The following is a 72,089-nucleotide window of genomic DNA, read 5'->3' as shown; positions in this document are numbered from 1 at the left end:
CTCTCATTATGATGCAATGTTACACAGCCTTTGTTACCCGGCTAGTTTACACTTCGTCTGTCTCCGACCTCATGACACCGAATCCTTCTTGACGGCGTTGCTTGCTTGCTGCTTTCCCATGCTGTATCCGCTCATTACGGCACTTCCTCGCTTCCTCACTAAACCCCTTACTCTACCGCTCCCATGCTGTATCCGCCTCCTAGGTTGCCCGGCTTAGGGCTTTCCGACGAGCCATACCAGTTTATACAATACTTTGGAGGGCTCTCCCTATCATCGCGGCTGGCAAGACTGCCTTTGAGCACGAAAAAATGTTTTCTGTCGATGTCGAAGCATTATCAAAAGAATACAGCAAGTGGAGCTTCTCTGTCATCGCCGTCACTTCGAAAGCGCAGCATGGCTCAATGTCAACCATCGGGAGCCCGTAACTTGGCTCACAGGAGGCAAATCACAACGTTTCTGGGTAGGGCCGTTGCCTCCAGATATCATACACTTTATATAAACGACATTGGGGCGACCGATAGATTTCGAAGTCCTTGTGGAGAAGGGCTTTTCACGTCGATTCCTGAGTTGGAGAGGCTACAAAACGAGTTTAACAATTAACGATCGATGTCACTGACTTGCTACCCATTGTAGATTAAAGAACGCTTTTCCTGGATCTCTTTCTTTGGCTTCTAGCAATATCTTCAATTCTCACCAAACTGATTTCTTCTGGCGGTTTTCTTAAGGACGTGCTTCTCATGCTGCGGTATTAGGTTCTTGATACGTAATCATCGATGCAAGCGAGGACCATATTTGTCTTAGATGTCCGCAAGGCATACGACTCCGTGCCTTATACAGACAATATGTAGAGCGCTTGATCACCTACTTACGCCCATTAAGAACATGCTCTACCACTGAACATAGCAAATTAAAATAGATGACCGCATTAGCAATCCTATGCGCGGTTATTTTGGCCAGCAATAAATAATATTGTTATAGCCAAACTTCCAAGGCTCCTTGCTGCCATTACGTCCTGGCATTAAACCGCTCATGAAGATGTCTCCATACGGCCAAGTACAGACTCTCTAGACGAATAAGAACAGTCTTTCTGACTAGCCCCAGGTGTCATCAACATTTCTTTATCCCTGTAGGCGTGTCCGAATTATACTGAAGAGTACTGAGCAAGTCGTAATCCGCAATGAACAACATAGAAAGGGAGAGCAGTCTGAGAACTGTAGAAACTATACATGTTCTCTCAACTTATTTGGCACCAATATAAATTACGAATTCTGGGTAGCATCATATCTAGATGAGAAAGGCTGAGTATAGGTCAGTAAAGTAGGGCCATAATGTGCGGTACGCCTTAGCCCTATTAGCAGAGTAACCCGTCTTCAGGGGTGAAAAAAGGAGAAGGAGACCCGGCAGCTTATTACAGCCCTTTTCAACTGCCGCAGTATGAACGCATGTAATTTCCACATCCCCACAAAAGGAGCTTAACTGCGCAGCCATCGCATTTCATAGGTAGGGTGTAACATGCGCCTCTCAAAGATCTATACGTATGCAACAGCATAGAGCTACTTCGGATATTCTCGATTCGGATATTCTCGCTAAAAGGAACCGTCTAAGCTGTGCCGCAGCTGGTCGCTACATTCAAAACGAGGCACATATTGCACCAGAAAAGTCCATGCTTTATGAATGTTCATCCACCTACTCCACCATCATTACCACCACAGTCTGCCGGACTGTAGCCGCTGCACGGATAAGGCCTCTTTTATACTCCTTCAATGACCCAGATTTATGTTTGCTGCATACTGCTAACCCTTGGAAGGTTCCTAACATCATCAGCCATATAACTTTCTTCCGCCCCCTTATATGCTTTCTTTCCCTTGGTATCAATTTTGTTATCCTTTTCAGCCATCTATTACCCTATCCCAACTTTACATGCCAGGCCCATTCCCCTTTTTGCGTGATTTCCACTAGGATGTCATTATGTCGAGATTTTCTTCTGGGACACTATGCACGCTTCCTCGCTCTTAAAGGCACGCTTGCATTTTTCATTCCATAGTTCTCTGCTACAATTCAGCCACCTTAGGCTCCGACTATTGCTCTTACAGATGGCAAACTATCGCTAGAAAATATGGCTCCTGACTGTGGCAGCTCGGAGCGACGCAAATGTTTCACTAAGACCCATAGCCACAACAAAGGGAACGACTTGCTACCATGGAAATATTATTTATTGATGTGACAGAGAGAATACTTCCCACAACCAGTAGCTATAATATAAGCGAGAATGGAGTTCTCAAGTGCTGTGTATGTACGGTGGCGCAAGTCAATTTCATCAATCGCGTGGGAAATTGACCACACTGTCCATCATCGCCAACTACGATACTGGTGGAGTGGAGCTCGCAGCCCTCACGAAAGCTGCACAGTGGTTCCTACCAACGTTTGCCAAATTCGCCTCCATGGCACAGACTCCATCCTTTCATGAATTCGTCGCGTGTGTATTAAAATACAGGCACGTGAACGCGAGTCCGTGAACCTGCCTTAAGATTCAACAGGGGGAAGTTTTGGGCCAGTAGATTCGACAGAGGTTTTTTGGGAAAAAGAACCGCGACACAAAGAGGCCGAAGACGAGAAGTGGACAGGACGAGCAGGATCACTCTCGTCTTCATACTGTTTTTGTCACAGTTCCTTTTCTCCCAGAGGTACCTTAAGATTATGGGTGACTTATTAGCGATATTATATTACCTGGAAGTAAAGCTTTAGAGTTAGTATGAGGCATAACAGCGACGTTTTTCTGGATGGCTGAACGCGCAGGCATAGACGGCAGCACAACCGCGAGGCGCGGGAAGCAACACCAGACTATCAACCGCGCGAAACTCACCTTCCACCATAAAGGATACGCAAACCTACCTGTTGAAACCCTAAGACTGCACAGAAATCGTGAGGAAGCGACGTCGCAGTGGCCTTCAGCTTCTTCGAAATGAAATAAATAGAACAGGCCGAACAGCATGCGTGCCGTTAGTCCGCCGCCTGGAAACCAACAAGTTTTTCTACAACGACGCCTAAGAAGGGATGTGCCGTTGTTACACAAGGCCAGCGACCGCCACCCAGATCATGTGGGAATGTCCTGAGTATTTTGAGCATCAAATAAGGGTGCTCGCAGATCTTCTATTCGCCAGGTAAATTACATTTGCTACATCCTTCAGTGACACTCGACGGCATTGCCTTTGCTATGCTCTGCACAAAGGCCGGATATTTTGCGGGTGTCGGCATAAGCATATAAACTTATTGCAGTCGACGCCGAATGAAGCTGCACCCACAACAGCCACCATGACGGCGAGGCGGCCGGATGCCTGTAGAGATAACTGGATCAAAGTGCGCCATCAGGGTTTTTCAATCAGCCTGCAGTGTCATTAGTCTTATTGATAAAAATGATGATGACGACACTGTAACAGTTGAGATTAGAAAAATTATCATTTAACTACAAATTAACTTCCCGAGCAAAATCATTGCACGGTGTTTGGTACTTGTCTCTCATTGTCAAAGAACGCCGTTATAAGCAATGTTCTGCATGTTACTGGTGGCTGCATTAAGCCTACAAAGGCTACATGATCACCACCTTTATTTCCAGCCAAGACAAAGGACCCTCGTGATTTCGTGCCTAAAGGCTCGAAACACAAGAAGAAAAAAGGCGGTGCAGGTTCTGTCGGACTCGTCCTTCCTTGGCTTTCCAAATCTCTGGTCCAACCTCTACTACAGCTTCGTCCACAGCGTCAAAGACGTGGAATGTATGCCGTCTTGCCCGCGAAAGCAGCAGGCCGGAGGCAGAGATCTGCTCCTCGAACAGCTCCTGTTGAGCTGTTGCCACGCCTTTGGCTAGGCTTGCATGTCCACCGTCCACCGGCCAATATTCATGACATGGTGATGGAGCAGCGCAATGGTTGATTTAGAAGGATTGAAGAAGGGGACACACACGGGTGCTGACCGTTAACTGAACTTTTCTTTTTTAGAAGTACACGGAAGGCCGGTACATAGATAACAATGTCGCTCGATCAAGGATATTCAGAGGATAGTCAAGTGAGTGTTACATGAGTAAAACAGGACTGAATGATGGTGGTAGAAGGCGACAATGAAATCGGGTGAGAGGATGTGAAGGGCCGTAGCGTGAATAACCTGTAAACACTAATTGACAGTGAAGTTAATGGTGACGAAAAGGGGCTAAGATCTTTACAAACGGAAAGCTGCAAGGTATGTAGACCGCCTTCATTCGAGAGACATTAAAATCTAATAGGAGGGGAAATTAAAGGTGTCCAAAATAGTTCAGTAGCGTGGTTTTTTGGGCTTGTTGGTACACGATTCCAATACACTATAGCGCAGCAAAAGACGAGGACACAAGAGCGAGAGACGAACACCACGAGCGCTAACTTCCAACAAATTGTATTCTCCTGAAGCATCATATATAAACGCCAGAAAAACATGAATCACATGTGCAAACAGTATCAATTCCTTAGAGAGACAAGCTCTTTATCTGAGAGGAGAATGGAAGGTGTGCTTACACACGCGCATCCTGAACTATTTATCTTTTCGGCTTCAATGATTTCGCGCGTTACTCTTTCTCTGCTTTTTCCTATTACCACACTTTTATCAAAGAAAGGCTTACAGGTTTTTGAGTTGCATTCGAGAATGTGGTCAACTAGCGATCCGCCTTGCCGGCCGTTTCTGACGTTGCGAGCGTGTTCCAATAGGCGCTCGTTCAGACATCTCCCCGTCTGGCCGATATAGTGTTTCCCGCATGACAAGGGAATTTTATGTACAACACCTTCATCGCACGAGACGTACGGCTTCTGGTGCTTAATTGCGCATCCGCCCGCTTTTTTGGTGTTGGTTTGTTTCAGCTTGCACAACGTAGAAAGTTTCTTCGGCGCCGAGAACACTACGGTCGCATTTGCTCGTTGACCAATTCTTTTCAAATTGTGAGAAATCTTGTGCAGATATGGTAAAACAACAAGGTTTTTCCGTTCCCGAGGAACCGGATTTGGGTGGCATTGACTTTCTGGTTTCATTTTTTAAAGAAGTTTTTCGGCAACAGAAACTTGAACATGAGCGGGAAATCCAGCATTAGTCAGCCTCCTGGACTGCTCTTGAAAACTATCGCTCATCATGTGTGGACAAGATTTCAGGAGAGCATTTTTAAAACATAAATTGATAATACCTCTTTTCACAAGTTTAGAATGAGCGGAGTGATATGGCAGCATCGGCTTGTCGCTACGCGGCTGATAGGCCCAGCATATGTGATGAGCGTGAAAGGTGAAGTTAATATCTAAAAATCTAATGGAGTTATTAATGGGCAATTCGCATGTTAGAACAAGCGGTTTAAAATGCTCTTTCATGATAGTTACAATGCTTTGAGCCTTTGGCTCAAGAGAGCCATGGTCACACTTAACAAGAACAAAAAAATCATCAACAAATCTAAAGACCTTGATTACGTCCAAGCTGTCAAGGTGGGTGGAAACAGCCTTGTCAAGTTTGGATAAAAACAGATTACTCAGAATCGGCGCTATGCATGACCCGATGCATATCCCTTCTTTCTGAAGGTAGGGTTTTCCTTCCCAGTTAATAAATGTTGACTGCAAGTAAATAGCTAAAATTTCTAAAAAACTGCTCGCCGACACACCCGCCGAGTTCTGGAAAGCAACACACCCGAACTCATCTATGTACTCCTCTACACACCACAGCACCTTGTCGTTCGGCAGCGAGTAATGAAGATCCTTAACATCCACAGAAAATTCAACAATGCGGTCATCAGAGCGCGACCGAACGAAGTCTAAAATTTCGTCAGATTTCTTAACCATAAAAGGATCGTCAAGCGGCAAAAGGTTAAGTTTGCTTTGTAAGTACATTGAAACAGTTTTTTGCCATGTGCCAGTTTCAGAAATGATCACTCTGAATAGTTTTTCCGGTTTATGGGTTTTTGCACTGAAAAACACGTCTAAAAATCCTTTTCGTGCATCGCCTATTTCTTTAGCCAGCTTGGTAATGTTTAACTTGTTGCATAGCTTCTTCGCTTTAGCTTTAACTTTTGACATCATTATTTCGTTGCGGCAGTTAAATACAGAAGACACGGCTTCGCCCGCCTTGGACTTGTAAAGTTCACAGGATAGAATCGCAAAACCACCTTCTTTGTCAGCCGGCAGCACGACCAGGTCCTGTTCCTTGATTTAGGACTCTACGCGCTTGAGGGGTAGCTTGGAAGATCCTGGCTTTGAGCATTGCAAAACGTCGAATTGTATTCAGGTGAATACAATTTGTTGGAAGTTAGCGCTCGTGGTGTTCGTCTCTCGCTCTTGTGTCCTCGTCTTTTGCTGCGCTATAGTGTATTGGAGTCCAAAATGGGTTAAACTCTTCAAAAAAGGAAAGCTACAAAGGGAAGAGGGCGTTCAAAGGAAAACACTAAAATCGGTGAGATAATTTAAAGCGGAATAATAAAGCCAAATATCAGGATTTGAACGACAAAACACACCAAGTAGGTGTTCTGTAAAAATTAAGACATGTGACAGGTGAAGGCGCGTACCCGGCTATGCTTAAGAATTGAGATTCCTAACGTAGCATTACTCAGAAGTACTCAGAGTTTAGTGTAGAGTACGTACAAGTTGCATGCTCATGACTCATATTCACTATAATTCTGTCCCATTCTTACGCATAACTAGTCTTAGGCATGTCTGCTGAAATATATATATATATATATATATATATATATATGAAGAAAAGAAGCCAACAGTCTGCGAGGCCAAGGAAAGCATTGGGGATTGTATTTTATGTCTTTTTTAAATTTTTGACTTGGATAATCAGAGAAATTAGTAATGTAATATGCTTAGGGGAAAGATAATTAAACACAAAGTAGAAGAAAAAACAACGTGCCGATGGTGGGGACCGAACCCGGGACCGAACCCACGACCTCCGAATATCGCGTCATATATATATATATATATATATATATATATATATATATATATATATATATATATATTGATACAAACTATAGTCGACGACGAAGCGGAGACAATCAGTGGATAGTTGACGTAGACGATCAAGTGGTTGCTAGTTGGCGTAGACGACGAAGTTGGTTGCCTGGAACCGCGCTCAGACCGCTGCTCGGACCGCTCTCGGACTTCGGCAGTCTTCTAAGCTCAGGGCGCTGCCTGAACGTTTGGCTCAATATCCGTTACAGTCTGGTGGAGTGCGCTGGGTACGCTTTCCCACGTTTACACGCTTCACGACGGATCTGACTCCGGTCCACCAGGGACTCAGTCGCCGCCTTTCGAACAGTCGCCGGAGGTTGGGCCCCTTTCCACCCCTACGAGGATCACGCAGCCGCAACTCTCGAGCCACCTCGACATGGCCACTGATCCCAGGCTCTCAGATCCGATCCTTTGCCACCCGCCGCGAACACCACCATCTTTTCACGGCGACGTCTTCGAAGACGCTGAGGATTGGCTGGCGACCTTCGAGCGAGTGGCTCGGTACAACGGCTGGAGTGACGAGCAAAAGCTCAGTAATGTTTACTTCGCCCTAGAAGAGTCTGCGCGTACGTGGTTCGAAAACCACGAGGGCGCCTTTACCACCTGGCAAGCATTTTGCCGTGAACTTCTGACCACATTCCCAAACGCCGACCGCCGCGAGAAAGCTGAAGCTGCACTTCAGTCCAGAAACCAGCGGCCAAATGAAAGTGTACGCATGTTCTGTGAAGACATGACCGTCTTTTACAGCGCGCAGACCCCAATATGAAAAAGGAGACGAAGCTTCGCCACCTCATGCGTGGAGTTAGGCAGGAGCTGTTTGCGGGCCTCGTTCGCAGTCCACCCCGTACCGTTGCTGAATTCCTCGCGGAAGCAACGACCATGGAAACGACGCTCCACCAACGGGCCCGGCAGTACAACCGAGATGTCAGCAGCCTGGCCCCAGATGTTTTTTCGTCGTGCCATGGAGGCGGTGTGGACGCCTTACGTGACCTCATTCGGTCGGTTGTTCGAGAGGAACTCCAACGTTTCCGTCTGCCTCAGAGTGCGCCAGTGACATCACTGACCGAAGTCGTCAGAGATGAAGTACGCCAGGCTGCTCGTGAATTCCCGGTCACCAACGTACTGCAGCGCGTCGATGAAATGCCCACGCACACATCCGTTGTTCGCCAGGCCGCTGCCTACGATCCTGTCGCTACCATGCCTCCACGGGTCAACGACAAACGAACGTACGCGTTCGTTGCACGTCAAGCAGCTGCCTGTGGTCCTATTGACCCGACACCGGTGGTTAGCCACATCAGACCGTATGACGCATCGGCTCAAGCTGTGGTGCCTGTCACACGCCCTCGCAAGTCGGACGTGTGGCGTACGCGGGACCGCAGGCCAATCTGCTACCACTGTGGGGAGGCCGGCCACCTTTACCGTGCATGCCCGTATCGCCGAGTGGGACTTCGCGGCTTCGCACCCGATGCGCCCTGTCCACGGGACGGCGAACAGCCGCTCGAAATAGAAGCTCACATGTCGGCCAGTCAGAGGCATGGGAAATACAGGCGCTATGACTCAGGATCGTCATCTCCGCTGCGGTACCGTTCTCCAAGCCCTCGCAGAGACGCCAGCAATACTGAGCGGCGTTCTCCAAGTCCACACCGGGAAAACTAATTCCAGCGGTCTCCGGAGGCAGGGCCGCTGTTGTCGGAAACATTGAAGATCCTCCGCCGCCGATACGCCGATACGCTGATTTCTCATAGGGGCAGGGTAGCGACAGCATCCGACGCGCTACTTCTGATTTGTGCGTGACACTTGACGGAACTGACACGATCGCTCTACTTGACACCGATGCAGACTATTCAGTGATGAGCCACGCCCTCGCCCAGGAAGTGAGCAAAGTTGTGACGCCATGGTTGGGCCCCAGCATTCGCACGGCTGGAGGTCACCTCATTAGCCCGGCCGGAAGGTGCACAGCCCGAATTGGCATCCGCGGTTTCGTCTACGTCGGGGAATTCGTTGTCTTGCGCGAATGTTCGAGAGATTTGATTCTGGGGCTCGACTTTCTGCAGGCAAACGGTGCTGTGATCGACCTGCACGAGGCACGAGTCACATTCTCGACTAAACGGGCAGTGGCACGCCTCGACACCCGCGATCCCTGTAGCCATGCTCTGCGTATTGTGGAGGATGATGTCACGGTGCCACCACGGTGTAGTGTCGTAATGCGCGTGCAGAATGACCTATTTCATGACTTTGAGGGCATGGCGGAGGGTCATATTCCGCTGCTGCTGGAGAAGGGTCTCATTGTTGCCCGAGGTCTCGTTCACCTACGGGATGGCTGCACTACCGTTCTGCTTACCAACTTTTCGAACGAATTTCAGCACCTCGTCAAAGGCACGGTGATCTCCTTCCTCCAAGACGTCGCAGAGTGTCCACATTTGTGCACCGTGGAAGAAGCCCTTCAAGATGACACTGGACCTCGCCATGTTCTGCCACCCGTCAAAATAAACACCGAGTTATCACCGGCTCAGAAGGATCTGCTTTCGGCTGTCTTGGCAGATTTTGCAGACTGCTTCGCAACGTCTTCCAAAGTGGGCCGAACTCCGGTCGCCAAGCACCGTATAATAACAGACGAGACCACGCGCCCCGTATGCCAACGCCCATACCGCGTTTCTCCAACGGAACGAGCAGCGATTCAGAGACAGGTCACCGAAATGCTTTCCGACGATGTCATTCAGCCGTCTACAAGCCCGTGGGCTTCGCCGGTTGTTCTCGTCAGAAAGAAGGAGAATACTCTGCGGTTCTGTGTCGATTACAGAAAACTTAATCTCGTCACTAAAAAGGGCGTTTACCCACTTCCCCGCATAGACGACGCACTCGATCGACTGCGAGATGCACGATACTTCTCGTCGCTAGACCTAAAAAGTGGGTACTGGCAAATAGGAGTGGATGAGAGAGACCGGGAGAAGACGGCTTTCGTGACACCCGATGGCTTGTATGAGTTTAAGGTGCTACCGATCGGCCTTTGTTCGGCACCGGCCACGTTCCAACGCATGATGGACACCGTTCTGTCCGGTTTGAAGTGGCAGTCGTGTTTGGTTTACCTGGACGATGTCATATTTTCGACCACCTTCGACCAACACCTAGAAAGGTTACGCCTTGTGTTAAAAGCTCTCCGAGACGCCAATCTGACAATCAAACCGGAGAAATGTCACTTCGGCTTTGAGGAACTTCGCTTCCTTGGTCACGTGGTCAGCGCAAAAGGTGTTCGCCCGGACCCTGAAAAGACAGCTGCCGTTTCTGGTTTTCCGCACCCTACTGACAAGAAAGCGGTTCGACGGTTCTTAGGTTTGTGCTCTTATTACAGACGCTTTGTACGAGATTTTTCGCACATCGCAGAACCGCTAACCACACTGACTCGAGATGACACGCCGTTCCTGTGGGGAAGTGAACAAGAGGCCGCTTTCCTTGAGCTTCGCAGCCGCCTACAGAATCCTCCAAAACTAGGCTATTTTGACGAAAACGCCGCAACTGACGTTCACACTGATGCCAGCAACGTTGGGGTTGGTGCAGTACTAATTCAGTGGCAAGACGGTGCAGAACGGGCCATCGCTTACGCGAGCCGAACACTTACCCGCTCCGAAACCAACTATTCAACAACTGAGAAAGAATGTCCGGCGGTAATATGGGCCCTCACCAAGTTCCGACCATACCTCTACGGCCGACCTTTCCGCGTTATAAGCGACCACCATTCATTATGCTGGTTCGCAAGCCTCAGAGACCACTCAGGACGATTGGCTAGATGGAGCCTTAGATTACAAGAGTATGACGTAACAGTCGTATACAAATCAGGACGGAAGCATCAGGATGCTGACTGTCTGTCGCGCTCGCCCATCGCCATATGTCCAGAAGAAACGGCCGATGATTTTCCCTTTCTGGGGGCTATTAGTACAACCCAAATGGCGCAGCTGCAGAGAATGGACCCAGAGTTAGCGTCACTCGTCGACTATCTGCAGGGCGTCGACGCCCGTATTCCCCGTGTTTTTCATCGTGGGCTTCAAACGTTCACTCTGCGTGGTAACGTGCTCTACAAGCGAAATTTCGCTAACAGTGAAGAGACGTTTCTCCTTGTTGTGCCCTCTGAGTTGCGCCGAGATATATTGAGTGCTTGTCATGATGAACCCACCGCTGGCCACCTGGGGGTGAGCCGTACACTTGCACGAATTCGTCAAAAGTATTATTGGCCCAGGTTACTCCCATCGGTGCGGGCTTATGTACGCTCATGTCGTGACTGCCAACGTACCAAGTCTCCGCCATTGAAACCCGCTGGATTTCTTCAGCCTATTGCTCCGCCGAAGACCCCTTTCCATCAAGTGGGCATGGATCTTCTCGGTCCTTTTCCGAAGTCCTCGTCTGGCAACCGTTGGGTAGTCGTCGCGACAGACTACCTAACACGGTACGCAGAGACCGCGTCTCTTGTTAAAGGTACTGCAGCCGAAGTTGCTCAATTTTTCGTTCATAACATTGTCCTACGTCATGGCGCCCCCGCCGTGGTAATCACTGACCGTGGAACAGCTTTTACGGCTCGCCTAATCCGGTTGGTCATGACTCTGACTTACACTAGCCATCGACGTGCGACGGCGTATCACCCTCAGACCAACGGGCTGGTGGAGCGCCTCAATCGCACCCTCACCGACATGATTTCTATGCACGTGGACGCAGAACATCGCACCTGGGATGCGAGTTTGCCCTATATAACTTTCGCGTACAGTACCGCCACTCAAGAAACGACGCGACTGACCCCGTTCTAACTTGTCTTCGGTCGCCAAGTGAGCACGTCGTTGGATGCCATGATGCCAGTTAGTCCTTCTTGCGGCTCTGACGCCGAACTTGACGCCGACATCTTTGCTCAGCGTGCTGAGGAAGCGCGGCAACTAGCACGCCTCAGAATCCACCGACAACAGGCGAATGACGCTGCTCGGTATAACCTCAGCCGAAGAATCGTCACTTACGAACCGGGCGACCTCGTCTGGGTTTGGACACCTGTTCGTCATCGCGGCCTATCTGAAAAATTACTGCGCCGATACTTCGGCCCTTACGAGATTGTTCGCCGTATCAGTGAAGTCACCTACGCCGTTGTTCCCGCAGCTTCAGCTCCATCCCGAAGGCCACAGCGTCCTGAAGTCGTGCAAGTGGTTCGGCTGAAGCCCTATCATGACCGTACATGACTGAACGTTTCGTCAACGCCGCTGAGTGCTTGTGACACTTTAGTGCACCCTTTCGCTGACTTCTTGCTAGTAGCACCACGTCGCATCGAGTCGATGCTACAGAGGAGGGGGGCAGTGATACAAACTATAGTCGACGACGAAGCGGAGACAATCAGTGGCTAGTTGACGTAGACGATGAAGTGGTTGCTAGTTGGCGTAGACGACGAAGTTGGTTGCCTGGAACCGCGCTCAGACCGCTGCTCGGGCTGCTCTCGGACTTCGGCAGTCTTCTAAGCTCAGGGCGCTGCCTGAACGTTTGGCTCAATACCCGTTACAATATATATATATATTAATTTCATTCCCCTTGATGGTTTTCTGTCATTGATTCTTTGGGGGGTCACCTAGCTAAGCTCCAGGAAATCATTATACTGTGTTACGCAATCAGGGTATTTCGTCTCTAATAACACGGGAGGGGAAGGGGGGTTTGTGTGGCGGTAGCTCTAATGCTGACCCGTTATAATCTTCATACGTTCGCTCCGCTTTTCTGAATTATATCCTCTTTACATCGCGTGAAAGAGCTTTTTTGACGAAGGCATGTCCAGGTCCCGGCTAGGAGCTCCGGAACACGATAGTTCTATTTTTCAGGGATGTGCTCCACGAGAAAAATGAACAATTCAGCGTTAGTAGCTAGCAGCCATTGCAACATCGGAAACATTGATGGGAAGAGGGCCGAATTGAATATGTAGCCCCGCTTGCCTAACCACATTTAGGGCTGACGAACTATTCACGAGCTACGACATTTGGCGAATTCGTAAAGTATTGAGATCGCTAAAAGTAATACAGTCTGTCTCATGTAAAACTGATTAAGAATAAAATCCCACGCATGCACTGAAGCCGGTTGTATCCAAAGACGTATTGTGTCCCTAGCATGCACGTATTTGAAAAATCTGCATAACAACATTTTTTGAAATTAATTACACAAAATGTTTATAAAATGTAGTGTGTTTTGTAGATGGGATCAATAAATAACCGATTCACTTCTTTTTCTATCGACATATGTCGCCAGCGGGGTCCTTTTTTTCCCCGCATAAACAAAGCCCGAGAAATGTGAAAAAAAAAATAGTCAAGCAATACTGCTTTATCGGTACAGTGTAATGGATCTGGTAAATTCTTTTTGAATGAACAAAGCGTGCTCTCTCATCGTCTCGAGGTGAGCGGCCGTCGCTGCTGCCAGCATAATACTGAATTCCAGCATAATCTTGAAAGTCGTCAGCATATTGAGCCTGAAAGTGGAAAGTGCGCGCCATGACGTGCGATGAGTTATAGATTGGCAACTGACTGCCATGTCTGATGCAGGGTTTCTTGAGCTGTGGCAAAGGCGACACGAAGAAGGAAGGGAAAGCAGCTTGTATGGCGCAGTTCAAGACAACCTCCGATTTGCTTGTTTACATCACTGTTCAGTCCGACGAACTGAGCGGATGCCGCTTACTTTGGCACAGTCAACGCGCACATCTCGGTCCTTCTGAACCTTGTTGGGAGCTCTGCGTTACAGCACTGCACGAGAGGCCACAAATTGTATTTCGCGTATTTTGCAGGCTTTCTTTGCATACTGAGGAAAAAGAGTAGTATGCTGTTGAAAAGAAATAGCTAGGTTATTCTGATCTCCGTGTACAAATTAACCCCTAGGCACTGAACTAATAACGCAAACATTTGGAGAATCATTATTCGTTAATAAACTATTTAAGCAGAGTTTCGCATGGTGGAAGACAACATGTGACTACGTTTACCGCGTTGTGGCGTCTCATATTAAAATCGTGTCTTCAAGTTAAGTCAAGCAGCACTATACAGCACCAAGGTGTAGCGGGCAACACTGAGGAAGCGAACTGCGTTCAAGTTATTGTTTTATTTCTAGGTAGCAATTAGGTGTAAATATTGCTTCTGCTTGGTATTTTTCTCGATGATGAGACAGCTATCTCATCACTCGAAGAGAAAATAGACATTGCGAGCAATTAAATGAATCCGCATAACGCGGCATGAAAAAATGACGACCACCAAGGAAGGGAATCACACACGGCACGTACAACCGCTGCGCTCACGACTGGTTGCATTTCACCAACGCATGGGAAATATAAAGGTTTCGCCGCGGATGCACGCACAGGAAAAAAAAGAAAGAAAAAATTGACCATGTCGTGTGTGTTTAATTCCCGTAGTGGTCGTATTTGTTTCGTGCTTCAGTTATGTGGAAGAATAACCCACTTGCCCAACAGCCAGTTTTGCTACAAATTAAATGAACGGCGACTTCTCAAAGCCAAATTGTCAAGAGGGACTGCTACTTGAGGTTGTTAACTGAAGGTAGAGCGAATTCAACAAAAAAATCCAGTCTAAGCCTCATCTGGCTTGTCTCCAAAATTAGAGTGAGAAAATTGCTTGACATGACATGATGTTGCCAGGTATTATATAGAATGAGTAAAATGTTTCTTGAAGTAAACCATTACTTATTCAGTCTTTACAGATGAGCGGCAAAGTTATCAGGAACCATCGTTTCGAAGTATTTCCGTCTAGGGAAAAATTAAAGTCCGTAGGAGTTGCATAAATTTCAGGAAATAACCTTAAGGCGAAACGTAGAAATGCCAATCAAAAGAGAGAAACAGAGGATTCAAAAGTGATGCACAGAAAACCGAACAAAGTAAAAAAATATGATTTTCACATACTGGTACGAAGCCACCGCATGAAAATGTGAAAAATATTAAGTCGAGCGAAGAAGATGAATCATGAGTTTCTTGCGAAACCCTCCACAGATTCAGGAATATATAACGAAGGGCAGGAGCAGTTATCGAGGTGCCACTTCTTGGAATGAAATTGAGAACATGTGGCATCTGCCTATAAGGGTACGGCGGGACTGTGGGGCTTGATCTCCTTTGTATACTCCCTCGCGGGTCCTCGTCCACACGCATGCAGTTTGCCGCTTTTATATGACTAAGCTGAAAATGTTTTCCGGTATTGTCCAGCTCTTAGTAATCAGCGTACTATCGTAAGCTATCAGGTGATATGAGGGATCACCCGACGTGGATATAAAGGCACGATTAAACAAGTAGTACTAGCGTGCCTGCATGACCTAAGGGCAGTATGTCTAATTCGAGATACAAGGGTCCTGAAAGGGTGAATTCCGAACTCACCCGGAAATGTCAGAGCTGAAGCTCGGGTTTAAAAGGCCTACCAAATCGGCCAACCCATTATGTCCTGTGACGTCAGAGAGCCTAATAATCATTCACGGCACAGCTCTGTCATCGGCCATCACTTTCTAGAAACAAAGACTATTTCGGCATCGGAGTTTCTGGGAACTGGGGTCTTTTACGATGTCGTGCCAAAAATAACCGCTCATCACGAACTCTCGGCTTAAGTCACAGCTACGAATTGATGGATTTGGGCGAGGAGATATAGTGAGTGGGAGTTGTATATTAGATAATGTCCTAATGCGAGGATGCCAGAAAAAATAATTTTGGTGGCAAAAATGACGTCACATGACACTGCGCTATTTAAGACATTTGAGGAAATGAGTTTCTTTACTGTACTGAGGAGATAGTTTTATTTTAATACTCCAACAAGGTTATGGCGTGATTAATTTTCCAACAGGTTTACAGTTTATACACGCGAATTGTATTGTGAAGGGGCCGACGATCACTGTTTGAGTTTCGTGTGTACGTAAGTGTGATATACGAGTTTTCTGACTTTAGAGGTTGTATGTGCAGCTAAAAGATACCTTCGCCTACAATACCTTATTTGTACATATTGTATTGAATTTTCCTTCCAGTTGCCTGAGCAACACGGGCCCCGATATCTCGCTGGACACTATTCTGCAGCGACCGAAGCTCGGCTGGCATGTTCCAGCAACACTGCCTAAAGAGCGGACTACCTCGACGCGATGGTTGGGTTTTCACTAGACTATGTCGTGTCAGCACTGTGGTCGCTGACCGTAGGTAGCCACACCGTCTGGCCGCAGCAGAACATCATCTATCATACCTTGACTCATCTGTGCCTCGGTGGATGTTGCAGGCGGTCCGTCTGGTGCGCCAATGTAAAGTGCGCCAGTATCAGCGTCGCTGTGCCGAGATCATTGGCGGCACTGGTGAGTTCAACAAAGGTATTATACACTAGGTTCTTCGCACGTACGCTGCGCTGTAGCAGATCATATATGCCCACTACGGCGTCCTCAAAGCCCAGTACGTCAACTTTCAGGCGTGGATGTGCGTAATGTGGGTAATCGCCACCTTCAAGACAGTCGCAGCTTTTCCCACAGGACGAAACTTTTGTCCGCCATCTGCACTTTGCAGATTGTTTTTGGAGAGATACACAGCGAGCAAGGAAGCGAGGACCTTAGCGCCGCTCTACATTTTCGCATACGTTGGATGGTATTTCACACCGCTTGCGTCCCATTACCCAAACACACATTTATGGCCGACCTTGAAATCACAGGCGAAACCGACGGGTTCAAAACATCTCGCTGTTTCGATGCCTTCTCAAGTCTCATGCATTTAGCGGTGTGGAAGATGATTTATTCTATGTTATATGAAAAGGAAGTAGCAGCTGTATTCGAGGTACTCGGGAAGTTCAGAACGCCATTTACTACGCATCCCGTCGCGCCGATGTCATCACGGTAGAGAATACGCTCCTAGTAATGAATTGTGTGTCTTTAAACGCCTTCAACACGCTCATGACGTGGAAGATGTTCGAACAGGCCTACGAACATATCCCGAGACTGGGAGGTTCTTTTATCATAACCAACCCGCTGCGGCCTCGGCAAGAGCGACCACATTCAAAGACTCTCTGAAAAAGCCGACCGGTGATGTTCGCACCTTCCGATCATCACAATGATTAATATCTACAGGATGCTGGTAAAGCGGGAAATTGGGATTCCCGTGCATTTGGCACTGCCCCCACTTTCTCACAGTAGCTTCCCGATGCCTACTCAAAAGACGTTGTCAGGAAACTTTATAGGTTTGAAGTTTGAGCTTATGTTCTACTGCATCTATTGCAGAACAGCCAGCTACAAATCGGTGCCATTCGATCAGATACGACACCTTAAGAAGCAAGAGTTCAAAAACGTTTTGTAGAGCCTGATGGTGCACCGTCCTCAGAACGTTCCGCTTCTTTTTCATTCATACGTTCTGGACACCATAGAGAGGAACATTTCTTCTCGAAGGGCGGCGCCCAAGAGCTTTCGGGCGATGCTTACAGAGACGAACAGTTCAACACGGGACATCGCTACTATCTTCGCTGCCTTCGGAGCCTGCAGGAGCTAACCGACTGGGAGTTGCATCGCCCTTCCTTCCTTTTGTCCTGGTATGTGCACTGCTATGACATTTTGAAATCGATCTGCAACATTGGGCTGGCAGGAAGCGCCAGTTACTCGCGCATGTTCGAGTGCACTAGTGGTTCTTCAATGTTCTTCAATGTCACATGGGATTGATCCTCGAGCTGCAAACAATGTCGGATGTTGGACCACACCTCTTGCAGGATGTTGTGGGCCGAAGCGAAAAGGAAGTTCTGACGCTATTTGATCCACAGACTGCTGGGCTTGAACATCAACACGAGTGTACAGCTTAAGTGCCACCATGTCTTCCCGATATTACCTTACACGGCCAGTCAATGCTATTCAGTACCAGGTTATTTGCGGAATGTTTAAATGTTTCCTTCCATTCCATAAGCAGTCACAACAAATAATATTTGCAGTTACGACCCATTGAAGGCACATTGCTTATTTTGCTCAGCAGTGCCAAATGATTGTTTTGAGCGTAATGATAAGGCAAAGAAGAAGCTGTTGACAGATGGCACTGGTGCGATGAGTGTTTTAAACATTGCATATTTCATTTTTGATTCTTATCCCTCTTCTGGTGCCTGTGAGCGTTCTTCAGACGTGGTTCAGAATGGAATGGTGTTTTTATGGCAACATGTATTCTACCATTTTTTCTTTTCTTTTGTGTGTGTTCCGGACCGCCGTCTTGAGGACCAACGTACATCTGCATCCCTTCTGATTCATCTTTTCTAGAGTCTTCTTTTCATGGAGTGTTTGTGCGGTGACACAAATGCGGCTAGTAATGGCGGGGAGCTCCATGGACGAGTATAACGTCGTTGAGGAGGAAAGCAGCGACATCAGTTGCACAACTGGTTGGTATTGCTCGTGTGACCGCGTAGAGTGTGGTGTAATCAGTGGCCACCGCAATCCATTTGTTCCCCGATGCAGACAGCGGAAAAGGCCCTAGAAGATCCAGACCCACTCGAGAAAATGGGTCTATGGGGATGTCGATTGGCTGCAGAAGTCCAGCTGGTAAAACTGATGGCTTTTTCCGGCGTTGACAGCGGTCACATTGCAGCTACGTAGCGGCGGACTGCGTGATATAGGCCTGGCCAAAAGAACCGACGGCGCACACTGTCGTATGTGCGAGAGACGCCTAGATGACCCGCTGTAGGAACGTCGTGAAGCTGTTGAAGAACGGCTGAGCGTAGGTGCTGAGGGACTACTAGTAGAAGGTCGGAGCCATCAGGTCGCATATTGTGCCGGTATCGTGGAGCACAAACAAACGAAGGGAAGGGTCATGGCGATCGGCGCTGAGGCGATTGATAATTTCGCGAAGCTGAGGGTCCCGGAGTTGCTGACGGCGAATGTTGGAAAAATCAGAAATGGAGAGCACGAAAGCGTCATTGTCACATTCAGGTTGACTCGGCGGGTCGACTGGATGACTCGACAGCAATCGGCGTCTCGATGCAACTGGCCAGACTGAAAAATTGAAACTGAAACTACTGAAAAATTGTACTCTTTAAGGCGCAAGGCCCAACGTTCAAGGCGGCCAGTAGGGTCTTTGAGTGTAGAAAGCCAACACAGTGCGTGGTGGTCAGTGACTACTGTGAATGGCCGCCCATACAAGTAAGGGCGGAACTTTGTAATGGCCCAAACTAGGGCTAAGCACTCACGTTCAGTGATGGAATAATTCTGTTCGGCCGCAGAGAGGAGTAGGCTGGCATAGGCGATGACGCGAGATAAACCGAGCTGACGTTGTGCGAGAACTGCACCAATTCCATGACCACTTGCGTCGGTGCATACTTTTGTGGGCGCTGACGGATTGAAGTGAGCCAACACTGGCGGACCGGTGAGGTGGGCAATAAGAGCGACGAAGGCGGCCGATTGTTCGTGGCCCCAGGAAAAGGAGACCTCTTTTTTCAGAAGCTGCGTGAGCGGACGGGCTATTTCAGCGAAGTTTGGTACAAATCGCCGGAAATATGAGCAAAGTCCGAGGAAGCTACGCGCGTCGCGGCTAGATTTCGGTATAGGGAAATTCCTTACAGCGCGAATTTTGTCGGGTTCCGGCTGGATGCCATGGGTGTTGACTAAATGTCCTAGAACCTTGAGTTCCCGGCGACCAAAGGTACACTACTTGGAGTTCAACTGAAGGCCAGCTCGTCGGATGACGCCAAGAATAGCCGAAACACGATGGAGGTGGCCTTCAAAGGTTGATGAAAATACGATGACGTCATCGAGGTAGCACAGACATGTGGTCCATTTGAGCCCGCGTAATATAGAGTCCATCATATGCTCGAATGTCGCAGGGGCATTACAGAAGCCGAAATGCATCACCTTGAATTGGTAGAGGTCATCCGGAGTGACAAAAGCCGTCTTTTCACGATCTCTTTCGTCAGCAGAGATATGCCAATATCCAAAACGGAGATCGATGGAGGACGAGTAGTTGGCACCATGCAGGCAGTCGAGAGCGTCATCGATCCTTGGAAGAGGGTACACGTCTTTCTTTGTTATCTTGTTTAGATGTCAATAATCAACGCAAAACCTCCAGCTGTTGTCTTTCTTTTTGACGAGTACTACCGGAGACGCCAAGCGGCTGCTCGACGGCTCAATAATGTTGCTTGCCAACATTTTCTCTACTTCTGCGTTCGGAAAGAGCAACTCTGTAAGGCCATCGATGAATAGGTCGGGCATCTCCAGTATCAATGCGATGTGTGACGACGGACGTTTGGCCGAGGGATCCGTGGCCGAAATAAAAAATGTCGCTGTATGACCGCAAAAGGCCGGCAAGGGCACTGGCATATTCGGGACGCAGGTCAGAGGCAACCATGGCTGAGATGCTGTCCTCCGGACTATGTGACGGAACAGGTTGGGCAGGTACCTCGGCGTGACGGTCGGGCAGCACTGCAGAAATAGTAAAGGTGCACAAAGGCGACAGCTCGGCAAGGAAAATGCCCTCCGGGAGAACTTGCGAAGACATGCTGAAGTTGAGTACGGGAATGTAGGTGAGGTTATTCTCCACGTGTGCAATGTTATGAGGGAGGACGATGTTGTGTTGTAGAGTGAGATCGGTGATGGGATTGACAACGTAGTCGCCGTCAGGAAGGGAGGGAAAAGGTGACATGGGCACGTATACTGCCGCCTCGGGATGTAGGCGAGTAAATGTACTGGAGCGGAGGCGAGGCTGGGAATGGTCAGCACTGGGGTCGTGAACACAATGGGGCAGGGCTAGGCGCAGAAGTCCGGAGGAACAGTCAATGAGAGCGGAATTGGCTGTTAAAAGGCCTAAATTTACGTCTTGAGGACAAGTAGTAAGGATGGCGAAGAGCACAGGAACGTGGTGGCCGGCGATGCTAACGCGCGCAGTGCACATTCCGATGATGGCAGCAGTGTTTCTATCAGTAACACGAACTGTAGAGGTGTTAGCGGGCGTAAAAACTTTTTTGAGGCGCTGGCGGAACGACGAACTAAGAACTGAAATATTGGCTCCAGTGTCAATGAGAGCGGGCACAGGGACTCGATCAACGAGGACATTGATCAGGTTGCGGCGTGGTGCGATGGGCGAATCACAGTCGGCTGTCCAGGTTGGTAACGCAGCGTCACGTCTGGGCACTGCGTTGCCTAGTTTCCCGAGTAGGGGCCTTGGTACGTTGGGGACAAACTCCGGCGACGAGTAGGTGATCGGGAATGGTGGGCTTGAGGCGATGGGGAACGGCTAGGACGATGGTCTTGCTCTATATATGTTCTCGGTACGAAGATTTGCTGGGGTGACAGAAACACGTCGTGGTGTGTAATAGTTATGGCGGACAGGGCTGTAATAGGGGCGAGAGGGGGGAGCCGGGCGGCTGCGGCAATAGCGGGACGTATGGCCAGCTCGACAGCAGACAAAGCAAATAGGCCTATTGTCAGATGTGTGCCACTCCGCAGGATTTCGGGTAGGGTAGCGCGGTGTGTAGGGCGGGGTTGTGGCAGCAGCCGCAACCACTGGAATTGGCTGTGGTGCAGGGGGTGGTGTGGTAGGATTTGAAACGAGGCCCACATTAGCGAATTCTTGGCGGACAACAGCCTGTATCATGGCTATTGTTGCCTGTGCTGGAGGTGACGTAAGTGTAACAGGAGTCAAGGCCTCGATTTCTCTGAGGACAATGGTAGTGAGGTTATTCTGACTTGAAGGCTGCTGTAACGTGGGCAAGTCGTCACATGAGGATGTAGTCGCCGTGTTGGGATGGCGCTGAAACCGATGGACGATGCAGCGCTGCTTCGCCTGTTCGAAACGGCGACAGACTTGCAGGACTGAGTCCACCGTAGAGCAGTCTTTGAAGAGAAGTATACTGAATGCGTCATCAGCGATACCCTTAAGGATATGGCCGACTTTATCATGTTCGGTCATGGAGGTATTCACCTTTCGACACAGTGCGAGAACGTCCTGTATGTAGGCCAGGTATGATTCGGTTGACGATTGAGCCCGAGTAGCCAGGTCTTTTTTGGCTGCCAGAGCTCGCCCAATTGGTTTGCCGAATAAGTCCTGCAGTTTTTGTTTGCAGATGTCCCACGTAGGCATCTCCTGTTCGTGGTTGGTAAACCAGGTCTTCGCCGTTCCCGCTAGATAGAAGATTATGTTTGCAAGCATTATGCTAGCATCGCACCGGTTATTCTTGCGGCACCTTTCATATTCGTCAAGCCAATCTTCCACATCCTTGTTGTCTTCGCCGTTAAAGATAGGCGGATGACGGATTTTGGTTAAAACCATGGGGGAAGCTGGAGTTTTCGTAGCGGGTAATGCGTCCTGGGATGCCATGCTTACTGTGGTAGTCGGTGGGGTGAGCTCGGGGAGATGGCGTCCACTGCGCAAATCCAGGTTTCTGGCGCGAAAGTACGAGCAGCTGTGGCAAGGGGAGCAGAGGGCGGACACGGAAGACAAGGCTTTCAAACAGACGTTTTCTGCAGGCACCGGCCGACTCTGTTGAACGTCTTCTCTAAAACTCACGAGTCTTGGTTTGGTTGGTGGGGTTTTAACGTCCCAAAGCAACTCAGGCTATGAGAGACGCCGTAGTGGAGGACTCCGGAAATTTCACCACCTGGGTTTCTGTAACGTGCACTGACATCGCACAGCACACGGGCGCCTTGCTTTTCGCCTCCATCGAAAAGCTGAAGCCGAGGCCGGGATTCGATCCCGCGTCCTTGGGAACAGTAGTCGAGCGCCGTAACCACTGCGCCACCCCGGCGGGGTTCACGAGTCTTCTTCTTTCCTTATCCGTATGCACCGCCTAATGTGACAATATGGTCAATTGTTTCTGTGGAGTTACCAAATGCTGCACATGCGTCATCTTCATAGTTGAATTTCTCTGCGCTGCGTCACCTGGCCTCTCCGAGCCTCTCAGCAGCGTCACCTGGCGACAGGTAGCGGAAATATTGTAAAACTGAATAAGAGCGCATTTAAAGCCGGCTGTGCTCGTTGCTTCAGCGGCGCAATTAATTGACCCTACTTACCTGTGCTTTGAGCGAAAAAAATCTGTTCGAATCCTCTAAGTGCAGTTTTTGTTCTGAATTTTTTAAAAATTGCCACGTTAAAATAAGCTACCAAAACTTTTCTGGGGTTTGTTCTCCTTTAGTTTTAATTGTAGCGAAAACCACTTTGTCACCATTACAAACAGTCTACAAATATTCAGTTTTTGGATACTGCAGAATTTTCGAAAATTGATGCAGATATCCTTTATACCAACCTAGGCTATGATCATTGCTTTTAATTTCAGACACGACCATTGTCCTTCGTGAGTGCGCGCCAAAGGCCCGAAACAAAAGAAGAAAGAAGACCGTGTAGGTTGTGTCCGACTCGTCCTTCCTAGGCTTTCCACATTTTCGGTCCAACTTCTGCTGTAGCCTCGTCCACAGCGTCAAAGACTTGGCATGCATGGCGTCCTGCCCGCGAAAGCAGCGGGTCGGCGGCAGACAGGTGCTCGTCGAACAGCGCCTGGCTAGCCTTGTTCGTGGCCTGCATGTCCACCGTGAGTGGCGTGTTGGCCTGCGTGGTTCCGCTGGCCGTCAGCTGGTTGCAGCACAAGAGCAAGAATCAAGAATATACCCGACTCTACACCGATGTCCGCCGCTCTGTGGACCCGAACGTAAACCCCTGCGACGACTTCCACCGACATGTGTGCGCCGGCTGGGGGAGCGTTATCACACCGTTCCAGACGTACAAGTACCGGGCAGCCATGGTCACCCGCAACGTGTTGCTTTTGCGGGACGACGGGCATGCGGGACATGCAGCTGGACACAAGGCGAATCAGCTTTTCGAGAGGTGAGCAAGTCTTATTCTACAACCCATCTACATCACCGGTTTACCTCGAAAAAAACCAAACGTGCGAGATTTATTTGGGGACGGTTAAATAACAGGCCCTCATTGCGTTTGACGCTAAGGAATAAGCCTTCTACGATTTGCCTTCATTGTGGAGCTGCAATAAGCTTTTGATCATCCAATATTACAAATTTCTTCAATTGCGTATTCATGCTGTTAGCCTCTTAGAGATGCGGTTACAGAAATAGGCAAACGTGAACACAAAACCACGCAGAAAACAAAAAACGGGCAGATAAACTTACATGCTAGACACTTCGGTCATTCTTTTAACGCCATCTCTCTCTAGCAACTGTGAACCTTCTCCTGCTTTGATTGATGGCTGTCTGCTAGGCCATCACTGCATTGTAGAAAAGAAACAAAAACATCGTAGCGTTTCTGTTCAATGGATAGAAAAAGCAAACATTGGATTATTTCCCTTTTACTTCGATTAACGCCTAAGTGTTTATTAAACGTCACGTACTAAAATCGCGTTCACTTGGTAACGAATTTAAGCCGTTGCTGTCAGCAAGTCGCCTCAGCGAAATGAGGCGGTTCAGCATTTTAAAATTCGATCGTTCCGCTAAACTACACGGGCGCAAAAACAACAACAAAAGGAGCAAGGTAAGCGTCTGGCACAGCAGTGCACTCGCCCCCTTTTATTCACTTGCATCGATTTCATGTGGAAATCTGTCTCCATCTCTGGTGCTATATCTCTCCTTTTGCACCGCACGGTCAGAGGAGTGCAAAAGGAGGGGGCAGTTGGCAGAGAGAAGAGGCTGTGGTGGATGGCTCTATTCTGGCCACCTGGGGTTGATGTAAGCCATGCTTCTCGCGTTTGACCATTCGACTCAAATACGCGAGCAAGCGTTGTTGCGTTCTTCTTCGTTTTATGGACACACTCAGAAACATTTTGGATATTGAGAGTATTTTTCTTGCGCTCCTCAGGTGATTGGGATAGGTCTTTCGGCTATAATCAGATCCGCTGTTTCAACTTGTAAAGCCGGTGCCCCATTTTCAAGCGTGAGCTTGACCGTTTCATCTCCTAAGTATCAACAGCGCGTTCCACGGCAACGCGACTTTGTGGTCTGCGTGTGCGCTACGTTAGAGTGCACACGCAGAGCGGTATATTGGTATGAATTCCCGAGGCACTGAAGCTATTGACATGGTCAATAGCTTCAGTGCCGCGATGAGGGCATAGAAAATACAATTAATAAATAGAATATGACCGCGAACCTGAGTCGAATCTACGGTGTGGCGCGCAGGTCAGCTTCCTTGGCCGCTGGAATAAACAACTAAGCTATGGCTGCAGTTTGACAGTCACAAATAATTACCACGCTGGGACTTGCACGTGCAAACCAAAATTTGAACGCACGGTCGCTTAACAAGCCAGCGGCTAATGTCCGTTGTCATATGTTATAGGGGGATTGGTTGACGTTAAGCAAATATGTAATAAAGAAATATACACTCCTTACTATCCACTCAGTGCCAGCCATATGCGGCTACAGGGGAAGACATGCAGTTTTTTCTCTGAGAAAGGTCTGATTAGCTGTATAGGTTTCATTAGAGCACTATGGCTATGCTTGGGTTGATGGTAATGGTGGATTAATCCCTTGTTTCCGATTCCTTGTTCCAGATAGACCGACGCGGATCTTTGATTTAAGCAATATATGTTGTCGCTGCTGTCGCGAGGCTCGGCCGACTGGGATGAAAAGAAGGCTTAGCACGCATAGAACCAAAACATTCAAAGCAGTTTCTGATTTCACAGTGCGCCTGTTGTGCCATTCGGTGCAAAGTAACTATCAACACTGTCGAACACATTGTGAAATTTGCTCGGTGCGTGGCTAATCTACTGCACTGACGGCACAAATTCATGTTTTATTCTATCGTTAAGAAATGCAGCATTCGCGCTTTTTTGTCTTGCCTTTTTCGGTGATTTGTTGTGCTTTTGTGTGCTTCCATTTGGGAGGCGTGATAACTAGCAACGGTGGCTTCTACGTATACCAGACAGTGCCCTTTGACACGGTCTTCTTTTAGGTGGCAATAAAACACGTTGCCAATATTTTAAATGTAAAGCTTTCCACTGGCGTATTAGAAGTTAAGTTGGACAGAATGCGTGCAGTTGAGACGGACAAACAGAACTGCTTCGTCAAAAGCCCCTTTCTCACTGGCAACTGTTTGCAGAAACCATGCAGTCATCCACCACGAATGCAAAATCTATCATAAAAAGAAACAAAAAAAAGCGAGACTGCCATGTTCTTAAAGATTCGATAACAGTAGACATATGTCTAATGAAATTGTGCCATCAGTGCCGTATATTTGCCTTGTATCGAGCAGAAGGGCCGCATGGCGAGCGCCAGCAACCAAAAGCTTCCATTAGCCCCACATTTCAGAAAAAGCCTCGCCTCCCTCAAAACAAACGCTTAGGCAGTCATTCAGCCGAATATTAGACGTTCATGCGCCTATTAATCAGCAAGCGTAGTCTCGATGCAATCAAATGACAGCCTAGTGACGCCAAAGCTGTTTTTAAACGGTGCTCAGACATCTCCCAAAATTTTGTCTATGATTGCACGTGCTGCGACACTGTATTCGATTCATGCATTAAGTAAATGCAATACCGCAAAAGTTCGACACAATACCGCCTACGCATTTGAAAGCGAAAGCTCGCTCGCGTAGCGACATCCGGTTCGAAAGTGCACGCTGCGATAGGTCACGTGATGTAGAAAGGTAATTAGAAGACGTAGTTGGGTTGGTTCGAATAACTAATGCTTAATAACTAGCAGATGGATGTCTGTTAGGCAACGGAATGGTAGGCTACCACCGAGTGCGTGCTTGAAGATTTGCTGGGTTATAATTTCCTTAGTTGTTCTTTACCCTATCACGAAATTTTTGTGGAAATTTTAGACGGTGTGTGAGATCACAAACTAGAATGTGTTCTGTCTCGCATCACTATAATACTTACCTTGTTTGCAATAAACAACGTATCCGGAATATAGAATAGATTACGGCACTGCCATTTGATACCTCATCAGAAGAACTAACATCATTCCAGCAACTCTTAGATGACATAAATACTGACCCAGAAACATTCTGCTAGACTTATAAAAATGTTGGGTGATATTGCATTACTAATTATGTGCGTACCAAGACTGTGAAATAACTTGAACATAGTCCATGTACAACTCGAGCCCTAATACATGTAAACTGCAGTCGTACAGCGTCTATCACAAACGACAGTGACAAGATTAACTTCGGTCATCACTGATTTGAGATAAAGAATAATAGCAGATAAATATTTTACTTAAAAAATAAGCTCTCTTGTTCCTTAAGAGATGCTCTCCATAAGTTCCGGCCTCAAATAGACTAAATCACCAAATGAATGCCAAGCGCCTCCAGAGGAAATCCGAAATATTGCAACCGCGCTGAATGATTATTGTTTTATACTTTTACTACAGACTTCAGTTCACTTCAGTTTATTACATTAAATACCCCCCATTGGGGGTATTACATAAGGGGTGGGAGTACAAACATTGATTGAATATGATTGCCTACATAATATTTATGAAGTGCATATTTAAACTGTTAACAAAACTTGATGGGCAGGTGATGGCATCAACATCGTAGGGAAGGCCATTCCAGTCTTTTGCAGTGCGAAGAAAGAATGATGACGAAAAAGTGACGCTGCGGGCGCTGGCATGAAACTACTAGTGGATGGCCGGTGCGATGAGATATGCGAGCTGGCGGTGTGATGTAGGGTGGTTGGCCGAGGGAGCTGTAAAAAACTTATAGAACATATTAAGAGAAGCAATGCGACGACGATGGGCAAGAGTTGATAAACCTGATTGCCGTTTAAGTGACGATACACTGATGTCATACGAATAGGCAGAGTGAATGAACCTCGTGGCGCGACTTTGGACGGATTCTAGTGAACTGATGAGATATGCTTGTTGCGGGCTCCAGATAGCCGATGCGTATTCTTGCTTGAGTTGGAGGAGCGATTGGTAGGCGAGAAGTTTAATACTTTGAGGTGCGTGCCGTAAATGGCGTTTCAAAAAACCCAATGATCGGTTAGCTGATGCGACGATGTTCGCTACATGTGAGCGCCAGGAGAGACCCTGGCTCAAGGTGACGCCTAAGTACTTGTATGAGCATACATATTCTAGTGGAGTGTTAGCAACCGAGTAAGTGAAAATGTGGGGCTTACGCCGGCGGTGAAAAGATGCGATTTTACATTTATTAGGATTAAGCGACATTAGCCGGTCATCGCACCAGGCATGTATTGCGTTAATGTCGTTTTGGAGCTGTGATTGGTCAGAGGTGTTGGAATTGTGCGGTAAATAACGCACTCATCTGCAAACAGACGAACGTTGCAAACCACGTTTGAGGGTAAGTCGTTTATATAGATTAGGAATAGGAGGGGAGCTAATACAGTACCTTGCGGTACGCCTGATGTTACTGGAAGAGGGTTAGAACTGTGTCCATTAACGAGAACTAACTGGGAGCGGTTAGAAAGCAATTCTTCGATACATAATAAGACGTTAGGATGCAGATTTACCATGGTTAGTTTCAGCAGTAAATGCCTGTGGGGAACTTTGTCAAATGCTTTAGCGGAGTCTAGAAAAATAGCGTCAGTTTGTAAGTTTAGGTCGAGGTTGGAGTGAACGTCATGAAGAAAGATGACCATTTGAGCTTCACATGACAGGCCCTTGAGAAACCCGTGCTGTGAGGGATGAAAGAAGTTGTTACTGTCAAGAAAGTTCATGATTTGAGAATAGATGACGTGTTTCATGATTTTGCAAGGTATACTGGTTAATGAGACAACGCAAATGCGTCCCGCACTTTTCTATGCGGAGGAAGTATCTAGGACCTATTATTGTAACAGAAGCATGAGTCTTAAACCTTTTACTAAACATAGATGCAAAGAATGTAGCAAGGCCGGATAGGCTGTAATATTACTACTAATAATAAGTTCAAAGGAAAGGAAAGGCGCAGTATCTGTCACACTTGTTCTGTGGACACCTGAACCGCGCTTTCAGGGAAGGGAGGAAGGTAGGAGTGAAAGTGGAAAGAAACAAAGAGGAGCAATGGACTGAAAGAAACACGCCAACATTATATTTGGTTTTTATGTTCTTTAGTCCATGCGAGACGCGATGCATATATGGCAAAACTGCAACTTTCTTCTTTTCAGGCTGGACATCTGTCGCACGCGAAGCGGCCTCACGCTTTAAAGATTGAAGTAACCGAGAGCATGGTGTAAGAAATATTGCTTACACCGTGATCGAGAGCATGCCCCGGCTATAACTTGGTCTTGATATTCAGCAAACTTAACTCTAGACAATTGGGCCTGGTAGCTATCTTCAATGGCATGATGACATGATTTGGTGAGAGAACTTTGCAGACAGGAACCAATGGATTGAGGGTCGAAAGCTGCTGTTGTGGAAACTTCGACGCTTGGTGTTGCCATTTGGTCCTTTCCGATACAGTCGCTCTGAAGGGTACGTCAACTTTATGGGTCTTTGCGGTGAAAAAAACAACAGCATCCAGGTGCATTTCCTTGTACTGGCCCACCTGCTTGGTCAAGCGTTGAAGGCCGAGGTTGCTAAAAAGGGAGACGGCTTGCTCCTAGACCATGGTCTCTTCAAGCGAAGACACCTCGATGTTCTTCAAGACCAGGGCAAGGGTTGTTTCATTGAAAACAGGTGTCACAATTTCTGCAATGGCACTTTCGTCTCTCAATTCGTTGCACCCGCTCAGGGTTCTCAACTCCGACGCCCTCGTGTATTTCCTAAAGGAGGACAACCTGAGTGATTGTGTAGCGTTTAGTATCGATACCACAGACCTGTATTACAGCCTTCCACATGACTGCCCGTTGAAGTGTGTCAAAAGGCATACTACGGATGATAATGATGAAGGGGCATTCGTGATGTCTGTGGAAAATATTCTATAACTGGTATGGTTTACTTGCATTCCACATTCGTGGGATGGCAAGGAAAGCTATTTGCGCAGAAAGCAGGAGTGTGCATTTGGTCTAGCTTAGCTCGGGTCTTAAGGGATACACTTCTGTTGTACGTTGACAGAGATTTGGAAAACGACTTCTTTGACCTACATCTTAAGGCAGTGAGATATGGCGATGACTATCTGATTTCTGCAGAACGTGGAAGTTTTCCAGCTCGTTTGGTTGACATTCTAAATGTGTTTAGGGAATGTGGATCGGAGTTACAGTTGACCTTTGAGATGCCAGTTAACGGGGAACTTCTGTTCTCAGACCTAAGGCTGCACTTTGAGCGGAGCCATGTATGCTGGAAGTACGACCCGAGATCGTCAAAGACACTTCTTAATTCCCACTCAGGTCATTCCAAATTGTTAAAAAATAGCATATTCTGTTCCTGTCTGCGAGTGCTCTGAGCAAATTGTATTGTTAAGAAAAAGTACAAAGCGGTAAACGCTGGTTCACTGTTAGACGCACACCACACACCGCACACCACAGAACGAAGCCAGCTAAGCCTGAGCGTCGTCTCGATACTGTGCTCCGTAACAGTATTCGCCGCGCCGAAGAAGCACCGTCCCGGTGCGTCCTACACAGGAGAACTTGAATGATATGGTTTTAGATGGGCGACATGCACGAGTTCTGGGTGAGGGGTTGTGGAAGGATTCTTGGGCTGTAGAGGGGCGATCTCATAGGTCACATCGGTGACTTGCCGCAAGATGGAGATGGGCCCACGTAACGAGGCAAGTTTCTCACACGTATCTACACAGTGAGCTGGGTGCCAAAGACGTACGAGGGAACCAGGAGGGTAGTGGACGTCTCGGTGATGTTCATAACGACGCTTTTGAGAGCGCTGAGACGATCCAAGACGCTCTCGAGCTATGTGGCTGGCGGCATCAGCACGGGCGATGGCATCCGAAGCGTAGCTGCAGGAAGAGTCGTCAAGAGGCAGAAAGGTGTCGAATGGGAGCAAAGGGTTACGGCCGAAGAGTAGATAAAAGGGAGAGTATCCGGCGGTATCATGGCGTGAGGAGTTATAGGCGAACGTGAGGAAAGGTAAGAAGACGTCCCAGTCACGATGGTGATCGGACATATACATAGACAGCACGTCGGTCAGTGTGCGATTGAGGCGCTCAGTAAGACCGTTCGTTTGCGGATGCCGTGGTGAATTGGTGACGAGTAGCGCATGAGCGGAGAAGGTCATGAATCACTTTAGAAAGGAAACAGCGGCCACTATCTGTCAGCAATTGAGGTGGAGCACCAGGAATCAAGATGACATCATGCAGAAGAAAGTCGGCAACGTCGGAGGCGCAGCTGGTAGGGATAGCCCTGGTTACAGTATATCGGGTGGTATAATCAGTCGCCACAGCAATCCACTTGTTTTCAAAAGTCGATGTCGGAAAAGGCCCAAGAAGATCGAGGCCCACACGAGAAAACGGCTCTGTCGGCACTGGAATTGGTTGCAGGGGCCCACTAGGTTGAAGCGAGGGTGTCTTACGGCGCTGACAAAGCTCACAAGCGGTGACGTAGCGACGGACAGAGCGGTAGAGACCAGGCCAGAAAAATCTGCGTCGCACACTGTCATACGTGCGTGTGACTCGCAAGTGTCCTGCTGTAGGAACGTCGTGAAGTTGGGCGAGGACACTAGAGCGCAAATGAGCCGGACCGACCAGTAAAAGGTCCGCGCCATCTGGACGCATATTGCGTCGGTATAATGTCTCGTTATGGAGCACAAACATGCTGGCGGAAGAATCAGGGTTGTTGCGCAGCTGGTTAATAATTGGTTGCAGGGTAGGATCACGCCGCTGTTCGGAGCAGATATTGATAAAATCCGAGATGGACAAAACGTACTCGTCAGCAATATGGCCGGACAAATCGGGAGGATCTACGGGATGGCGGGATAAGGAGTCAGCGTCTTGGTGTAAGTGGCCGGACTTGTATACCACAGTAAGTTCATACTCGTGTATTCGTAAGGCCCAGCGACCTAAGCGGCCAGTGGGGTCCTTAAGTGAAGACAGCCAACACAAAGCATGATGCTCAGTCACTACACAGAGGGGCCGCCCAAACAAATAAGGGCGGAATTTGGTCAGCGCCCAAACAACTGCAAGACATTCCCGCTCTGTAATCGAATAATTGCGCTTAGAGGACGAAAGTAGGCGGCTAGCATAAGCAATGACGCGGGAGGAACCATGCTTGGACTGGGCAAGGATAGCACCAATACCATGTCCGCTAGTGTCGGTGCGCAGCTCGGTAGGTGCAGAAGGATCGAAGTGCGCCAGAACAGGTGGGGTGGTGAGGGCGGAAATAAGCGTCGGGAATGCATAGGCTTTATCACAACCCCATGTGAAAGGTACTTTGTTTCAGAAGAGAGGTGGGCGGACGAGCGATGTCTGCGAAGTTCCGAATGAAGCGGCGGCGGAAGTAGGAGCAAAGGTGAAGGAAGCTTCGCACGTAACTTGAACTATGTGGGGTAGGGAAGTCGCTCGCGGCTCGAACTTTGTCAGGATCGGGCTGCACACCATTTGCATCAACCAAATAACGCAGGACTTTGATTTGGCGCCGGCCGAAGCTACATTTTTGGTGTTCAATTGCAGATTGGTGCGACGGAAAACGTCCAGGACCGTAGAAAGTTGATCAAGTTGGGTTGCGAACGTGGAAGAGAAAACGACGACGTCATCCAAGTAGCATAAACATGTTGTCCATTTGAAGCTACGGAGTAGCGAGTCCATCATGCGCTCAAATGTCGCAGGAGCATTACAGAGTCGAAATGGCATCACTTTGAAGTGATAGAGTCCGTCGGGGGTGACAAATGCGGTTTTCTCACGATCCCGTTCGTCGACAGCAATTTTCCAGTAGGCTGAACGCATTTAGATGGAAGAAAAATAGCTGGCATCATGCAAGCAGTCAAGCGCGTCGTCTATTCGCGGAAGAGGGTAAACATCCTTCTTTGTTACTTGATTAAGGTGGCGATGGTCAACAGAAAATTTCCAACTTTGGTCTTTCTTTTTGACCAATATATACGACAGGAGACTCTTAAAAACTGCACGAAGGCTCAATAATATTTTGCGCCAGCATCTTGCCAACTTCTTTCTGTATAACATTCCGCTCAGTAAGGGAAACACGATAAGGCCGTCTGTGGATGGGGCTGGCGTCACCCGTATTGATTCGATGGGTCACAAGGAATGTTTGGCCCAATGGTCGGTCCACGAAATCAAATTTATCACTGTACGACAGCAAAAGGTCGGAGAGAGCTTTGGCTTGGCCATCTGGCCGATCCGCGACTATCATGCCTGAAAAGAGGTTCGAATGAGAATAAGCCAGTATATGCTGCTCCGACAGATGCTGAGGGGTTAGAGCAGCAACTTCGCAGTCCGCCAAAGGAAACAGATCAGCGAGTGCGATACCATGGGGTAAAACTTCAGTCGAACGGTTGAAGTTCAATAAGGGAAGGTAGGTGCGGTTAGCAGTTACAGTCACGACGGTATGAGGGAGTATGACTTTGCGACGGAGAACAACATCGGTAATTGGGCAAGTGACGTATGTACCGTCAGGAACTACGGGGATCGGGGCCAGCTGAACATAAATAGCAGCTTCGGGTAGTAGCTGGACAAATTCGGCGGATCGGAGGCGGGGCTTGACATCGGTGTTTTCGGAGTAGTAGGGCAGGTCTAAGCGAAGAAGACTATTTGAGCAATCAATCAGGGTAGAATGGGCCGTTAAAAAGTCGATGCAGACGATCACGTCGTGAGGGCAGCGGTTGATAACAGTGAAGAGGACAGGGGTAGTGTGACCGGAAATACGCGCGCAGTGCACAGTCCCACGACGGTAGCGAGCTTTCATCGGCAACACGAACGGCGGATGAAGCGGCGGGTGTGACAACCTTTTTGAGACGGCGGCGAAAGTATGAGCTGAGGACGGAAATTTGGGCACCAGTGTCAATGAGGGCAGTAACAGGGGCACCATCCACATAGATGTCTAGAAGGTTGCGGCGATGAGCGAGGGTCAGCAGAGGATTTTTGGGCCGGGTCGTCAATGCAGCGTCACCTCCGGGAGCTGCATTGGTTAGTTTTCTGGATGAGAGCCAGAGAAGGGGGGAGATGAGGCACTGCGAGCGGGACTGCCGGATCTGAGGAGATGGTGAGCGGCTGGACATGCGCGGGGCTGGCGAGTTAAAGTCACGAGTGCGCGTATCACGGACATAGGTTGGGTGTGGAACATGGTCGGCGCTGCGATCAGAATAGTAGCGAGGTCGAGGTGGCGGAACCCAACGGCTGCGGCAATGGCGAGAAATGTGGCCGACATTTGAGCAGTTGAACCAAGGTTCGCCACTCCTCCGGGTTGCGGTAGCGGTAGCGGTACCGCGTTTGAAAGGGCGTGGTAGGAGCCGCAGCAGCAATAACTGGAACGTTAGGTTGGAGCGAGGGCTGTGCGGAAAGCTGGCCAGAGTTGTAGCCCATGTTCGCGTTGAGGCCGACATTCGCGAGCTCCTGGCGAACGACAGCTTGGATTAAGGCTATAGTAGCATCCGCTGTCTGAGGAGTGAACGCAACGGGTGTCATAGCTTCTCGACGAACAATCCTGGTCAAGTTGGAGGGATGAGATGGCTGCTGTAAGGTTGGACCATCTTCGCACGAGGTCGTAGCAGCTGTGTTTGGCAAGCGTTCGAAGCGGTGGATAATACGGCAGTGTTTTGCTTGCTCAAACAGGCGGCACACTTGGATAACTGAGTCGACCGTCGGACAGTCTTTGCAAAGAAGCAGATTGTAAACATCTTCTGCAATTCTCTTTAATATGTGGCCCACCTTGTCTAATTCGGACATGGCGCTGTCCACCTTTCGGCATAAGGCTAGAATGTCTTTAATATAAGACAAGAAAACTGGGCACGAGATGCGAGGTCTTTTTGTGCGCCAAGCTTGCGTCCGATCGGCTTGCCAAATAGGTCTCGAAGCTTCTCCTTGCACATCTCCCACGATGTGATATCGTCTTCATGCGTCTCGAACCAGACGCGCACCGTACCTGCGAGATAGAAGATGTTGGCGAGCATCAGGGTCGCGTCCAAACGGTTGTGCTTGCTGACTCGCTCGTACATAGCCAACCAGTCTTCTACGTCGACGTTGTCGGTGCCGCAAGAGGTGCCTGGATCACGAGGTTGCGTCATGACGACGGTGGGAGCTGATGGTGCCGCTGAAGGTGTCGCGTCGGATGGCATAGTGATAGTACCAATCTGGCGGCCACTACGGAGATCCAGGTTTGGCGACTTACGTAGTTCCAGCAATACTCCACCAAATGTTAAGGAAAAGTACACAGCGGTAAACGCTAGTTCACTGTTAGACGCACTCCACACACCGCACACCACAAAACGAAGCCAGCTAAGCCTGAGCGTCGTCTTCTTCCCTACTTCACATCAGCACGTCGTCGTCGTCTCGATACTGTGCTCCGTAACAATATCATTATGCCACAGACCTAATTATCTAGAGTTAAATTTGCTGGATATCAAGGCTATGTTATAGCCGGGGATGCTCTCGGTTACTTCAGTATTTAAAGCGTGAAGCCGCTTCGTGTGCGACAGATGTGCAGCCTGAATAGAAGAAAGCGGCTGTTTTGCCTCATGTACATTGCATCTCCCATGGACTAAGGAACATAAAAAGCAGATATAATTTTGGTGTGTTTCTTTCAGCCCCGTCAAGCTGAAAAAGCTATGCCCTGCCAATGAAATACAGAAAGAGGCGGAGAAAAAAGACTGTGGCGTTGCCCTTAGGGATAAGATTGTGGCTTGTTAAACAGGCGTTGTTAACAGTGTTCCCCTGTCATACGGAGCCGTTTACATTGGTCAGACTGAACGGTGCCTTAACAAGCGCTTACGGGAGCACAGGAATAATTTAAATAATGGAAATGACCTCTCAAATTTGTTTAAACATTATCTGTAGTGTAATGTGACGAAAAAGAAAAAAGTGCACTGCATTGTTAAAACACCTACCAACAGAGATCAGAGAACACACGGGCAGTTGTCGAGGCTTTCCACATCACAAATGACCCACAGAATTGCGCCAGCAAACCAGCCGTTTTCCTTTGTGATAGGGAAAATGCGTATCTCTGGAGTTCTTGATAGTGTTACGAGCATATCTGTGAGGTGTTTTTAGTGTTGTGCTTTTCTAGATTTTTGTTATCTTTCCCTTGATTGTTATTTTATAAATTAAGGTTTTAGCGAGTCAACGCTCGTCCTGAGTGCTTTTTGATTTCTTGTCCCTTGTTTTTTTTTGCTGTTTTACGTTATGAACATCTACCAACTTGGCAAATTTAACGTTTTGTAAAGCTTATGGAAACTGATCGAAAGGGTAAATTTCGCGCTTCGTGCTCCCAATCCGATTGAATCTAAAGAAATTTCGCTTGCCTTGCCAACAAGATTACATTTCAGAATCCCACCTAATATTTTATTTTGTCAGATTAATTACAAGAACTGCTTATAGGATAAAAACTGTTTCGCAGACGGGGTAAAAAAAATAAGCGATTGAGTTTTTTTTTCTGCCGGCATGTGTCACAAGCACTGTCCTTTTTCCACCAGCATTTAAAGAAAGCTGGAGAAATATAATAAAGGTCATGCTACACTGTTTTGGCGCTACAATGTAATGGATCGGCCAAATTCTTTTCGAATAAACATAGCGTGCTCTCTCATCGTCTCGAGGAGTGCGGCCATCGCTGCTGCCAGCGTAATCTTGAAAGTACGCCAGCATATTGTGCCTGAAAGTGGAAAGTGCGTGCCATGATGTGCGGTGAATGAAGGATAGGCAACCGACTGCCATGTCTGATGGAGGGTTTCCTGAGCTGTGACAGAGGCGACACGAAGAAGGCAGGTTAAGCAGTTTCCGTGAAGCAGTTCAAGGAAGCCTCCGATTCGTTTGTTTACATCATTGTGTAGCCCGACCAACTGAGGGGATGCCGCTTAATTTGGCACTGTCAGCGCTCACATCTCGGTCCTTGCGAACCTTGTTGAGAGCTCTGCGTTACAGCAGTGCATGAGCGGGCAGAAGTTGTATTTCGCGCATTTTGCAGGCTTTCTTTATATACCGAGGAAAGAGTAGTGTGCTGCCGAAAAGAAATTGCTAGGTTATTCCGAACGCCAAGTACAAATTAACTCCTAGGCACTGAATAACTAGTTTGCATAATCATTATTCATTGATTAACCTAATAAGCAAAGGTTCGAATGATGGAAGACAATGTGTGATTACTTTTACCGAGGTTTGGCGCCCCATATCAAAATGTTAGGTTCAAGTTATGTAAAGCAGCGCTATATTGTCACGCGGTGTTAACAAGGTCGATAACGCAAATGAAGAGGCGGTGATTGCACTGAAGAAACTCTTTTTTGGGCTGCCTTGCGCCCCAAAAAATAACTAAGCAACTCGGCGGTGGCGATAGCAACAAACCTGCTCGTCGATCGTCGAACGATGAATTCCCGTCGCACTCCTCAACGCTCAATTTAAAGGCTGCTCAGAACAATCTAGATAACGTCGAAAACTGCTACTAGCACAACCTGGAACATTGTAGAAAGATACGCGAGTGATCGGAATCTTTGAGACAGATCTCGGCGCATCTTGCGCGACAACTCACTGATAAAGCTGCGTCTCGCGACATCGAGCATAAGCAAAGAATACAGAACAGATACGCGATCAAGAATCAGATTGATAAGGCCGCATGCCCACGGCTGCCAAAAAACAACAAATACAGTTTTGTAGGTTTCGCGGCATTAGTCTCCCCCTTAAAAAAACATCGCCTCGATGTTCAAAAATGAACAAAGCAACTTATATAGAAACATTACAAAGTTTAAACATCACGGACTCTTTAACGCGCGTAATAAGGCTTCAGACGAACAACATGTACGATTTTTGGGCGCTCGCGTCGCCGTTGAGATGCTGTCGTACCGTCGGGAATGACTTCATAGTCGAGTTGTCCCACGCGGCGAAGGATTTTGTATGGCCCAAAGTATCGACGCAGCAGCTTTTCACTTAGTCCACGGCGGTAAATTGGAGTCCAAACCCACACTTTGGTCTCCTGGATTGTAATCTGCGTGGCGTTGTCGAAAGTTGTATCGTCGGGTGTCGGTGCGCTGTTGGTCTGTAATACGCACGCTGCAGCTGCAGGTAGGCGGCGACGTGAAAGTTGTCCTTGTTGGTTACGTGCGGCAGCATTGCATCGAGCGTCGTCGTGGGCTCCCTGCAGGACACAAGCTTGAACGGGGTCGCTCTGGGCGCCTCCGGGACTGCCGTGCTCTACGCGATCACGTACGGCAAGATGGCGTCGCAGGTCTTGTGTTCAGCGTCGACGTACATGGCGATCATGCCCGCGATCGTTTGTTCCCATCCTCAAACCAAGTCCATTAGTTTGGGGATGGTACGCAGTTGTCGTCGATAGCTTGTATGACTATTCCAGGATGGCTCGCGTCAACTTTGCCGTAAAGGCCGTTCCCCTGTCCGTGATGTGCACTTCTGTGTGCCGTGTCACAAGAAAATTTGTGCGACAAAGCATTTGGCGACTTCTGCCATAATACCATTGGGTAGGGCTTTTGCTTCGGCGTAACGGCTAAGGTGGTGAGTGGCCACAATGATCCACTTGTTACCCATAGACGAAGAAGGAAAGGGCCGAAGAGGTCCATCTCAATTTGTTGAAAAGGCAGGACTAGGGGCGGAATCGGGTTTAGTAGTCCTGCTGGTCTGATCGGCGGCGTCTTGCGTCGTTGGCACTCACGACACATCTTCACGTAGTGGGCAACTTCGGCAGACAGTCGCGGCCAGTAGTAATTCTACTGGATTCGACGCAACGTGCGCGCAAATCCGAGATGGACTGCTGTGGGCTCATCGTGCAACGCCTGCAGAATTCCCTTGCGGAGGTTTTTAGGCACAACAAGCAGCTGCACGGTCCTGTTGGGTGCGAAGTTCGTCTTCACGAGGAGGCGCACACAATGATAAATGTCGCCTGAACATAGCAGGAGGGGAAACGGTTCGAAGTAATCAGCTAGCGCTTTCAGCTTAAGGTCTGATCGCGAAACTGCTGGCGCTTACCGGTCCCAAAAAGGCGTCTTTGTCGTCTTCTGTCGCCGGCGCAGCAACTGGGGCTCGTGACAAGCAGTCTGCATCGGAGTGTTTGCGGCCTGACTTGTAGACGACAGTGATGTAGAATTCTTGAAGACGTAAGCTTCATCGGGCAAGGAGGCCGGAGATGTCTTTTAAATCTGCTAGCCAGTAGAGCGCGTGGTGATCGCTTACCACCTTCAATGGTCGGCCGTATAAATACGGGCGGAACTTTGAAGTGGCCCAGATGATCGCAAGGCACTCCTTCTCGGTGGTCGAACAATTGGCTTCTGCTTTCGAAAGGAACCTGCTAGCGTAGGCGATTACTTTCTCCTGTTCGGCATCCTTCTGAATGAGAACGGCGCCTAGGCCCAGACTGCTTGAGTCGGTAGGTATCGTAGTCTCGGCGTTCTCATCAAAGTGGCCTAGCACAGGAGGGGACTGTAGACGGCGCTTAAGTTCCTCGAAAGATTCCGCTTGCGGTGCTTCCCATTAAAATGGCACGTCTGCCTTTGTAAGCTACGTCAAAGGTTCGGCGAGGCGCGAAAAGTTGCTGACAAATCGTCGATAATGAGAGCACAACCCTAGGAATTTGCACACAGCTTTCTTGTCGGCAGGTGGTGGAAATTGTGCGATTGCAGCTGTTTTCTCCGGGTCTGGCCGAACACCATCCTTGCTAACGATGTGACCTAAGAACCGAAGTTCCTCGTAGGCGAATTGGCACTTCTCTGGTTTTAACGTTAGTCCCGATGATTTGATGGCTTCAAGCCCTGTCTGCAGCCGTTTCAGGTGATCAAAGTTTGACGAGACAACAACGACATCATTCAGGTATACCAGACAAATCTGCTACTTCAAGCTCGCCTGCTCAGTGTCCATTACTCGTCGAAATGTCGCTGGTGCGGAGCAGAGGCCAAATTGCATCACCTTGAACTGTAAAAGGCCATCTGGTGTGATGAATGCGGTCTTCTCGCGATCTCTTTCGTCGACCTCAATTTGCCAATATCCGCTCTTCAGGTCCATTGATGAGAAGTACCTTGCATTGCAGAGCCGGTCGAGAGTGTCATCGATGCGATTAAGAGGGTAAACATCTTTCTTCGTTATGCTGTTTAGGCGGCGGTAATCGACGTAAAAGCGAAGTGTCCCATCTTAATTCTTCACCAGAACGTCTGGTGCCGCCCAGGGGCTCTTCGATGGCTGGATCATGTCATCACGAAGCATTTCCTCAACTCGATCATGTATGGCCGGGCGTTCTTGTGGCGATACACGGTAGGGGCTTTAACGTAGCGGTCGAGTGTTTTCGTCCGTGATTGTACTGAGTTCGGCGCACCTTCGACGCTGAAGAAAAGCAATCGCCGTAGCTTTCAAGGAGAGTACGAGTATGGTCTTGTCTGTCTCGGGGGAGCGCTGGGTTGATGTCGAAATTGGGCTGCTTGGCTCGGTTGGGTGCATCGTCTTCAAGTTGGCTGGAGAGGGCGAAGACGTCTCAAATGTCCGCTAGCTCGTCAAGGAAAGCAATCGTCATGCCCTTGTTCAGGTGCTGGTATTCGTCAGTGAAGATCGTGACGAGCACATGAGCTTGTCCATGATAGAAACGGCCGATGCCTCTTGTGATGCCAAGTCCTCGATCCAGTAACAACTGAGTGCCTCCATCGGCAACCCCTTCTGTGATTTCGTCTTCGTTTGTAACCACAAGGATGATGAAGCTTGATCGGGGCGGTACGGTCAATTGCTTTGTCGGTCGAGAGCTTGATGAGTTTGGATCGGAGGTCGATGATCGCTCGATGTTCGTTCAGAAAATCCATACCCAGAATCACGTCCCGGGTTCAGTGCTGTAGGACGACGAAGCTGGTAGGGCAGGTACGTCCATTTACTGTAACCCTTGCGGTGAATCGCCCCGACGGTGTAATAAGGTTACCACCAGCGGTGCGGATTAGCTGGCCGTCCCAAGTGGTCGTTACTTTCTTAAGCTGGGTGGCGAAAGCTTCACTGATGACATAATAGTCAGCTCCGGTATCCACTACGGCGGTAACCATGCGTCAAGATCGCTTGTTCGCGTCCAAGTATTGCATGTTGGCTTCGGTGTTCGATCTCTGCTTCGTCTCGTGCTGAGGTCGCGACCGGGGCACACCGTAGTCACGTCGCTGGGCGGCGATGTCAACCTTAAGTCTGGCCGTGATCTCATTGACGTGTCGTCTTGTGGATCGACATTTTAATGGCTGCGTTGTCGTGACTTGTCGTGGGCGATGGAGGATCTTCGTGGTTTCGCTTTGACGCAAACTCAGCTCCAAAGTTTGCTCTATTTAGTTTTCCCTGCGTTGGCTTGGGGACATTCCGCGCACACTGTCATCGTAAGTACGGCCTGCGAACGCAAAGTGAGCCCTGTACGGCGAGGGTGAGCGTGACGGTGAAATTGGCAACGCGTGCTCACCTCTCTGCAGGAAGTCGTTGATTTCTTGTGGGCGCTCGCCAGGACGGGGTCGTGGGACGTCGATGGCGAAGCCGCGCAGGCCGATGCAATTAAGGGCAGTGGCCTAGGATATGGCCGGCCTCACCGCAGTGGAAGCATAATGGTCGGTTGTTCGCAGTCCTCTAGGCGTCGCACTTCCTGGGGCTTGGAGGTCCTGGTAGGCTTGATGGGCTGGGGACAGGACGGTAGCGATGAGGACCATTAGTGTCACGTCGGGGTGCAGGACGATGTAATACAGCAGCAAATACAGCAGCATAGTTCATGGCTGCTGCTTCTTGCACTGGAGCAGTCGGAGCCGTCACTTGAACACCCAGCGCCTGCTGGACTTCTTCACGGATGACGTCCTGGAGCGTCACCACCTGGGCTTGTGGGGATAATGGCAGCAATCGGCGGAGCTCCTCTCGCAAGATCTCCCGGAAGAGGTCCCGAAGGCTTTCTCTGCTCGTAGACGCGCTGCTGTAGGTGCTTGCGCTGACCGGTTGCAGTGGTCGATCATAGTGGCGCATCCGGGTGTCCATCGTCCTCTCGATGGTAGACGCTTCACTTTCAAATTCCGCCACGGTTTTTGGCAGAGTTCTGACCAGCCCTACAAAAAGAGACTCTTTAATGCCCCGCATTGAAAATTTCGCTTTCTCATCTTCGGTCATCTTAGGGTCGGCGGGGCGAAAGAGGCGCTGAAGTCTTTACTGGATGGCCTGAGATCTTTCTTTTCGGATAGAGCTTGCAAAGGCCAGCAAAAACTCTGCTTTGAATGTCTCCCAATCCTTTAAAGAAGTTTCTTGATTTTCGAACCAAACTCGGGCATGACCTTGAAGAACAAAGTAGACTTGCCTGAGTTTCGCAGCATCGTCCCAGCCGTTGAATTCTGCCACATGGTTGAAAAGGTCCATCCAGTCTTCCGCATCTTCATTGGGCACTCCTTGGAAGATGGGGGGCTTCCGGGGCTGCACGAAGACTAATGGTGTTGTTGACTGGGCCACATTCAAAGTTGATGCCTTACGGAGTCGAACGGTGTCAGGCAGCAGACAGTGTTCGGGTTGTAGGCCTTGGATTCGGCGGCTGGCTCGGTGACCCGTAGGCTGGTCGCCTAGGGTAACAGGAACAAGGATGAGGTTTTCGATCGAAGGATCAAGGCCAGCACCTCCACCAGATGTCACGTGGTGGTGACAAGGTGGATGACGCAAATGAAGAGCCGGTGAATGCACTGAAGAAACTCTTTACTGGGCTGACTTGCGCCCGCAAAAAAACTAAGCAACTCGGCGGCGGCGATAGCAACAAACGTGCTCGTCTATCGTAGAACAAAGAATGCCCGTCGCGCTCGTCAACGATGAATTTAAAGGCTGCTCAGAAAAATCTAGATAACGTCGCAAACTGCTACTAGCACAACCTGGAACATTGCAGAAACATAGCGAGTGATCGGAATCTTCGAGACAGACCTCAGCGCACATTGCCCGACAATGACAATGATAAAGGTGCGTCTCGGGACACCGAGTATTACCAAACAAAGAGAACAGAACTGATACGAGATTAAGAATCAGAGTAGTAAGGCCGCATGCCGGCGGCTGCCAAAAACAAACACAGTTTTGTAGATTTTGCGGCATTATGACATCACAGAGGTGTAATACAGTGAAGAGGACTGCGTTGATTTTAAGGCGTTATTTTCAGTCACCCATTAGGTATTACTTCAGCTGGGTGTTTTCCTTGATGACGAGAAAGCTTTCTGATTTTTCCAAGGGGAAATAGGTATCTCTCGCTAATAAATGAATGAAGGTTTTTCGATGACAGATTATCGACATGATTAGCTACTTGCGGTTGTTGACGGAAGGGATAACAAATTCATCAAATAACACTACTCTAAGCAACATCTAGTTAAGAAGTAAGAGTAAGAGAGCTGCTTGACATGACATGATGCTGCCTGGTATTTTTATAAAATGAGTAAAATGTTTCTTGAAATAAACCGTTACTTATACAGTCTCTAGAAATGAGCGGCAAAGTTCTCGAGAAGCATCCGTCTGAAGTGTTTCCGTTGAAAGATCATTAGGTGTCCGTAGGAAGTACAGAAATTTGAGGCATGAACAGTCAGCCGAAACTTACAAACACCAATTGAAAAGAGGGAAATGAAGGTTTAAAAACGATGCACAGAAAACAAAACAAATACAAATATTTCCGCATACTGGTCGAAAACACCGCCTAGAAATGTGAAAAAAAGAAACGACAAAAAACAACAACAAAAAAACAAAAACAAACAACAGCAGGAAGGATGAATTGTGCGTTTCTTGCGAAAGACTTCACTGATATAAATATTGAAGGGCAGGTGCAGTTGTCGATGTGCCACTTCTTGGAATAACATTGGGAATACGTGACGTCCGCCTATAGGGTACTGTGGGACTGGGGTGCTGGCACTCCTTTGTATGTTTGTTGTATTATCCCACTTTCAGTAAGCAGAGTACTATCGTAAGCTATCAGATCATATGAAAGACCGCCTGAAGTGGATATCAAGGCCCGCTTATGCAAGCAGTACGAGCGTGCCTGCATAGCCTAAGTGCAGCATGTCTAATTCGAGATACAAGGGTCCTGAAAGGATGATTTCCGATTTTACTCTCCCATTTCAGTGCTCAAACCCAGGTTTGGAGGGTCTGCAAATTCGGCCCTCGCATTAGGTCTTGTGACGTCCGAAAAACCGATGACCTAGGAGCCATCAAGTTCCCGAAACACACTGACTATTCCAACAGCGGTGTTTCTGTGGACGGTAATCGTTAACGATGTCGTGTAGAAAAATCGTCCATCGCTGACCCGCGGCCAAGTCACAGCTACGAATTGCGTGATTTTGGTGAGGGCATATAGTGAGTGGAGGTGAGAACGCCCGGATGTGAACGTGGCAGAAAAGAGAATCTCAGGGGCAGAGATGAAGTCACAAGGCGCTGCGCGGTTCAAGACATCTCAAGAAGGCGGTTTCTTTATATCACTGAGAATAGTTTTACTTGAGCACGGCAACAGGTTACCAGCCCGTTTCATTTTACAGCGGATTTACAGTTCATGCGCGCGAGTTGCATTGTGAAGGTTCCGAGGATCATTGAGTTGCTGGCGTACGTGCGATGTAGGAGTTGTCTGTCTTCAGTGGAAACCAGTATTTTCAGTTGATACCTTTGGGTACCACACCTTATACGCTCATGTTGCATTTTTTTCTTTCCAGGTGCCTGAGGCACACGGGCTCCGAGGAATCACAGCGTTCTTTTCTACAGCGATCGAAGCTAGGTTGGCCTGTTCCAGCCGACACTGCCTCAAGAGTGGACTTCTTCGATAGGATAGTTGGGTTGTCACTAGACTACGGCGTGCCAGCACTGTGGTCGCTGACCGTATGTAGCCACCCCGCCTTGCAGCAGAACTTCATCTACCTATACCTCGACCCAGCCGTGCCTCGGTGGATGTCACAGCTCGTCCGCTTGGTGCGCCAACGTAAAGTGCGCCAGTATCTGCTTCGCTGTGCCGAGATCATTGTAGGCACTGGTCAGTCCTACGAGGAGATGATACCCCAGATCCTTCGCACACACGCGGTGCTTTCGCGGGAACTATACGCCCACTACGGCTTTCCCGACACCCAGTATGTCAACCTTTGAGACGTGGATGCGTGCATCGCAGTTAATCGTCACCTTCCAGACAATTAGCAGCTGTGGCCTCAGGACGAAATCCTTGTCATCCATCTGCACTTGTTCAGACGATCTTTGGAGAGGTACACAACGAGCGAGGAAGCGAGGACGTCTGCGCAGCTCTACATTGGCGCATACGTTGTGTGGTATTTGACACCGCTGGCGTCCCATTACCTAACCAGACATTTGATGGCCGACCGTGGAAACACAGGCGAAACCGACGGGTTCAAAACATATCGCTGTCTTGAGGCCGTTGTGAGCCTAATGCTTTTAGCCGTGTGGAAGATACTCAATTCGCTGTTATATGAACAAAAAGTAGCAGGTTTGTTTCTAGTTGTTCGTGGAAGTTCGTAACGCCATTTACAACGCCACCCGTCACGCCAGGTCAGCGCGGCTGAGGGCATGTTTCTAGTCATGAAGAATGTGTCTTTGAATGCCTTCAATGTGCCAATGACGTTAGAGATGGTAGAGCAGACATACAAATATGTCCCTATTCTGAAAGGCTCTTTTTTCAGAATGTATCTCATTGTGGCCTCGGCAGGAGCGACCACATTCAAAGACTCCATGAAGAAGCCTGCCAGTGATGTTCGCCACATTCCAAACATCACAATGGTTAACATCTACAAGATGCTGGTAATGCGGGAAATTGGGGTTCCAGTGCATCTTGCACTGCCCCGCTTTTTTACAGTAGCTTCCCGATGCCTCTTAAAATTGCGGTGTTAGGAAACTTTATAGGTTTGAACTTCGTGTTTATGTTCTACTACATCTATTAGAAAACAGCCAGCTATAAATCGGTGCCGTTCGATCAGACATGATACTATAACAAGCAAAATTTCAGAAGAGTTTTCTCGTTGATGAGGCCAGCTTTCCAGAGCCTGAGTCAGCCCCCCTCTGAACACGTTCCGCTTCTTATTCATTCGTATGTTCTGGACGCTATGCAGAGGAAGATTTTCTTCCGAAGCGACGGCGCCCAAGAGCCTTCGAACGGCGCCTACAGAGACGAACAGCTCGAAATGGAACAGGGCTACGGTCTACGCCGCATTCGGAGCCTGCAGGAGCTAAGCGATCCGGAGGTAGATCGGCTCTTCTTCCTTGTGTCCTGTTTTGTGCATTGCCGCGCCATCACACACACACACACACACACACACACACACACACACACACACACACACACACACACACACACACACACACACACACACACACACACACACACACACACACACACACACACACACACACACACACACACACACACACACACACACACACACACACACACACACACACACACACACACACACACACACACACACACACACACACACACACACACACACACACACACACACACACACACACACACACACACACACACACACACACACACACACACACACACACACACACACACACACACACACACACACACACACACACACACACACACACACACACACACACACACACACACACACACACACACACACACGCACACACACACACACACACACACACACGCATGCACGCACGCACGCACGCACACACGCCCGCACACACACACGGTTCTAAGTAATCGGCTAGCGCTTTCAGCTTAGGGTCTGATCGCTGTTGTTCTGCGAAACTGCTGGCGCTTACCGGTCCCAAAAAGGAGTCTGTCGTCTTCTTTCGCCGACACACACACACACACACACACACACACACACACACACACACACACACACACACACACACACACACACACACACACACACACACACACACACACACACACACACACACACACACACACACACACACACACACACACACACACACACACACACACACACACACACGCACGCACGCACGCACGCACGCACGCACGCACGCACGCACACGCACACGCGCACACGTACACGCACACACGCACGCACACACACACAGCACTCGTGTGTGTGTGCTGCTCGTTTACATATATGCATATATGCATACATATGCAAGATCACTGCGCAGGTACGCCTCCTGATATCAAATCTTCTGACTCCAATTTGGGTTTGTGGATTCACTGGGGCCTACAAGCATTCCTCAGGCGTGCTTTAGACTGCAATGGTGTTTTTCAAATCATTATATATTCTACCATTTTTTGAGGTTTTGCGCGTTCCGGACCATCGGCTTGAGCAGTAACATACATCTGCATCCTTTCTGATTCATCGCTTCTGTTCTGTTCTTTTCATAGAACGTTTGTGTGACGACACATATGAGTCTTTAGTGCGGCTAGCAATGCATGATCACCAAAGCAAGTAAATTTCAGAGCGTTCTCAAATCTTGTTGTTGCTTTTAATATTTCGCAAGGGCTAGTGGTGTTGTTTATCATCATCATCATCAGCCTGATTATACCCACTGCAGGGCGAAGGCCTCTCCCATATTTCTCCACTTAACCCGGTTCTGTGCTAGCTGCATCCAATTTTGTTGTTCGGTACGAGCCAAAAAATTGCCTGCCCTATTCTACTTTTGCCAGTGTGCCACGACAGATGTTATATTTGGTCCCGGCTTTCATGACAAGGTTGTTGTTGATCCTAGAAATCGTTTGAAAGACTGCCTTGTTTTCAACATAGCTAGCGCTGGTGTCGACTCAGTGGTGCTTTATATTATCGATACTAATAATAGCGCTTATGAGTATGTGTAAAGTTTCATCTTGAGGTACAGGATAATCTATCTGCAATTAGTCACGATAAACATTCGAGCCCCCCCCTCCCCGCTATGGAATTTACTCTGCAGAAATGCGAAAAAGACAGCGTTTCTTGTGCATACGGTGAGTCTCGTTTGCTCTAATTATCATTATAACCTAAATGCTCCGTCATTATCATTGCTAATGTCGTCATTTTCATGTGATTGCTATCGCTATTATCGTCCTCACACTAGACAAGGATAATTATGATGTGCGTTTCGTGGGCGTTGCACAGTTTGTTAACACGCTCGGCAGGGCATCGAAGAGATGGAGGTCCGGACTTCGTTGTAGACGGGATTTATTTTATTAATTTTTAACTAACTTCCTCATGTTAAACTGGTCGATGACGTCACCAGGTGATGTAACAATCTCGCGGAATCTCGGGAAGGATTGAGACACTTCTAGTGGCCGGACGGACAGGGTCATGGTCGCGGGTATGAGGGATTAAAGCCTATCGCCTTAAAATAACACATCGCAGCAAACTACTACAGCAACGGTAATAAGTATACAAGAATATACAATTGTTTAGCCTGGCGTAAAAATTACCCTGTCGGTGCCAACTCACTGCATGTGTATCCCTGTCCTGAGTAAACATTTTTAAGGAATCCAACAGCCATTGAAGCCGGTACGAGTGGGCAGTGGAGCTTTTTTTCTTTTAATGTGTGCTATTAGCAGTGGCCAGTTAGTGAGCTAAACATATTGTAAGGTAACGCGAAGGTCGGACTTGGGGAATCAGGCTTTATTGCAGACCTGAAGCCTTGGTCGCACACTGCAGCCAAACACACTCCGCGATGACGATGGGTATCTACAAGAGGGAGCAGGATGAAGATGAAGCAGCACTACGGTGGCTGCAGCACGTTCAGCCGTGTGGAAGAAGAAGCGCCACACAGTGCTCACACTATTTCGCCCGCGCAGTTGAAGCGGCCAGCCTGGCCGCAGTTAGTCCGCAGGATTGCGCCGAATAAAAGGTTTCATACGTGAAACGTGGACAACTTCAGTGCCACGGTAAGGACTGTCCGGAGGAGGGTGAAGAGGAGAGACGCGATAGTTGACCGGGGAGGTTTTTGCAAGAACTGTGTAAGGACCAATGTAACGGTGCTGTAACTTGTCAGAAAGACCAGGAGTGCGTAATGGGGTCCAAAGTAACACCTCGTCGCCGGGACGGAACGAAACTTGGCGATGGGTTGCATCATAGCGGCATTTGCGGTCTTCCTGGCTGGCTTCCGTGTTGACGCGAGCAAGCCGGCGAGATTTGGCCACTCGGGAAAGGAACTGGTCAGGAAGAGAGGGCGAGGAACTGGCATGTGTAGAAAGGAAAGAGGCGTCAAGAAAGGTAGCAGGAGAACGGCCGCAAACGAGGAAAAACGGGGTGTAACCTGTGGTCCGCTGTACAGCCGTATTGTAGGCGAACGTAACAAAAGGAAGTATTACGTCCCAGTTTCGGTGGTCCTGGTCGACGTACATAGACAACATGTCAGAAAGCGTGCGGTGGAACCGCTCAGTCAACCCATTGGTCTGCGGGTGATAGCTGGAGGTCAATTTGTGATGTGTGGTTGAGGCCTCAATAACTTCGGCTACAATCGTCGACAGAAATGTCCGACCACGATCGCTGAGAAGCACTTGAGGGGCCCCATGACGCAGTACGAGCGATTCCAAAAAGAAGGTCGCGACCTCATGTGCTGAGCCATTAGGCAGGGCAGCGGTCTCAGCGTAGCGTGTGAGGTGGTCGACGGTGGTGACGATCCAGCGATTACCTCGTGCGGACAATGGAAGTGGCCCGTATAAGTCTATGCCAACAACGGCAAAAGGAGTAGCTGGGCAAGGTAGCGGCTGTAGTAGGCCAGCAGGAGGAGAAGTTGGCCGTTTGCGGCTCTGACATGGCAGACAAGAGGCGACGTATTTTGCCACACTTGAGGCGAGGCCTGGCCAGAAGAAACGGGTTTTCACGCGGTGGTAAGTTTTATGAAAGCCTAAGTGACCGGCTGTAGCATCATCGTGGAAAGCCGCCAGGATACGGGTGCGAAGCGCTTTCGGAATAACGGGGACCCAACGGGTGCCTTCAGAGCAATAAATATAACGGGACAGCACGCCGTTGTCAAGTTTGAAATTTTGGAGTTGTCTGCGCATCCTAGCGGTAGGAGGGTGAGAAGCACCGGTGAGAAGGTTGATTAGGGAAAGACAGTAGGGATCGGCTTGCTGGTGTGAAATAATGGCGTACCGATCTGGAGCAGCGGCAGGAGTAGCACAGGGGATGTTTGGAGCTCTGGACGACATTGCGACGCCGAGGGTGCACGCAGGAAGGCGCGAAGAAGCACTAGGTGGTGATTCTGGGAGCGGGCAGCGGGAAAGAGCATCGGCATCTCGATGTTTGCGACCTGATTTGAATATGACATCGAAGTGGTATTCCTGCAAACGCAGAATCCAACGGCCAAGGCGTCCAGTCAAATTTTTGAGGGTTGATAACCAGCACAGAGCGTGGTGATCGGTAACGATCGTGAAATGGCGGCCGTAGAGGTAGGGGCGGAATTTCTGAACTGCCCAAACGACGGCGTGGCACTCTTGCTCTGTGATAGTGTAGTTGCGTTCCGCTGGTGTTAGAGTTCGACTGGCAAACGCAATTACTTTTTCCCGAGAAGCGGTGTCACGTTGCAGAAGTACGGCGCCGATACCGAGGCCGCTGGCATCGGTGTGGAGAATGGTAGCAGCAGTGTCGTCGAAGTGAGCGAGAACAGGGTCCGAAGTGAGGGCATTCTTTAGGGTTTGGAAAGCTTTTTCGCATTCTTCGGACCAATTGAAAGTAGTACTGTCGGTAAGGAGGCGGTGGAGCGGTGCAGCAATGGTAGCGAAATTGCGAATGAAACGGCGAAAGTACGAAGACAGGCCAAGGAAACTGCGTAGTTCCTTAGTCCGTTGAGGGCGTGCAAAGTTCAAAACTGCAGCAAGCTTGTCAGGGTCGGGTCGAATGCCATCGCGGCTGACGAGGTGGCCCAGGATCTTGATTTCTTTCTTGGCGAAATTACACTTTTTTGTGTTCAGCTGGAGACCGGCGGATGCTAGGCACGTTAATACTTGATCAAGGCGGCATAAATGATCAGAAAAAGTCGCAGAGAAGATAACTATGTCGTCCAGGTAGCACAAGCATGTTTTCCACTTAAGTCCTCTAAGAACAGTGTCAATCATGCGCTCAAACGTAGCGGGGGCATTACAAAGTCCAAAAGGCATGACATTGAATTCGTAAAGCCCATCGGGAGTAGCGAATGCGGTTTTTTCTTTGTCGGCTTCGTGCATCGGTATCTGCCAGTAACCGGAACGCAAATCCAAAGTGGAGAAATATTCGGCGCCCTGAAGACAGTCGAGGGAGTCGTCAATTCGTGGCATAGGGTAAACGTCTTTGCGAGTGACTTTGTTAAGTGCGCGGTAATCAACGCAAAAACGCACGGAGCCATCCTTTTTTTTGACCAAGACGACCGGAGATGACCAGGGGCTAGCTGATGGCCGAATAATGTCTCGTCGGAGCATATCATTCACATTATCTTCTATGATTTTACGTTCTGATAAGGAAACACGATAAGGGCGGCAGCTAACAATAGAAGTACCTTCTGTAATAATGCGGTGCTGTGCAGAAGACGTTCGGCCCAAGGTCGGAGAAGTGACATCAAAGGAGGCTTGGTGTTTTCGAAGTAATTCCTGCAAAGCTTGGCGGTGAGTCGCAGGAAGGTCGGGATTGATGGTGCCAAAGAGAACACAGAGAGAAGCATCAGAAGAAGCTGCTGGTGAGGAAGAGGGGGCGGTAAGGGTGGTGAGGGACACCGGGTGAATGTCCAGGGCACAAGGAAAACATGTCCCTTTAGTCAGCACAATGGGCTCTGGCGAAGTGTTCGAAGCAGCGACAAGCGCTGTGCCATGCTCAAACCGAACAAGACTTGGTGGTAGCGCGATTCCACGGGTCAGATGGCGATCAGAAGGCACGATTAGCACATCTCCGTTATCAATGTCAGTAGCAGTAAGCGCAACAAGTTGTTCGCATCCAGGGGGCAACACTGAGTCAGTAGCGGCAAGTAGGCGATAACGGGGCTCGGGAGGTTCAGAAGACGGATCGCTCTCGGTCATGTAAATGACCCTGTCGCGACACGAAATGCTGGCTGATGCGGCAGACAGAAAATCCCAGCCTAAAATAATTGGGTGAGCGCAGGGTGACATCACGGCAAATTGTACATGGTGGCGGACACCATCAACAAAAACTCGCACAGTACACTTAGCAGAAGGCCGAATTATTGCACCATTAGCTCCACGGAGTTCAGGTCCATCATAAGGCGTTTTCACTTTTCGCAAGCGGGAGCACAAGTCAGTGTGTATCACAGAAACAGCGGCGCCCGTGTCAACCAAAGCCTCAACAGACAAACCTTCAACCCGCACTAAAATAATATTCCAGGGACGTTCCGGAGGATTTTTGGGATGGTCGAAGAGTGCAGTTTTCCCTCCTAAAACTGCAGTGGTCAGTTTTCCGACAAGCGGGGGGTCGTCAGAGAAGCTTGACGGAGAGGCGAGGTTGAGCGGCGAAAAGGCGAAGTAGAACGGCGTCTTGAAGGCCTGTAACCAGCAGGCGGAGCGGGGCTTTCTGGCGGGGGTGATGAACGTCGGGGATAATCAGGGAATGAACGGTGGTTAGAGCCGGAAAAGCGAGGAGGGTAGTCTGCTTCAAATGATTCGTAGCCGCGGCGTTCATTCTGGAGCCTGCGACGACAGAAGCGGGAAATATGGCCTCGGTACCCGCAGTAATAACAAACAGGGCGGGCTGGGCGCCAGTTAGGGTAGTATGTCGGCGCCGCGGCAGGTGGTGCCAATGCAGCGACATGAGCAGTGGTAGGCGCCGGTGGCGTAGGCGCTCCAACTGCAGGCGGCAAGGATGTGACCTGGGCGTACGTTGGCGCCTGACAGATGGTAGGAGCGACCGATGTTGGCGGGCAATAGGTCATTGAGGCCAGCTCTTCTTTGACAATGCTACGCAGGCCGGCACTTGAAGGATGTGGCTCAGATGCAGGGCGGCACAAATTACCTTGAGCCGAGAGCTCTTCACGAATTAATCCGCGAATAAGAGCACGGAGGTCAGCTTCGGCAGTGAAACCAAATGAAGTGGGATCAGGCTGCAGGCGTATTGACTGTAGTTCGTCAAGGCGTTGACAGGTCGATATGATGGCGTCAATTGTGGTAGGGTTCTGCACGGCCAGGGCGTTATAGGCGAGTGGCCCAATACCTTTAAGGACGTGCCGAACCCGCTCGGCCTCTGGCATGGTGTCATTTATGCGCCGACAAAGTGCTAGAACATCTTCGATATAAGAGGTATAGGTCTCATTGGACCGCTGAAGTCGGGCTTCTAGCTTCTTCTTGGCGGACTCCGTGCGAACAGTAGGAGCGCAGAAAATCTGGCGTAACTTTTGTTTAAAGGTAGCCCAGTCAGGAATCGTCGATTCATGATTTAGGAACCACGTTTTGGCCACACCCGTCAAATAAAAGGACACATTAATTAGTTTAAGCGAATCGTCCCACCGGTTGAAAGCACTGACCCGGTCGTAGCTGTCGAGCCAGCCATCAGCGTCGTCGCCTCGGAGACCGGCGAACATTTGCGGGTCGCGCTGACGGCTGCTGACAGTCCAAGTGGCAAGGGGAGCTGGAGTCGAGTTGGTAGAGGCCGAAGTAGCGGAGTGGCCCTCTTAAGTCATGACGATGGTGGTCGGGGTCAAACGGCGGCCAGAACGAAGCTCCAGGTGGATGCAGGTGACGAAGCAGCGGGGAAATCAAGGCGCACCTCCACCACGTGTAAGGTAACGCGAAGGTCGGACTTGGGGAATCAGGCTTTATTGCAGACCTGAAGCCTTGGTCGCACACTGCAGCCAAACACACTCCGCGATGACGATGGGTATCTACAAGAGGGAGCAGGATGAAGATGAAGCAGCACTACGGTGGCTGCAGCACGTTCAGCCGTGTGGAAGAAGAAGCGCCACACAGTGCTCACAATATTTAGCTCAAAAATGTATTATATGGTGGAAAAAAGTTGAAGAAAACAAGTTTAGCCTTAGCCTTTAAATGGAGTGGACCAGTATTTTTGGTAACACTCTAAAGGAAGAAACCCGTGGAGAGGGTGTGTGTGTATTCGAGTCAAATCTAAACGCTCTTAGCAGATCCGGAAATTTGCAAATAAACCAGGAGGCGCTTTCGCACACGAATGGATATTACGGCGACACCTCATCGAGCGTACGCATCCAACCCCTCCTCATTGACGTCATCTGGTCTGGCTGAAGAAACTACAGAGTTCATTCGAAGCAAGAGGCGAAATAGCTATACCAAAGTAAAACCCCTCTAAAAACTAAAGTAGCGACAAGACGCCCTCTCTCCTCTCTCGCGCGCCGGGCGAACGACTTCTTTTTTCTTTGTGATTTCATGTGACGGCGGTGGCGTCCTCTAGCCCGCTCCGAAGCAACTAACCTCCCTTTTCAATCAGTTGCTTGAGGTTCCCGTGCTTGCTGAGTTCTTCTCGATGTCTCCGCCTTAACCGTGCGTCCCGCTGCATAAATACATCGGTGACTTCGGAGAAACATTTGCACGGTTCACTGGATAGTGTAAAGGCAAAAACGAGCACGCATAGATGGATTGTTTTGATAAGCCGCCCGCGCACAGTGTACCGGTGCGCCGGGCTTTATGCGGCATGTCAATTTAGATATTGAAAGAGTGGGGCGTGCATTGAACGTGACTGTGAATCACAAGGCCGTGGAATGCATTTGCGGTGATCTGTTATGATGAAGAGGAGTATGCAAAGATGGTTGGTTTGGTTGGTTTGTGGGGTTTAACGTCCCAAAGCAACTCAGGCTATGAGAGACGCCGTAGTGGAGGACTCCGGAAATTTCGACCACCTGGGGTTCTTTAACGTGCACTGACATCGCACAGCACACGGGCGCCTTGCTTTTCGCCTCCATCGAAAAGCTGCCGCCGAGGCCGGGATTCGATCCCGCGTCCTTGGGAACAGTAGTCGAGCGCCGTAACCACTGCGCCACCCCGGCGGGGTAGTATGCAAAGAGAACGACCGTCCCCGCCGGAACGTTTGACGTGCTACAACGGATGCCTGGTATGACATGCGAAAAGACGCTTGCAAGTGAAGGCGTTCTCAATTCCCGTAGTTCATCCGCTCTTCTAGCGGCTTTTGGTTTTGGTCTGCTGCAGTGTATCGCGGACCAGGTAAGACGCTTCAAGGAGTGCTCGAAATACGCTACGTGTGTACTTATCCGTGCCTCCCCTAATCTTGTTCGCGTGCATGGGACTGTAACAATATAGAGTCCCGCATTATAATTTTCTTTGAAATAGTTGCTTAGTAAGGAGAAAAAGCTACCTCGAAAATAGCATTCGCCTGCCAACAATGTCATAGTAAAATTCTACGTGAATGTTTCATCTGCATCAGTCACTTACTGAGAAGCAAAACCTTCCTCGCTTTTAACACATCTGTCCTAGTACTTCCATATTCGTATAGTTTCTATTAGAGCACAGCGCGGGCCTTAATTATTCACCCGGCTCGAGCCCGTCAACCTTTCTCGTTTCCCGCCATTGCCCGGCCCGACTTTTTCATTATAGGCCCAGACCCGGCCCGCGAGGTACAGGCTCGGAACAGCCAGAGCACTTAGGTAAAGCCAAAAACTTTCGGTACTAAGCATCTCGTTAAAAAAAAAAAAAACACTACAAAAGTTAAAAATAGAGACCGCACTATGGGCAACGTTTAGGTAAAAAAAAGTTTTAGCATTAATGAAAGAGGTTATTACACATTTACTCAGATTCGCAGCCTCCTCCTAACATCCCATACTGTAGACTAGCATGATAGAATAGAATAATGTCGCTATTAACAAATAAATATAAAACCTGTGAGGGCCGAATGGGAACAACCCAAAAAAGCCGCTATGTATGAAAAATGCCAGTAGGATACATATCACTGAAAATTTAACGACAAAACTGTAATAACAGGGTACCGTTTCCTATTGAATCCAGGCTAGCTAATATTAAGGAAGGCTGCTTGTCTAGTCTAGCTTATGACCTCACTGATTCCTCTGCTGCCAAATATAACGTTTCGCACAGAGCTAACATACCGTTTAACAAATTAAGGGCTTCTGTTACACACCTAGTCCTTCAGAAGTTAAAAGATCTGAAAGCGCAACTGACAGTGTGCACGTGCAAAATGGTAGAGTGTATGGTGTACTTTCCGACATTTCTGCTTTGCCTTATAATTTGTTTCGAGTCCAACCTTTCGCATAGCATGAATCTACCGAAAGAAGTTGACAGACTGGAAATTGTTCAAAATTGGCACCTTTTCCTGAGCTGCCACTTGTTAATCAAAGGCCTGAGTCAAGCCCAGGCCCGTATGCCCGCCACGATGCTGCTCAACCCGGCCCTGCCTGTGGCTTTTGGGTAAGCCGAAGCCCGTGCAGTGCTCTAGTCTCTATATTCCTTCGGGTACTAATTAAGCGTCAAGGGGAAGCTAGAATGCAGAAGTGATGTTACGAAATATGTGACAGGAAAAACGCGACCTACTTACGATCGGCACTATCACGCATACCCACAGCTACTGGTCAAATTTCGAGAGTAAACGGAAGCAAAAAAAAAAAAAAAAACTCAAGGCAACGCGCGCGCGCTAGCGCCAATACGCATCCACCAGCGGCGCCTTGACAATGCGTATCGGCGCTATAATTCTCTTTTTGTCTTATTCTGTAAAGACATTATATATATATTGCCAGGGGGCGCTCGGAGTGAAAAACGACGTTGAAGTGAATCGGCTCCGGACTCGAAGGACGCCCAAGCAGCACACCAGCATTGGTCCAACAATGGTTCATCACTGGCAAAGAATGGCATCAATATTGGATTGATATTGGCATTTGGGCATTTTACTACATTCTCCATTCTTGGCCCATCTTTCGTTCCAAGATTGGTCCAGTGTTCAACCAAGCTGGAGCCACCAATGTAGGCACAATATTAGACTTTTCATTCATGCACCATGATTCTTGCCAATACTGTCCAGCATTATACCATCATTGTATTACCAATATTTATTTAATACCAGCTATTCCATTTATGGCCCATTGTCAATGCCAATATCATACCAATGGTTAGCCATTGCAGGTGCACTGGCTACTCCATTCATGCCGCATATTGTCGATACCAATATTAATCGAATGGTTTATGGGTACACCGGCTACTCCATTCATGTACCATTGATGATGTCAAGATTACACATTTTGTGGCACTGCCTGTGCAGGCCATAAAATGCAGCCTTTTTCATTCTAGCCATATTCGTGACAGCACATCGAACTTGCTTGGACAATAATGGCCTTTCAAATAGGAATGGCCATAATAATTCAAATTGTCGCTCATGAGCAACCAGTAGATATTCACAAAACAAGGGCATGGTTCACAAAGAGATTATATTTATTGCAATTGTTACTATAGACGGCAGTTGTTACTAGCCAGCGCTGAGGGCACACACAGCCGCAGTTAGCAGGGCAGTGGCAGGGTTGGTCAGGGCAGGGCGGGCTCTCGGGAAGTGGAAGGGGCCAGGGAGCTGGAGGGCACACTCATAGGCGTAGTGAGGGGGCTGGCCCTGCAATTGCATTCACAGGTGGCATGCCTGGTTCGCCAGGGGAGGTTTCAGCAAAACGCCTTTTTCTTCCACCCCCCCTGTCACAGGAACCAGGCAGCCACCTGCGAATAAATGCGTGTGCCTCCAAATCGTCCACCCCAACTTTTTCGCAAAAGGCACCTGCACAAAAACAATGAGGAAACAAAATTTACAACACTATTACGAGGCATATAAAATCGCGCGCATTATTATGGGAAGATGTACAAAATTCCAGAATTCATGTAGCGAAATTCATGGTCAATGAGAAACACTATACTGATGAGTTCCAGATTAGTTTCAGCTGCCTTGGGTTTATTAGGATGAAAGACGCACATACATTGCATAGCATGTGCCCTGTTGCATTTTGATCGCCTCCACAGCAATACAGCTGAGACAGCCAGTGTTTCATCCCACACTAGGAATTAGTGCTTGATTGTCGGCTGTCTCCGCATATGACTGGCGCGCTAGTTTTTTGCCGCTCCTATGCTTTCGGCGATGTGCAAACAGTTTATACTAAATATCGTTACCAAGAGAATGTTCGGCGACCATTTGCATTTTTTTTAAATGGCTAGATATAATATACACAAGCGATCTAAGCCCACGACTGCTGCACTGGCCGCTGGTTAGCTGATATACGCTTTTGACTGGTTTTGTGGGTAGTTCACTTAAACGGGAGCTCACTTAAACGGGTAGCTCACAGGTGCATCATTTTTACACATATACTGCTTGTCCAAGCAAATTTGATCCAAGGGATAAAAAAAACATTTCGGAGGCAGGCAAAGGAAACCAGATACATATTGCTGGAAGCTACCTTGAGCGCCACAGAAAAGGTTTTTGTTTGGAATCCTTAATTGACATTATTTACCTAAATTACTGATTATTGACTTACACAATAAATGGTGTTGCTACTTCGAAGAGTACCGGCACAAACCACGTTTGATTATTTGCGATAAAGAACCCTCACGTCTGCATTTTGAACGCCAGATACAGTAAGAAACCACGAAAATACAAAAATCAGATTCCTGGACAATACAATTGAGGACTTGGCTTGGCTCGACAGCCCTGTGTAGCGTTAGACCTACAAGTTGCCTATGGTTTCTTCGTCCGCGCCAGCACATTCGTCCAGCAAGACTGTATTTGTATTTTACAGCTGAAAAATACTGTTCCACTCATTTGTATCCTTACCGCTTTGTAGTCATTATCCGCATTGCAAAGTTCGGCGCGCTCATTGTAACTCGAGCCTTCATGTGCGCCAAAGGGTCGACGCGAAGCAACCGTCGCCAGCATATCACCCTTATTCATGCATGGGGCTAGCCATCATAGCGGCAGGTTGTTTTGTCCGCTCAAAATCATGTTGTGAGCAGCACAATCGAGGTGCGCGAATGGGCTGGTAACGGTATCTACATAACCCGGAATTTATCTGCAGCTGGAAAAAAGGTACACATGAGGTTTCGAACCGCAAATATTGAAACAGGGGTTTCCGAACGTGCTCACCGACTCTAAGTCCTACTTATTGTCTAAAGTGAATATTTAGTACTTAAAGCGAATAACCTCACTTCGCTACGTACACAATAAAAATTTTCTGCGCTGTCCTAAGTGGCTGCCAGCAATGCGCCACCGGTTTCCATCGTCTGTTTCTAATGGTTTATTTATAACCCTTGGCTCAAGATATGGGGCGCAGCAGGTGTGATGTAGCTTGAATAAAACCTGCAAGAGATTATATATATGGGTAGATTTGTAAGGTTTACAGATTTCACTTACAAATTCTACGGGAATCGCGTCACTGCGGCCTTTCTTTTACACGTAATAGCGCTATATTCGTGGCTAAAATAAAGTACTCAACGTATTATTAAGCTTAGCAATTGCAGCTGTAACAGAAGGTGAGGGCCGGCGACAGCTCAGGTGTGCCTAGCTTTCAAATTTTCTTAGATGACACAACCGTTCCAAATAGGGAATATTAAAAAAAGCCCTTGATATTGGCTTTCTCAAAGCGTATTATGGGTGCCTTAGTTTAGAAACATAATCCAGGTCCCATGGCCATCTTTCGTTTCCAATGAAATTCTTATATGTGGTGGGCGAATATCTAGACACAAAAGAATTAACTTTAGTTTTTCAAGATGCACGTAGTTCCCTCGAAAAAAAAAAATTGTGTGGTATATCTCTAGAGGTAGAAAACGCTGTTTTTTCCATTTCAAAATGTTGCAAGTTTGGATACCATGATTTTGTCATCTACTATGTTTTACTCACTAAATATATGCAGGTTTTACATTTACAAACACTATTAGAAACCTGTTTTGTTTTTGCAGTTGAGTCATTAAAAAATCGCAAACTTTGCTTCAGGAGCGTTAAGCTGCAAAAATATTATTCATTTTTAACCTTATGTACTGGCATATGATGCATTAGGTTGGTTGCACTAAATATGTTTTCACTTCCTGACGCATGTTCTTAATTCCAGGCAGTATCTGGAGCTCCAGACCACTAGGTGTGTTCTCCACAACGGATCAAAATTGCTCAGAATTCGAAAACAGCAGTAAAGGGCAAATTTGCTGCAATTAAAAAAAAGATCATCTTCGATTTTCATTCAAATCCCTCTCAAAAATCTTCAGTACCTCAAAAATATCGCGGACTGAAAAGTGTTGCGTTATACTGTTTAAAAATATAACACTAAATATTAAACCGAGTGCTTGTGCTGATAATGACCAAATTCAGCCTTCATTCTTGCAAGATCCAATAATATCTTGGCACGGAAACTATTTCTCTACATTATCTAGGTACCATTCTTTATTTATGAAAAAATTTGAAGCTCTAGATTTGTGTGTGTTTCTGCATATTATTTTGAAATTGGACAAAAGTAAGAAAATATTAAAATAAGTAAAACTGATTAGAATTGAAGAAACGGCCGCAACATCAATTTTTATCAAAATCTGTGGAAACAATGCAAAGTATATTATTAATTTGAGTCATTAAATATATTGAATTCTGCAAAATGTAATATTAGAAATATAAAAATGCCTGTTTTTGTTCTATAGATGTGCTTATATCGCTCCAGCTTATGGAGTAGGCATCAAAACTTCAAGTTAGTATTTGCTTAATTTATTTACATTTTACCTTAAGTAAAATTTAAAACCTTGTCAGCGCTTATACATCTTTTTTCTGCTTCTGGGCAAATAGCTTAAAATGGTATTGATTCACTATTTCTGTCAATTTCATGGCAGAACGCAAGTGAAGGCTGAACTTTTTCTCTGTCCTGCATTCTTTTTTATTGCTAAGTGCAATAGTATTCAATCTAGTTTATTAATATATTATTCCATTTCTCAGCTTTGACCACCACTAACAATACCATATTTTTGAAGATGATTTTTCAATGTGTAAGTTTTATAATTACAATCATAAGCAAATCGCTTTCCAGCGTAATAATTTTGGTGGCGTTACAGAGAACCCACATAGCAGGTTAGAGTCTCCAAATTCTGCCTTAAATTAACAATATGACCTGCGTAATAAACACAGAATGTTTCAGTGCAAACGACGTAACGCATCACGTCAGTATGTAAGGTTGAACATTAACATTTTTGTAGCGCGTTGTTCTTGAAGCAAAGTTTGCGATTTTTTACTAAATCAACTGCATCAATGAAACACACTTTTAGTTCTTCTTATACAAGTAAATATTACGCAAATGCGGTGAGTAAAAAGCAATGAATGACAAAATTTTACGCAACCAGCCGGCCTCCAAACTTGCAACTTTTTGAAACGACAAAAACGGCGTTTTCCAGCTTTAGTGATAGGCGTTTTTTTTTTTCGAGAATACTACGCCGCATCTGGCAAACCTAAAGGTCATTCCTTTGCGTCGAGACATTAGCCCACTACATATAAAAATTTAATTAAAAAAAATGGTCATGGCACCACGATTACTGTTCCTGTCCGAAGACATCCATATTTGTTTTCATTTCGTCTCTTCAAACAGGCTGGTTTAGCCAATGCGGTGAATAAAAATATCATCGCATATAATAAAGATTTTCGCGCTATATGTCATAGCTAAAGCTACCTATATTGTCACAACTGTCATACATTATTTGTAGCTGAAACAACATCACAAAAGGGATTCGAATGCAAATTGTTCGCTAGTTAAATAGACGTACGAGATGACACACGTATACTTTGTAGAATACAATTTAGGAAAGAGCAGATACAAACTACAGGCGAATAATGCTATGATATGGAGCATATGTATTACTCCGATTAACAGTAAAAAAATCAACTTTTAACATATTAATATATTCGACAAACTATTGGATGCTCACATAGGAACACAATTAATGAGCTCATCCACGGATATAATGTATATGGGCATTAGATGTGTGGATGACTTCGTTTTGTTCCAATTCGTGCGTCACTCAAAATAATTGAGCGAGAAAAAAGTTAATGTCTACACAATTTTCAGTGAGTATACCACAAATTATACTAAGGTGCCTCATATATGTCACATCACCTAGCAAGTGAAATGGGATAACAGAAGTAATCAGACTCTAACCCTGATCAGCATTTCGCTTTTGCGCCATCTTTGTAAGTTTTTAGGCAGGCTTTTCCACTGATTCTCCTCTTCTTTATACCCCTGCCACCCACAGGACACAAGTCTTCTGGGGGTACCGAACTGTTGGTTTTCGCACCAGCGATACAACTTAATCGATCCATTTATACGTAGAAAACACTCTCGATGCGCACCTAAAAAAAAAAAAATGAAAGCATGTATGTGTAGGCGAAATCATTCACCGGCGATTTAATAATATGATTTGAACAATAAAATCAAAGGATCACACTCGAAGTAACAAAAAAGTGGTGGAGAGATAGGAATTGAAGCAATGAAAGGCGGTTGCTTTCTGCAGAAAGCCAATATCAAGAGGTCCACCGTCTATAAGAATAGGCAATAAAAATAAGGCATATTTAAAGGTGCATGCAGCAGTTACAGTGATGCAGTGCTACCTTTTTTTAGGCAGGCTTTTCCGCTGATTTTCTTCTTCTTTATTGCCCTTCCAACCACAGGACACACATCTTCTGGGGGTTGTCGGTTTTCGCACCAGTGATACCACTCAATCGATCCATTTCTACGTAGAAAACGCTCCCGATGCGCATCTAAAAAATGAAAGCATGTATGTGCAGGCTAAATCATTCACACATGATAAAACAATATGATTTGAACAATGAAATCAAATGATCAGAGCAACAAGAAAGTGGTGGAGAGACAGAAATTGAAGCAATGAAAGACGATTGCTTACTGAACAAAGCCTATAGCAAGAGGTCCTGCGTCTATAAGAATAGGCAATAAATTAAGGCACGTTTATAGGTGCATGCAGCAGTTAAAGCGATGCAGTGTTACCTTTCTTTTTCACTGCAGTGATTAGTATAAATATTACAGCAATTGCTAGGCATCTCAGGTAACCCCATTGAAAACTTCGTCCAAGGTACCGAGGAGCAGTGGCGTGTTATTTGCAGCTGTTAACGGAAAGACAGGCTATCCTATGAGTGCATGTGCATTTCCTCCTTTTTGTACCTTGAATAAAAGCGACTGAACAGTGAGTGTTGCAAGAGGTGCAGCGTACCTAGGAATGGGGAACAAAATAAGTTTTAGTAAACAGAGGTACAAAAAGAAGCAAATATGCCTGCAATAATAGCATGATGGCCTACCTTTTGATCAACAGCTGTAAACAACCTGTCACTGCCAGTCGGTTCTTTAGATAGGCTTATCAATGCCAGAGCTTAAACCTAAGAGCAATATGAGTAATATTTATTGCGGTCACGGCCGTAAACAATTCTAGCGCAACACTCCATTACTGTAACTATTCAACAGTCCATTTATACATATCGTTCATTAAAGAACCATGCACATCATATTAAGTTGCTCTTTTCTACTCCCAAATGATTTCCTATAGAATTAGAATACGTGGATCGCTGCTTCGGTTTCAACATTCTTGCACGATGGCTATGGCGTGCACTTCATGCATTCGGTACGGTACGTGAGGTACAAAGAGCTGTAATTGCCGAACAGGCGGACCTGACGGCCTGTCCCATTTCGCCTGAAAGTGCGCGCCGTGATCGAGCGCTTCGCGAGCAACATATTTCGGACGATATGGTTGCCTCATACCGGCCGTCAATGTTTTGTACAATGTGTCCCGCGTGCACGTTGTTTACTTTGCAGTGACAGGGACGCAGTGCACACACGGCTTATGTGCCTTTTTGTTTGTATTGTTATTTTCCCCCGCCTTCGAAGCGCGTCTGCGAAATCGCTCTCCTATTGTCGCCGCTTTCTGATAACGCCCTCACCTGAAGGCGCGTGCTCAGAAGGGGGGCGTCGATTAAGAAAATTTTGAAAAGGGGCTCACTTGCGCTGTTCACGGCTTTCAATTCCTCAATATGATATTAACCATTATAAAAGTGGAGGTTCATTATGACTTGATTATAGCCTAATCATCAAGCGGCATCACGCACACAATGACCGCCCCACTGTAAAATTCGCTTGCACAGACGGCACGGACAGTTTTCAAAACTTCGTCTGTACATCTGAAAACAAAAAACTGCCCTTAACTCTTCACAAAATTCAAAAACTGTGTGAACATGGCTTCCTGCGCGCAGAAGAGAGGCTGTCCAAAATATATGTACAAAGCCGGGCGCATAGTATCTGGTTACTAATTGATTGCAGCGCGCTGCACAGTCAAAAAACTTCGCAAATGGCTGCCTGCAGTGTTCTGTCACGTGTTGGCGGCATACACACCTGTTACGCACGGCTCCTCTATTTTCGGCGCAAATGCTATTCATATCGCAGCCAGCAAATAAGTCCACACACTTGGTTGCATGTAACCCGGACGAAAATTCGCTTAGTTCTTGAAGTCATGCTTCGCGCAGTTGTTTCGAGGAGAATACGGAAAGAGAGCATTTGGGACTGGCGGGAGATTATATAGAACCAATTATGAAGCAATGGCATGCTGCAAAGATATATACTCACGGTCTAAGATGACGGCGTTCACTGAGTCCGATAATGCCGATGGTATTCCGCCATTGCTGTAATCCGTACTCCGGCGACATATCACAGCTCAGCTAGTCACTGATATGTAGCAAGCACAAACCGGAGCACATGGACATGTATAGGCGCAAGAGAAAATTATGCACAGCGCAATGAAAAAGAAAATTAATGAGGGAAGAAATTAAAGAAAGGTTTAAGAAGCTGTCACATGTCTTGTAGCGTCTTCAACAAGCTCTGAAATGAACGCTTCGGGAGGAGGCCGCACAGCAGCGCAGCTGGGGATGCTTTCTGTTGTGTCTTGCACGTAGACGCGTAGGCGAGGGGCAACAGCGAACCGCTCACCAGTGCACGATTCCCGCCGCGGTGTTGTGTTCGCATGGGCTGCGCGTGGGAACGAAGGACCAACGACCCTCTCAACATTCCGTTCCTCCCAGCCCTCTTCTGCATGCACCGGCCAGCCGTGACTTCGGACCGTGCCGATGAGCGGCCGCCAGCGCGCACCGCTCGAGTCGAGTTCTAAAAAATAGTTTTGTTTTGTGTGTTCGCAAACGCATTGTTTCTTCAAGCCAACCCCGTACATAACATTTTCTAAAAAAAATAGAAAGCCTCCCCATCTACCATCCACATTCTTGCGTAAATCCATACAGTTGGTGCATCGACAAATGCGCGCGTCATCTTTCCCCTCCCGTTCGCCACCTATGATCGAACAAAGGATTGTCGTTCGACCTTTTATATTTACTTCAAAATATTATATATTGTTGCGTGATGACTGATTAATAATGTCGAAGAGGCGGAGTTTCGAGCTTCTCTTCTATTCTGGCCAACTTTGGTTATAGACTAATCAAATTATGTTCAAGTTATCTAGCTGAAAATTATCTGAATAAATATATACGTTTTTATTTGTATTCAGTTGTTCGCTTTTCAGGTATGAGTAGATGTTTTTATAAAAATTCTCAACATCGGCGCAGGAAATGAAAATTTCCTAATTTGCAGGCCTTTATTTCAGAAAAGGTTCATGGTAGAGCAGCAATAATTCCACAATATGTTCTCAGCATAATTATCCGCAAACAGCTAAAACTCATATTTTATGACATTTGAATACAAAGATACGATCGCGCTAATTTACAGAAAACAGCGAATATTGAAAATTTTTAGGAAAAAAAAAACAGTTTTAAGATTGTTCAAACTTTTTCCACCCATTCTACACTACCTCAGCTTTCAAAACCATTAAAAAACACCTTGCACAATTTTGTAGCGCAAGTAATTATGGCCACTTCGATAAAGCCTTTGTCCAATTATAGCGCACCGCGCAGTTCTGAAGATTCTACGGAATTTGTGAATTGTTCAAGGTTTTTAAATTTTGGCATATAATTTTGTAACAGGGAGAAATATATTTACAAAAGAGGATTAAATATATATACATTGAGGAACAGCCAAGGAGCCAGGCTCCGAAGGCCCCCGTTCGACGCACTTCTTTTTCTTAATCTTCCACAAACGAGCGCGCCACTTCGTCCTCATCATTCTCCAGCTATAACAATATTTCTTCGGTCATGTTTTATCTCGACTTCGCGAATCGACGATGACAGACACAGCAATGAATGACTCAGAATCAATTTTGTGCGCGTCGAGGTTCTGATGCGCTGTGGCATCAGGCAACACACAGACGTTTTTCGCAATCACCTTCACCTTAACGCGGATTGCACAAAAAGAAGATAACGTTCAATGAGCAAGCAACGTATTCCAAATCATTTTAGTAGAATGGAAGAATTGGAAAGGGCATGGAAAACTGCCTCATTAAAACAATGTTTCTGGGCTGCATTCGTTTTTTCGAATGACTCGACAGCGAACATTATTTTCATTCCTGTACAGTTTTTTTATTCCTTTGCCACCGCCTTAATATAGCGCGGCTGGAATGGTCAAACTCTAAACTAATAGGCGGAACAAACTATTTTTGTTGTTTATTGCCGATATATATGTTGTGCGCCATATAAATGTACCGGGGCCTTCATGCTCGCAGTCTGCGCGAAAAACTGTCATTTTTTTACCACCGTGTGAATGCCCAAAACTAGAATGGTAACCTCGCGAGTCTTTCGGCTTTTCATTTTCATGAAAGTGATTGCCAGTGATTGCGTCCAGAAAGTACACACATCATATCCGGACCTTTCTCCAGGTAAACAGACGATGCTGCGCGTAGTTCCTTATGGATAATACAAAAGCACTAGAACAAAAACATCGCTGAGAAAATGGTCATTTGTTCCTTCAACTTGAGGCAACGTTTCCCTTCTCGGCAATGAAAACGCTATCTTCTAATCGCTAATTTAATGTCACATGATCATGCTATGGCGACACGGTTTCGTTTTGTATGCGCGTTCTCACTGACAACTGGATTTGTACTAGAGGTTAAGTAGATGCAGGGATGTAATCGGCGTCCAATACAGGCATATTGGTCGTGAGTGCTAGCCGGCCTGGGGTATACATATGTGGTCGCACGGTCGTGCTATCATCAGATATAATTGTGCGACAAACGTATGCGCCTGTGACAAAATCTGCATGCATGCCAATAGCCTAAAACCGTAAACACATTTAGCTGACCCCCAAAAATGCGCCGCATATGAGCGCACCGAACAGACGAATCCAGACAGCTGCAGCGGTACGTGCTTGAATGCGTTATAGTAATTGTCGTCCCGTACGTGGTACTCTGTGAGGTCCGAACGATTGGCTGAAATGTTGTCGGAATTAAATGCCGCGGTTTGGCGTCCAGCGCACATGTATTCAACCATAAAAATGTAGAATTTGTTTTGATTGAATGGTCAACGGAAAATATTCACTTCGGTAGCCCATTAAAGCTGCGTTTTTAGGATGGCAATGACTATCGGGAGATCAGGGTGCAAAGTGGTCCATCGTGGGCAGTTTTCATACAGGGATAGCTAATATTGGAAAAACACAAGACAAATTGGTCCATTACAGCCAGTTTAAAAAAAAAACGGGACGGTCAACGTCGGAAGAACACAGGACACCTTGTTCCATTGTAGCCAGTTTTAAAAACTGAACGGGCAACGCCGGAACAACGCAGGACAGCATGGTCCATTGTAGCCAATTTTAAAAAAGGAATGGCCAACGACGGCGGAACACAGGACAACTCGGTCCATTGTAGCCAGCTTTAAAAACTGAACATCCAATACTGGAAGAACAGAGGATAACATTGTCCATTGTAGCCATGTTTAAAAACCGGAACCTCCAATGCTGGAACAACACAGGACAACTTGGGCCATTGTAGCCAGTTTTAAAAAACGGAAAATCCAACGACGGAGGAACGCAGGACAACTTGGCCCATTATAGCCAGCTTTAAAACCCGGTGCGACCATATTGGAGAAACAATGGCAACCTCGGCCCAATATAGACATTCTAAATGTACGGCAGCGCCAATATCGGGGACTCACTGTACATCTTGGCCCAAGCTAGCCAGTGCTGGCTATTGGCAGTGCCAACACTGGGAGAGCATTGCCTAGCCTGGGCCATTGTTGGACATGGTGTTGACTGGCATGTCCTATGTTGGGAGCATACTGGTTAGGCTGGCCCACTGTGGGGCCACTGTTTGCCATCGTACTTACAACATTGGCCCAATGCTTTGTGCTGCCTGGGCGTACCTAAACCTTGGACCGCGTAATTCTACCGGCTCTGTTAACCTAGCCCCAGTCGCCAACACCGTGACAAATCTGGTGGAGCTCAGGTCTGATGTCCCGTACCCCTACGCTAAGCAGGAGTGCTGGTCATATATTCGAGGAAACCCCCGTTCACCGCACTAGCCGCAGGCAACGAGGCCTACTACCCGAGTTTTCCCCCTCGGGTATGACTACCAGTAGCCACGACGTCGTCGCAATGCCTGGCGCGACCCCCACCTACGTGACGTTGCAAAACCCCCGCGTCCCAAAGACCTTTCACAGGGACACCTATGAAGACGTCGACGACTGGTTGCAGCACTACGAAAGGGTAGCTACATTCAACCTCTGGGATGACGCCGCACGGCTTCGAAATGTATATTTCAGCCTCGAGGATGGCGCTCGGACGTGGTTCGAGAACCATGAAGAGCAGCTGTCGTCTTGGAGTGAGTTCAAACGTCATCTTGCGGCAACTTACGCAAGCTCAGATCGCCGCGAACGGGCTGAACGCGCTCTACACACTCGGATCCAAATGCCTAACGAAACCGTCGCGGCGTATATCGAAGACATGACGTGCCTGTTTAAGCGTGCGGATCCTAAGAGGTCCGAGGACAAAAAGCTGCGCTACCTCATGCGTGGCGTCAAAGAGCAGCTTTTCGCTGGCCTGGTGCGCAGCCCGCCGAAAACTGTTGCAGAATTCTTTGCGGAAACATCCACTATAGAGAAAGTGCTTCAGCAGTGAGCTCCGGCACGAGATCGCACCATCCACGCCGCCTCCGTCTCTGCTGAGTTCCCATCGCATAACATGGACACATCGGCGCTACGGGAGCTCATACGTTCCGTTGTGCGCGACGAACTCCTACTGATGTATGGCACACCTCAACCAGCTCCTTCCTCCATTGCCAGCGTTGTCCGCGACGAGGTGCAGCAAGCGCTCCGGCCTCCATTTCCAATCGGTGAACCTCGCCCTACTCCTCCTCTTACACCACCAGAGTGTCACCGCCCTACAAACTCCCAGGTGCTGCAATACTCTCCGCCCTCGTCGCCGTCCCTGATTCCTCCGAACGTAGCTGGGCCGAAAACAGCAGTCCCTGTGATCCAGTACGTCACAGATTCTCGACCGCCTACACGGAAAGCAGACGAGTGGCGTACCCCCGACCGACGGCCGTTATGCTTTCACTGCGGCGAACCGGGTCATGTCTGTCGGCGCTGTCCCTACCGTCGACTAGGTCTCGAAGGGTTGTCCGCTGATTCTCCGCGGCCTCGCTACGACGAACGGCCTCGAGGCGTTGAAGATTTCGTCAATGATCAGCTCCGGATCGTTCCGTCTCGTCTGCGACCATCTAGATCACCGTCACCCAGGTTATAGTGCTCTAGAAGATTGGGCAGTGTGTCGACCGCGCCGCGAAATACATGGGAGCGAGGGGCCGCTTTTGCGATGACGGAGGCGCCGCAGCGCAGAGGGCGCCACCAGCAACTGGTGTGTCAGCCGTCCGGGCGCCCGCGTATGTGCGCTGTGCGGCGGGGCGGATACCGCGCGGACTGTATGTTCTTGTTTGCTTGTGCGTCGTCTCGAGCTGTTCGCGACAAGATTTTACTAATATACCGGTTAACGGTGCTCAGTACTGTTAGCAACCACCTAATTTATTTTCCATTTTGGCCGTCGGTAACACCTCGGCGAAGTAACATGACAGAAGTTGGCTCCGAAGAAAACACCTAGGAGAGGGCCGGCGTACGACTCGCACAGCACGCTTCACTCGCCGTACAGCTTGCTTTAGCATTCCTAAAGCACCTAATTCCCGGCCAGAAATGTAGTCGTTTTGAAAAGAGGGCTGTGTGGAGGCAGGATGTATGAAGAAGTGAAACATACAACACGAGCGTTCAAGCGCTGACTAAAACTGGTCACAGTAACCCCATTACAAAACAGTCCAAAATTGTATATTTCGTTGTTTTTCACGCCAACTATGCCGACTACAGTACGTCACTGAAGCCACAAAAAAAGTCGGCATTCAGTTGGAATGAATTAAATGTGGACTACCCCGCATGGAGGTAGAGATATAGTAAAGTAAGGACATGAAAAACGAACGACACCACGCCAACTGGCTACTGAATAACAGAACACAGTGGGTCAGGAAAGGTGAAAAAAGTGGGAGGTAAAGGTTTCACAGGAAAATAAAAAGAAACGTGTCGAGGGTGGGAGAAATGGGTTGGTGGAAGGCACGCAGCGCCGTGAAAAGAGCGACCGCGAATGTGAATAAAGGTTCAGAATTTTCGTGCGACACGGCAAGCGCAAGACGAAGAAAGCAGGCAGCTAAAGACGAAGAAAAATGGAGATATATCAAAAACAATAAAAAAAAAGAGGAAACAAACGAGCATAAGAACCAAATGAAGGCCCGAGAAGAGAAAAGCAGTGTACAAACATGCTGCAGTCGAACGCGTATAAAGATATAAGCGTCGAAATTTAAGAGAAAACAATTTGTGAAACTGTACACTAATCTAAGAACACACCATTTTCTTTTTTCTCCATAAGTTGAAATATTTGTAATGGGTAGCTTTATAAATACCCAGAGATGTGCGCTATACTTAAAACATTTAATCTCAATGCGTTATAGTTTAACAATGACCTAATTGTTCCAGAAAATGTTTCCATTCTATGGTGCGCAAGCCACCGGTAATATGCAAGTCATTGCCTCCAGAAGATCGCTCTAGTCATGTTTTATGTACGTGCAAAATAATAAAAAATGAACAGCTTTGAAGAAGAAATAACGACGGAAAATAAAGGACGCAGAGGCTATAGGGTACGCTTAATTCGCTTCCGCTAGATCATCCTCCTGCGAAAGAGAGGTTGTGAGGCCGGCACGGTTTCTCACCACGAACAAAAATAGCGCCATAGGTTCGAAGCTAGGTCGCAATTTGCTCAAAAATTTGGCTCAGATGCACGGTCCTTTTCGACTGCTTTGCACTTCAGATTTTGCAAACTTCCTGTAAAATGTGAAGATTCAAAAAGTTTACCTACTTGGAGCACCAGAAAAGCTCTCACTTGAAGCAATGAAATTTAATGTGTTTTTGCGGCTTCGCTATTTGCGAAGTAAGCGAATCACGACAATAGTTCCCAAAGGCAAAATAATTGAATTCCCTTGAAAGTATTTCACGTGCAATATCAACCTTGTTAACAAATATAGTCTGGTTAGTACTGCAAATACCACCCGCGGCAAGTAGCCCGATTATATATAGTCCGGTAAGCAGTAGTTGCAAGTATATCCAATCGATTACTCATATTTCATACCACACACTCAAAGAATAAACACGAATTATGTCCGCATTTGATTTCGGCATTATATTAATGGCTTGCGTATTAGGTGCTCGTCATCTTTTTCACATTTTTCCGCTTTCTCTCGGTGCGCGCCAAGAACTGCATCATACCTGCCAATTCGACGTGCAATTATCAGTGCTTTTATTTTTGTTTTTCGTTTGTTTGCTCTGTACCATTTGATGCCAGTAAAGCGTCCGCACTCAAGTGCCCACTATGAACGTATTATGTATGTGACGGGTTAATTTTTCATATTTTATTTCAAGTAATGCCCCAGCTGTACTTGACTTCTTGTTTTTTTTTCGTTCACCCTTTGGTTAGTGGCACGTAAACAAATGTCCGCGATATACGTAATTGTTAATCACGAACAAAGAATAAATGCCTGAGTCGTGTATACCTTGTTTATTTTTTTTTGCCGGTAAATACCACAGTGCTTTAAATTAGTACGGTAGTGAATAAATGTGTTTTACTCGCACACTGTATTTGTAATTTCTATAGGCGGTGATTAGGGCACATAAAGAACACCGATTAAAGATACATATTACAGATTACTGACGATTTAAGATTACGTTGTTATGTATTAATAAGCGCAAGCTGCAAAATGTGAGCAGGTGTTCGTAAATAAGGTTTGTAAAAAATAGGTGTTCCTAAAGAGGCCTCACGAAGCACATGCTTTGATTCGCATGTGCACTGTTTTTCTCCGCGTGTTAATAGCGCTCCTGGGCAGCAGCCTTTATTCCCTTACGGGAAGAACGAATGCAAAACACCATGCT

The 72,089-nt window shown here is 47.7% G+C and overlaps 1 long non-coding RNA gene across 1 annotated transcript; it reads right to left on the bottom strand.

The window, feature by feature from the left end:
• Positions 1 to 57,135: 57,135 nt before the first annotated feature.
• On the bottom strand, positions 57,136 to 64,441 carry LOC146193447 (uncharacterized). The gene is made up of 3 exons (XR_014706457.1): positions 64,330 to 64,441; positions 62,313 to 62,462; positions 57,136 to 57,476 (listed from the first exon to the last, which is right to left on the bottom strand). It is a non-coding gene; the product is annotated as an uncharacterized LOC146193447 (long non-coding RNA).
• Between the last annotated feature and the right edge of the window lie 7,648 nt (positions 64,442 to 72,089).

Source organism: Amblyomma maculatum, chromosome 4 (genome assembly GCF_055883805.1).
Source record: "Amblyomma maculatum isolate TAMU_Amacu chromosome 4, ASM5588380v1, whole genome shotgun sequence".
Classification (NCBI taxonomy): domain Eukaryota; kingdom Metazoa; phylum Arthropoda; class Arachnida; order Ixodida; family Ixodidae; genus Amblyomma; species Amblyomma maculatum.
This window is presented reverse-complemented; position numbering and strand designations above follow the sequence as displayed.